The following is a 72,089-nucleotide window of genomic DNA, read 5'->3' on the forward strand; positions in this document are numbered from 1 at the left end:
ATAACCAGAAAGATCATTTATACTATAAAATCAATATTGTAAAATTGAACATTTTGGTGGACTTTTATTAACTTATAAAGAAGGAAATCAGCAGAACCATTTATAGAATGACAGCACTAAAAACAAACAACTTTGAAAACAGCAAGCCCTATGATCAATAACCAACTCTTTCTTTGACTTCTCTTGGGAATGGACCAAGCAGTGGCATAGCTGGATTAAAGAGTATGCATTGTTTAATAACTATTTTGTGTGTAAATCCAATTCGATTTCCAGAATGGTTGTACCCATTCATAGTTCCACCAGTGGTACATCCATCATTATTGAGATCATTTAGCATACAGAATGGTACATATACTAATAAAGATTGAACCTGAAGTTTTATTGGTATAGGCAACTCTCCAATGAGAAATTTCCCTCTATTGATGCAGGATTGATACTTTTATGTTATTTATAGTTTTAGGGAGTTGCCTTGGACACTGAGAGATTAAGGATCATGCAACTCTTTTGTATGAGAGGAAAGATATGAACCCAGATTTTACTGACTCCAAAGCCAGATCTTTATAATGCCAAAGTTGTCTCATCATAAGAAGGGGTATTTTTTATAATAATTAAAACTTAGCATTAGGAACAAATGAGTTAGTTCAAACGTAATCAATGACTTTGACAGATTCATCAAATACTGGTTTGATATACTCAGTGTCTCTTGAAGATGTCAGGTGTCAATTAAATAAGCTGAATAGGATGTCAACCAGAGCCATAACTAGGGCTTTAGAGGGAGCTTATAATATTTACAATTCTTTATCAGGTGTATACTTAATTAGCAAGGGCAATTAGTTAAAGTAGCTGCCAGATTTTAGCATTCTTCCTCAGGCAGTTCCATTCCATGTAAGTTTTTGCCTAACCCAGTCCTGCCCTCTGTTCTATTCCCAACAGTGGTTTTATAGAAGTATATGATGGCTTTTGTTCTTGGTCTCTGTTACCATCCTCCCAAGAGATACTGAGGTCTGTCTTTTCCCCTGAGTGCCTGTTGCTATCTGAGACTCTTTCGCACATCCTAAATGAATTTCTTAAAACACCTGATTTGAGGTCCTTAGACTGACTACCTCTGGCTTAGGGAGCATTCTGTGCTACTTGTACTAGATTCCCAAATTTTTCTGAAGCCAATGGTGAACACAAATCCAGTCTAATAATTTCTGATTAAGAGAAAAATACATGGACCAATGCAAACCATTCTATGAGTATACACACATAACTGGAGGACATCATATCCAAGGGAAAAATCCAGCTCAGAGGTACATGCATGCCTATATGCATATGTGTACATAAATGAAAACATACATACATGTTGTTAATTCTGTGTTCATGCTACGATGTATGTTTATAATCAGCTATCTTTATGGGTATTCCTATTCTGAATAATTAAACTCATGATGGAACATTTATATATATGTGTGTGTGTGTGCATGCATTATATACACACATATACATGCATATGCATATATGTGTACATACATGTATACATATATACACACATACACAGACATATATATATATATAGAGAGAGAGAGAGAGAGATAGATATACATAGAGATATATTCCCTTGCATCATCCCAAAGAAACAAGCAAATATAGGGCCTGAGGTTGGAAAAAATAATGATAACAAATGGATCCCCTGACTATGATTAATGGCCCAACCACACTTTGGGATTAGGCAGTTGTATTATAGGGAAAAGTCAATGCAGACAAAGGAAAAGAATTAGAGGACATAAGGACTGACCTGAGGCCTTTTCCAGGGTAGTGTGTACCCATAGAAACATGGACCTTCTTCATAGATAAATGCAATTCAAATAGCTGACAGAATTTAAATCCATTGAATCAAGGTCAACAGGCATTTATTAAGCAGAGGATAAGGACCTGGCATTATCTTTGGTCCTATGCATTAAAAGACAGATACTGTACAGACCTTACTCTCAAAGTTCTTAGAATTTATTAAGGGTAAAACACATACAAAAAAATAACTGGCACATAAACAAGGAGTGATGTGTATAAAAGAGAAGTCCAGGAAAAATTCTATGAGAAATTCAAGGAAGGAGAGACCATTTTCTTCTGTAAGGGAAGAGGTATCATGGAAGGAATGTGAAACCTATGTTGGATTTTGAAAGAGCTTTATGACCAAACTTTCCATGGTGAAAGCCTCTGTATTTAATTTCATTCATCTTAACAATTCTTTGGCAACCAATATGAAGTGATAGATAGAAAATCACTCATGGTCAAAAGACTTGAGTTCAAGTCTTGATGTTTCAATATATTGTTTTAATGACCTGGAAGAAATTATTAAACTTCCCCATGTCTCAGGTAACTCTTGAAGACTGTAAGTTGCATAGTTATGTATTATCAAAAGATCAAAGATTTAGAGCTAATCATGGAGTTGAACCCCAACGATGAGCAAACTGAGACTGAGAAAAGTTAAGTGACTAAGTCCCTAATCGGGTTTTTCATACACCAAAGAAATCCCAGGGCTAGACCAAATAAACACATTCTCTCTGTCTCTGTCTGTCTGTCCATATGTCCATATGTGTGTGTGTGTGTGTGTGTGTGTGTGTACAGAGAAATATATATTTCTGTGCTACTTGTGTTTGGATGTTTTTTCCTGAATATCTCGGCCTCAGTGAATTTACCACCTCCCTTAACACTATGTCTTGAAAGTAAACAAATGGAAAGACCATTTTGTTTTTCTAAAGAAAGGTTGCTTTGTGTATGTCATGGTGTCAACTTTGGTTAAATCTGGAGGTGAACTAGGCATCTTCTAATCAAAGAATCTACTTCCTGGAGCTGTGGCTTTTGTGACCCAGCTTGAGACACAGTACAAAGGAGAACCATTGGCAAGTTTAAACCAATTTTTTTCTTAATTATTTTGTAACCCATGGCAGATTCCAGCTGTACCCACTGCTTTATAAGGGAGGGGAGTGTGAGACCCTTGGGTTTCACAGGGGAAAAGTTTTGGGCAGGTGGGAACTTTAGATTTTAAGTCTAATCAAACCACCTATCGGTGTAAGGTGTAGATAGTTCTAGCCTTTGCTGATGTGGGAATATGGTATAGGTTTGCGCAGGCTTTTCTAGCAAGATTTTGGGATATCATGTTTTCTATGAATTTTAAAAATGGGCGTCTCAGCTTCTAGTAAAGAATCACAGCTTTTTTTTTTGTCAGTCAGTGAAGCCATAAACTCACTGTAGAAGTTACTTTTTCTCCTATCTGAGCAAGTACTTGAGCCAGGATATGAAATGCTGTCCCTGAACTACCCAAGTATGGATTTATTAACTGTAGGAATTTCTTTACATTTAACTGAGGTTTGGAAAAGTTCTCTCCAGTAAGCAATATAGCTTCCTCCAGCCTTTTATGGGCCTCAAGCAGGTCTGATGGGATCTTGCTTCTTGTACTGGTTGGTGGAACATTAAAATATTCTTGCGAGTAAAGTGTTGGAGTAGGAGGACAGTGATCGTGTTTCTTTACATAGGCATCATAAGCAGCTACCCTCAAAGTTGTCTGGCCTGTGGACACCACTAGATGGTCATATTTTACAACCATTTCCACATGCTTTTTTTAGATGGATTCAATAGATCTTGCTAATCTCAAAATTGAGATGATGTTGGGCTATCTTGTTTATTAATCCCTGTTGTGTGAAAATCTTTTGACTTATTTCAAGATTTGCATGAATTAATTTTTCTAGATTAAGTAGTTGATTGTGTTCCTCTGGATTAAAGTCTTTTGATGCTTTGGTTTGATCCTGAGGAATGGTAGTGGACTTTTCCATGGGTGAGGAGGTATCTGATATGTGGAATGAGCCACTAAGAATCCAGTCTATATCTAAGATCCCATTAGTAGGGCTTCAGAGTATGTACCAGAAAAGTTGGGCCCACTTTGCTTTCCTTGACTCATTGTTAATGAAGAACTGTATCTTTAATTTTTATCAGTTATTGGTTTTACTTAATTAAACAATTTGAGGACTTTCTACAAGGGCTCTGTAGGGAGAATCGTTTGAGAATTCCTTCCATGGTGTTGGTCCCTTAGCTACGGGTATGTATCCAGCTGGAGAGCCATGCCTAGAAGGATATGTTTCATTCCAGAGTTCTTCAGAAGTCATCATATCTGGAAAGACAAAGGACTTACCTGTATAAGCAGTTAAATTAAATGCCTTGCAAGTTTTATTGAAATAATTTTTTAAAATTTTTAGACGGGGGAAGGCAGGACAATTGAGGTTAAGTGACTTGCTCAAGGTCACACAGCTAGTAAGTGTGTCAAGTGTCTGGGGCAGGATTTGAATTAAGGTCCTCTTGATTCCAGGGCCCATGCTCCACTCAGTGTACCACCTAACTGCCCCTTACTGAAATAATTTAAAGCATCTATAAAACTAGGGAATTTTATTGCTGGCTTTAATTCAGGGAGGTCTTGACTTTTTTGCCCAGAGGGAGAAGAAGGTCTTTGAAGGCACTGTTGCAGAGGAGGTTGTGAGCCTTTGAGTTCCAGTGGAACTATAAGTATCTTAGCACTACTATGCAATCAACATCCTCCTCATGCTCAGAATCAGATGACTCTTTTTGTTCTTCCAATATTGCTGTTAACTGAGAAGGTTTCTTCTTAAAGAACACATCTAAATCTGTAGAGCTGTGAGGTGTTCCTTCTTTTTCACTTTCGCTTGGCTGGAGAGTTAGAAGACCTCCTCCAAAGAGAGGTGGCATGGATGGAAGACCAATGGCGGGTAGTCTGAGAGAAGGGATTAAAGGAGTTGATTGCTTAAAACCCACAGGCCTAAGCAGTTGTAATTCTGTTTTGGGGTGGACTACAATCTCTCCTGGTGCCTCTACTCTTAGTTGACCCAAAATTGGGCTCTTATCTTGATCATTGATAGGTTTTGGTGCCAATTGTACCCTTAATTTTTCAAGAAGGTCTTGTTTGGCCTTAACTACTTACTTTAGCTGATTTGTATTGATTTCCTTTTTCTGCAGATGAAACTCAGAGATCATTTCTTCATCCTCTTTTGCTAGTTTAGGACCTCTAGAAGTTTATGGCACTTCCTGAGTTTACTTTCAGCTTCATGTGCTGCTTCCCTAAGAGCCTGGTATCTTTTGTCCAAATTTACGCCAACCAGTGTACCACTTTGGGTAGAAGATACTCCTAATGTAATAGCTGACAGCTGTGGATACAGCCCATGGTCCAGTTGATTTACTCCCGATAGATTTAAAAGCCTGGAATATGGTGAATAAATCCCGTGTTCGGTGACTTCCTCAGTGGCTCGTCAGAAACCATCCAGTTCATTCTGTAAACTGCTTCCACTTGCCAAAGGATATAATTCAATCCCATTCTTAGTTCAAAGCAAGATGAGGTCTAGGAAAGTTTCCACAATTAGTAAGCCTGAGAACCAGGCTTGGGCCACTGAATTAGCTATGATGGAGCTGGTGGCATCATGGCCTGCTTGCTGATGAAGCCTGTGATGAATGATTATGAATATCAATAGGAAGCTTTGTCTCATTACAGTGAATATGATTTTCATACTTCATGCGGTTGTCCAAGTCTCTGGAAATTCAGTAAGGCCTTGCTCCAAATCCACACAAATCTGACACAAAAGCTTTTCTATATGTGCTTGTTCACCTAAGACAAATTTTGGTAGGAAAAGGCTACAAAAGGCAATAAACACACTTATTCTTCCTGTTGTGAGTTCTCCTTGGAGTACTGCTTGGATAGCATGCTGCAGCAGAAGATTACAGTTGTTTATGTCTAAGAATTGACGAAGCTCCAGTGCATCAACCGGGCTATATGGATGTACTGAGTAACCATGTTCCAAGAGGTATTCAGCTACCTGACTTGCACTACATTTTTTGTCACCTTCAATAATGTGAGTAAATAATTATCACGATAAGCCCCCAGATTCATGCCCAATGTCAATGAGCTAACAACAAAGGTAGTCTAGGTCTTTGAATGCCTAGAAGACATATTTTTGTATTCTGGCATATTTAGTCTATATGTTAATTCCCCTTTCAATATGTTGTGTAATGAATCCATGATCTTGGATGGGATATGAACATCCACCTCGATTTTGATTTTGATTTAGAATCTAGTGCCTAGATTCACTTTAAGGATGTTTTCCTTGAAGGACTTAGTTGCTGATAACTTTTATTAAATGTACCTGTCTCTGTTCAAAACTTGGAAGAACCCAAATTGGATATTACTCTTGCTCCCGATTTTTTTTCCTGTCTCAGGCCTGTAATTTCATTCATGTGGAGAGCTCCCTGGTGTTAGAATTCCCTCCGCTGATGCTGCTGGTCAACAACTCATCTATAACATCATTTTAGCAAGTTGCCTGTGGGCACTGATACTCACTGTGCAAGACAAAGTCTGATGTGAGCCCAGTGGGTCCTTGATCATGAGTTGTAGAATGAAGTTAGAAATTATCCTTAATGGCACAAATTATAATTAGTTGATTATTAAGAAAAATAAGAATAGTTTACTTTTAAAGAACACTTTACTAGGTGCTATCCTCACAACAAATAGCTGTGGGAGGCTGGCCACTTAAGTTGTTTATACACATTAGAGGGACCTATTGTGCAGTCTATGAAGCACCTGGCCTGGAGTCAGGAAGACCTAAGTTCAAATCCAGTCTCAGACTCTTCTTAGCTGTGTGACTCTGGGTAAGTCACTAAACCTCTGCCTGCCTCATATTCCCCTGCCATACATTGGGAACAATAACGGCACCTGCCGCCTAGGGGTGTTGTCAAGCTCAGATGAGATAATACTTGTAACGTGCTTTGCAAACTTTGAAACATTATAGAAATATTAACAATTATTCTCATCATTACTGTCTCCCTTTTATAGATGAGAAAAATAAATATTAGAGAAATAAAATGTTTGTAATCATGTTACCTAACAAACATTTTTCTGCATTGTTGATACGCATGCTTTTTCATTCCATGGGAACAAAAATTTACTATTATAGTAAAACTTTGCATATGGCTGAAAAAGTAAGGGAGCCTGAACATCCATAAATAAGGAACAACTTTAAAAAAATGTCACTTATTACTGTCCTATCTATGGTTCAACCATGAATGATGGTCACTTGTTAACTTTAGTCAGGCCCTGTGGCTTGAAAGTATTATAATTTAATGGAAATATTAACTGAAATTGTTCCTTTATTAGGAAATGTCTAAGTGTGACATTTTCTTTTAATGGACTAAATCAAGGCTGACTGAAGGAGTCTTTGATTCAAACAAATATAATTGACAAGAGAAGCATAAATGACCTTTATTAATGTATTAATTTATGTAACTAAGTGTTTGCAGTTCTCAATAGGTCAAATTCAATTTTTACCTGGGCTGTATGATGTGACAAATCCACTGAAGCTAGAATGATGCTATTTTATATTTAATGTCATTTGCAAAAATAAATAAGTAAAAGGACCCATCTTGGATACTGTCCAAGGGATTTAATTATTGAAGTTGCCAAGGGCATCATTAAAAGGTAGCTTTGGCTGTAGAGTATCCCACAACATGGAATCCCAGACTATAATCGAGCTCCAGGTTTACAGGTAGAATGAACACTTATTTACCTTTAAAAAATACCAAACAAATAAGACAAAACAAACAAAAAACAAAACCCAAACTTCACAAGCCTGAGCAAATCATGTATCCTCCCTAAGCATCAATTTCCTCATCTGAAAAGTGAGGAGATGCCATTAAAAAGTCTCTGAGTTCCTTTCAAGGTCTAAATTTGTGATCATATGAAAACCTCATAATATTGACAAAGACCTTTTGTAGAAATTTGCCGCTAGCACCACAGCCATTATTACATAAGAACAGAAATATTTAAATACCAAAAGAAGAGAACATGTTCTTAATCCTGAAATTACCTGATTGTTAATATTATTTTACCATCAGGACTAATCTTTATGTTGACATTTGCCCAGTAGACTCCCTTCAAAAGCTGCTAATTTTTCTAATGAGCATAATATCTTGACTAGATAGTCATTGAAGAGGACAGTGAATGAAGCTCAGACTAAGCCAGCCATTGACTGATGGCTGTCACAGCTGGCTTTTCCTGGTTTTGAAGTACTGCATTCCTGAAGGCAAAGACCTGGACCAGATGATCCTGTACAGTTCTTTTGTAATATAATTATATAGCTCTAAAGATTATTGGTTTATGGAAATACCTCCATCAGCCAGGTCACCATTAGAGAGATCACACTGTCTATGTGATCTTGGTAGGAAGCTTCATAATGATACTGTTTTCTACAGTAAAGTTACATGTAGATATTTTTCAAAGGATCATGAATACAAAAAAAAAAAGAAAAAGAACTTGAAGAGAAAGTCTCATAATGAGTGTACAATATCAGATATTAAACTCAATAAATAATCTGATAATTTATATAGACATATAATTCAGGCATATTATAGAAGATATAATACTATATATTTATATATTATGTATTATATAACTTATTTATTATGCATATTAGCTAGATTTGCATATAGGAATAAATATATGGACAAATATATAAAAATAATGAATATATATGGATAAATAAATATATGGATAAAAATAAATATATATATGGATAAATATATGTATACATACATTTATAGGTATATATATCCCCCCTCCAGGTCTCCTTCTGAACATTCTCTTGCAAGTTTTTTATAATTAGTAACTCTAATAAAAAACTCTAGATTTACTAAGTTAAGCCAATGATCTTCTGTCCTTTGGAACCCGTGATTTCATGGCCATGAGTAGTCCCTCTTCTGGGGCAAATTTGTTGCCTATCCTGTTCTTTTATACTATACGAATCTTGTCCATCCTTCCCCATAATTCCTATTAAAGGTTTTTTTTTTTTGTTTTTTTTTTTTTTTTACAAACAGAGCCTTCATAGAGGATTAACCCAATTCATTGGATGACATTTTTTACACTAGAGTTCTTTAATATTTTTTTGTGTTATGGACACTTTCATCAGTCTATGGAAACATATCAACCATGTCTCAGAATAGAGTTTTTAATTGTGTAAAATAAAATATGTAAGATTATGAACAAAAACAATTATATCAAAATAGTGATATTAAAATATTTTTAAAAAGCATGTGTCACAGAACCCAGGTTAAATTTCTCTGCTCTCAGTCTTTCTATGGGCCCTAATATGGCAATGGGATTACACATTTGTAATCCCTCATTGTTAATATATCACCAGTCTACCTCCTTTTCGAAACATACACCACCAGTCATTATAGCTAATATACCACAGCATATTTATATCTACCATGCTTCTCTCTATTGCTTTTGGGTAATTTACAGTTTTGATCCTTTGGAGATTATGGGGTTCCAAAATCCAAAGCCATGTAGCTTCAGTGGGAAAATAGTAGTAATGAAAAGTTTTGTTTTATTTTGTACCAGGAAGTAGTTTGGGATTATTGAAATTGTCACAGAATTTCCCAAATGCAGCTTGATATGCTTCCTTTCTCTAATTTGGTTTGAGATCCAGTTCATTTTTCACTTTCAGTGACTATTCAAGATAAAAGTGCCAATGGACTTGCTCAATGAGTTCCCTATTCAACTACACCTCATAATATGGATCAGAAGCATTGCTAATTCATTTTCTTTTTTCTGTTTGGTTGCTCTCTTTTGAACAGTCATGGATCTCATTGAGGAAGCCCTAGAGTACTATGGGGCTTGATGCAATTAGCACAATGTCATCAACAAGGAGGAACATCTGGCAATGTATGGAGACTCCCTCCTCCAATAGTATTTTGCACAGGATTTTCTCCTCCTTTGTGGGAAAACTTGACACCTTGATGTTGGTAATCGGAGGTTAATTGGTGAAAACTTTGTGATTGCCCGTACCAAAGCATCTTATATCAACCCCTTGTGAATGGAGAGTGATAAAGACCATGTATTAATCTACTGTGCTTTTCTTTGGAATAAACAAACACCAAACACATTGGAATTTTGTATTCTCTTTTATTTCTTCTGCATCCCCTAGTAAAAATCAAAACTATTGAATGAAAAGCTTCTCTAATCCCAGGAGGAACTGGGAAACACCAGATGATCATCCAGATTGTCTGTTTGTGTTTCTGCCTAGTCCAGCAACTAATATTGTGGAGAACCAGAAGGGAGAAAAAATCTTTCATGGAACAGCAGGAGAAAGGACAAAAGACAAATTCTCAGAATCCCCTACTTAGCCATTCAGGCAAGTCTATTCTTATGATGATATGCTTCAAAAAATGTCTTCCTGATAGATTCAGGCTCTCAATTCAATAATTCATTTTAACACACATTCATTATCTAAGTATGTATGTATCATGTACGCTATGCTATCTGAGGTACTGGGGATGCAAAATAAACACAGAAACCAAACACCTGAAAAGATATTATTCAGCAACTACTACAGGCAAAACCTCCATTAAAGTTGCTTTTGGTAACAGAAAACAAATACAAAAGAAGATCCTGGAATGAAAGACCATTAGACTGAGGAATAACACCACTGCCAATGATTGCTAGGATTTGCGTAGCAATTTAAGGATGGCAAAACGTTTAACATGTAATCTCATTTGATCTTCCCAGCAATCTTGGGAGGCAGGTAATATTATAGCCATTTTTAAGAGGTGAGACTGAGGTCAGAGAAGTTAATTGACTAGCCCAGTGTCACAACTAGTTAGAGTCAGTGGCTGGATTCAAGCACGGGTCTTCCTGACCCCCACTCTAGTGCTCTAGATACTACACTATGTAGCTAAACTTTAGAGTTGATCCAGTCCCCTGGTTCCCAACTGGTGGATCACAAAAACCTGGCGAGACAGAAAATTATTGCACGAGGTCTTTGAAAATGCTATGTGCACCAAGTATTGTCATTTTGATGATTATTTAGCCCTGACAAAATATGTGGCAGCATTGGATAATGAACATATTCTTCCAGTGAAAAGAGAAACTGTTTTGATGAGCAACAGGATTTATTTAAAACCATTATCGATTAATGGTTTGGTAACGCATTTTCTCAATCAGTGCATACTAATGCAAATGTACTATTAGTTGGTAGTAGTGCTATTTGCTATTAAAAAGGGCTCTCCTATCAAAAAGATTGTGAACTGTGGATATAGACCAATCCACTCATTTCCTAAATTTGAAAACAAACAATTGGAGCCCATGGAGACTAACTGACTTGCCTTAGGTTACACTAGTAAGGATCTAGACTGGTTTTAGAAACTAGTTTTCTTAGTCTCCATTCCAATGGTTTTTCCATTCTCTGAACCATGCTTCTGAATCCTTTTTGAAGCTCTGTTTCCTTAATAGACAGGGCTGGAGATATTTGAGAGTTATTTGCATAAATAAATGAATTAACAATTGACATCCTAATAGCTCTTTAAAGTTTGCAAAACACTTTATATATGGAAGGCCTGGAATGTGAAATGCTACATGTATTATTGTTGTCCCCATTTGGAGATGAAGAAATAGATTAAAAGAGGCTCAGTATTCTAACCCACAGTCATATGGTTAGCCTCTGAGTTGAGATTTGATTCCAAATCCAACACTCTCTACTATGCCAAGCTGCCTCTCAAGATAGCTGAATTTAGAAAGAAAATAGACCAGGTATCTAAGGAAGAGAGCTTGGAAGGCAAACTAAAGAAAGCTAATGATTTAACTTTGGGGAACTCAGGGGGAAGATGGAGAAAGCAGAAGAAATAAACTACATAGTAGATTTTACTTTAAAGTGTTGATTTAAAACCTGAAAGGGTAATAGAATAATTGATATTGTATCCATGGGTTACTACCTTTTCCAATCTGTATATATAGATACATAATGTGTTTATATAACTGTTATGTCATATAAGTATTATATAGTATATATTTTATTTTATAGATTCAATATATTTTAGTATATATGTATGTATATATTTTCTTGCTAGTTATGATTTTTATATAGAAAAATTGAAATATTAGTCAAGAAGCAAGATGCTAAACTATATTTTTAATTACCCAGAATTAGTGACTACATACTGCCAAAGATAATTAGGCAAGAGAGAAAATCTCTTCAATATTCAATCTTGACTTGGCATTTTTCTCGCAACTTTCCACCAGACCTTGCAACTGCTAACCAAAACCTGGTCCCCAGATGGCCTTTTTGGCTATTTTTCACCCCTCCAAATATCTTACATCATTCATTTATTGACCAAGGAATGCTTGCATCCCAAATTAGAAATAGAGATTTTATGCCTTTCTAAAGTGAATGTTTTCTGGCAAAATTTTTAATTAGAAAGCTTTTAGGCTTTATTGATAATGTATATATATATATATTTCTGTGTTCTACTGCTACTTTGGATATTAGAAACATTGAACTCTAGCAGCATCTTAAACATTTAACTCTTTCAAGGCTATTATGCTGCTTTTACACCTTTCATATGAGAGTTACAGTCAATTTTTTATTTAACCAAATTAAAATGTACTCAAGTCCCTTGCTCATATACCTTCTGATTCTATTGATTTGAAAGTGATATAGAAGGATATAAGTATAGAGACCTCAACAATATCAAAGTCCCATAGCCCTACCTATGTACACAGCCAATTTCTTTTCCCCTCATCATCAGAGGATAGGTGAACATAAAGGGCTGATTTAGGGATTGTCATTACCACTCATAACAAAATTATGAAGGTATGTAGTCTAGGGCAGGGCTGTTCAAAGCACGGGCTGTGCACCCTGGTGTGGCCCACCTTTGTCCACCACAGGCACAGCTTTAGTTTTAGCTTTAGTTAAAACATTTATGTCAGTCTCCACGTCCATAGTAAACACAGGCAGATTGCATAAAATTACACTGTGGGCCGCGTGTGGCCCGTGGGCTGCACTTTGGACAGCCCTGGTCTAGGGCTTTGTTCAGAAAAGCCATAGGTAGGGCAGCTATTTCTTGAACTTTCAGTTGTGATTGGTCTATTAGGAAGTAGCTTTTTATTCTACTACCCTATCTACTTCCTTGATGTCATCCTGTGACCTTAAACTACTGCCACTAATAACCCCCTCAACCACAGAAATTTCAGTGTTCAAATTCATGACCCTTTTAAAAGGCTCTATTAACCATTTCTTTATCTTCTCAACATCATTACCTCATATATTCATCCATACTTCACTCAGCCTCATATGGTGACTCCTTGGACAACATCCTACCATGAAAATATTTGTTGTTGTTGTTCAGTCATGTTCAACTCTTCATGACCCCATGGGCCATAACATGTCAGTACTGTCCATGGGGTTTTCTTGTCAAGGATAGTAAAGTGGTTTACCATTTCCTTCTCCAGTGGCTTAAGATAAACTGAGGTTAAGTGACTTGGCCCCAGTCACACGGCTTAGTAAGTGTCTGAGGCCAGATTTGAGCTTAGGTCTTCCTGATTCCAGGCCCAGTGCTCTAACCACTGAGCCTCCCTAGTTGCCTCTCCTGGTAGATAGTAGGTGCTATATAAATGCTCAGTATTGTTGTCATCATTTATTACACATTTGCCAGAGCGCCACTGATTATAACCCTCTATCTCTCCGACTCTCTGTTTCTTGAAGGATAAAATGCAAACTCCTCAACTTTGCATGAAAATCCCTTCCAATTTTACTCAATCCTATTTTTGCAGATTTATTTCACATTAGTCTATTTACATTCTCTATATTCTATCCAATTTAGACTAATTGCCACTCCCTAGCATTTCATCTTCCAACTCCATTCCCTTTCCATGCTATTTCATTTACTTTCACTTGTTAGAATATCTAACTTCTGGGGGCAAAGCCAAGATAGTGTAGTAGAGAAAGCATTTAGCTGAGCCCTCTCAACATTCCCCTCCAAGCAACATTAAAATAACACCTCAAATAGAACTCTGGAGTGGCAGAGCCAAAACCAAAATAAAGGTCAGGGTAAGACAGTCTTCTAGCTCAAGACAACTTAGGAGTTCAGAAAGAGAGATCTATGACACAGGGGTGAAGGCTGTCCTGAAGCCCAAGTGGATGAAATACCAGTGGTGGGACTCAGTGGTAGTGATAAAAGCAGCAGGAATTTTGGGAGCTCTCAAGACAAAGACAGTAAGGGCAATTGGTTAGAAAGAAAACACAGTGGTCCCTTGTGCTAGCACTGGACACAGGACCAGATGCTACTTGGAAACTCCATTGCTTAGCTCTATCCTCACTTCTGGGTTATAGTTTAAGGGTAGATAGGAGCATTTCAATCTCAAAGAAGCAGGAGACCTGTGGAGCAATATAGGTCTTAATCACAAGAGATTACGGGCTCTTCCTGTGTAAGGATCAGAGGGCATAAGGAGAAAACAGTGACAAAGCCTCTCCCCAGATCATTCCACTTTGGAAGAATGCCCAAACCCCTAGAACTAGCTCTGAAAACAGCAGTGCAAAAAAGCCTAAAGTTTGAGACAGTGCTTCTTTCCCCCACCCCCTCATGTTAGGAACAGATCCCACTTCAACATAATGTTCAAAATCAAGAAATAGGGTGGAACAATGAGAAAACAACAAAACAACCTGACTATAAAAATCTACTATGGTGACAGGGAAGAGTATGACAAAAACTCAAAAGAAGAAAATCAAGTCAAAACAGCTACTAACAAAGTCTCAAAGGAATATGTGCATTGGACACAAGGCCAACAAGAATTCATGGAAGAGCTAAAAATAGATTTTTAAAATCAAATAAGAGTGTTAGAAGAAAAAAAATGAAAGCAATGGAAGAAAATTGTAAAAGACAACAGCATGGTAAAAGAGACACAAAAATACTGAAGAAAATATCTTAAAAACCAGGATTAGCAAAATGGAAAGAAGAGGTACAAATATTCATTGATTAAAAAAACTGCTTAAAAGGCAGAGTTGGCCAATTTTAATAAAGGCACAAAAGCTCATTGAAGAAAATAATTTTTTAAACTTTAGAATTGGACAAGTGGAAGCTAATGACTCCATAAGACATTAAGAAAGAATGAAAAATAGAAGAAAATGTGAAATATCTTATCAGAAAAACAACTGACCTTGAAAATAGATCAAGGAGAGTTAATTTAAGGATCATTTGACTACTTGAAAGCCATGATTAAAGAAAGAGCCTAGACACTGATTCCCTTGATATTCTTGACCTTTTCTTCTTCCAGATGAATTTGGTTACTGGTTTTTCTAGCTCTATAAAGTAACCTTTGCTAGTTTAATTGGTATGGCACTGAATAAGTAGATTAACATATGTAGAATGGTAATAGAACAGCAACTTTTAATTATGTTAGCTCAGTCTATGCATGAGTAATTAATATTTCTCTAATTGCTTAGATCTGTCTTTTTTGTGTGAAAAGTGTTTTGTATTTGTGTTCATTGAGTCCCTGGGTTTGTCATGGAAGGTAGATTTCAAAGTATTTTAGGTTGCCTGCAGTTATTTCAAATGGAATTTCTTTTTCTATCTCTTGCTGCTGATTTTTTTTGGAATATATAGACATGCTGATTATGTGGGTTTATTTTATTTCCTACAACTTTGCTGAAGTTGTTAATTGTTTTGAGTAGTCTTTTAGTGGATTCTCTAGGATTCTGTAAGTATGCCATCATATCATCTGTAAAGAATGATCATTTTATTTCCTTGGTTCCTATTATTATTCCTTCAACTTATTTTTCTAGTCTTATTGCTAGCATTTGTAGTACAATATTGAATAATCAAGATGATAATGGACATCCTTGCTTCTACTTGATCTTATTGAAAAAACAATTCTAGTTTATTTCTGTTATAGATAATTATTACTCTTGGTTTTAGATAGATTTTGTCATTTTAAGAAAGACTCCATTTTCTGTGTCTTTTAATGTTTTTAATAGAAATGCTTGTGATATTTTGCTCTGTCCAAAGAAATATGACTTTTGAATGTTCATATTTTTTAAGATATCTTGGGGTTTGGGTGTTAGCTTTTAATTTTTTTTCCTATTGATGATGATGATTCTTTCCCCCAAAGCTGGGGCAATTTGCTCTGTTTCACATATTTTCTCTTTCATGATTTCTTGAAATATAGCACTTAGTGATTGAATCAGGGCATTGTCGCAGACAAACAAAGACTTGGGAAAGACCTTAATTTAAAAAGGCCAACATGACCCACTGCATCTTGGGCCATTGAGTGTTGTCATAACTCATATTGCTATAGGACCCTAACGATTCTGGATGTGAGAATGAGACTGATGACTTTATGCAGTTCTGCCTCACTTAAATCCAATTCACTCCCAAGTCAAGACCCTTGGGAGAATCCTCTTCAAGAACAAAGGACAAACAACAACAATAACATATCACATCATAACTAATTTTGCAAAAGAATCCTTTCCAGATCCCTCTAGCTTATTTGTTTGTGCTCTTTCTTTCAAGTAATTGCATGCATATATGTTTGTTTAAATATCATGTTCCACCCCATTAAGATGGAAGCTCCTTGGGGGCAGAGCCAAGATGGTGGCTGGAAAGCAGGGACTTGCCTAGGGCTCTCCCCCAGGACCCTCTAGAAACTGATAAAAAAAAAGGCTCTGAACAAATTCTAGAACTGCAGAACCCACGGAATAGCAGAGGAGAGCAGGGTTCCAGTGCAGGGCGGCCTAGATGGTTGCTGGGTAAGGTCTAGCACACAGAGCTGGGAGCAGAGCACAGGCCAGTGTGGGCTGTGTCTGGACCAACCAGATCAGGAGCCAGGTAGAACAGGCCCTAGCACCCTGAATCAGTGAGCTGTGGCAGTTACCAGACTTCTCAACCCACAAACATCAAAGACAACAGAGAAGGTTAGTAGGAAAAGCTGAGGGGACAGAGTGAAAGGAGTTTGCGGTTTGGCCACTGCACCAGAGGCAGCAGGGGTGGTATAGCTACAGAACTACAGCTGCAGTTGCTTCTGGCTCCAGGCCCACCTGGTGGGAGGAATTAAGTGGCAAATCAGAGCAGGAGTGCAGAGCCTGCTTAAGATCTGAGTCAGGTCCGGGTTGGCGGTTCTTGGGGGAGGACGATCACTGCTGTGGCAGAGCTTGCTGTGCAGAAATAGCTCTGAAAACAACAGCGCATCCCCTCAAGCTTGGAACAAAGTACTCCCTACTCTACAAACAGTCATACCCTGACAAAAAAATCAAGGGTCAACTAGTTGGCTGGGAACATGGCCAGGCAGCGAAAATGGACTCAGATTCAGACTCAGACTTGGGAATCTTTCTTTGGTGACAAAGAAGACCAAAACATACAGCCAGAAGAAGTCAACAAAGTCAAAGAGCCTACATCAAATGCCTCCAAGAAAAACATGAACTGTTTTCAGGCCATGGAAGAGCTCGAAAAGGATTTGGAAAAGCAAGTTAGAGAAGTAGAGGAAAAATAAGGAAGAGAAATGAGAAGGATGCGAGAAAACCATGAAAAACAAGTCAATGACTGGCTAAAGGAGACCCAAGAAAATACTGAAGAAAATAACACTTTAAAAAATAGACTAACTCAAATGGCAAAAGAGCTCCAAAAAGCCAATGAGGAGAAGAATGCCTTGAAAGGCAGAATTAGCCAAATGGAAAAGGAGGTCCAAAAGACCACTGAAGAAAATACTACCTTAAAAATTAGATTGGAGCAAGTGGGAGCTAGTGACTTGATGAGAAATCAAGATATTATAAAACAGAACCAAAGGAATGAAAAAGTGGAAGACAATGTGAAATATCTCATTGGAAAAACCACTGACCTGGAAAATAGATCCAGGAGAGATAGTTTAAAAATTATTGGACTACCTGAAAGCCATGATCAAAAAAAGAGCCTAGATATCATCTTTCAAGAAATTATCAAGGAGAACTGCCCTGATATTCTAGAACCAGAGGGTAAAATAGAAATTGAAAGAATCCACCAATCACCTCCTGGAAAAGATCCCAAAAAGAAAACTCCTAGGAATATTGTCGCCAAATTCCAGAGCTCCCAGATCAAGGAGAAAACACTGCAAGCAGCCAGAAAGAAACAATTTGAATATTGGGAGGACTTAGTGGATGGAAAGCAGCTCTTGCTGGGGGAGAAGGAGGAAAAGAGGGAGGAAGAAGGAAGCAAAGAGAGAAAGAAAGAAATGGAGGAGAGAGGAAGGGGATTGAGAGAGAGGGGGAGATGAAGAGAGGAAGGGAAAGAAATAGGGAAAAAGAGGAAGGGAAGAAGAGGAATAGAAGGGGAAAAGAGAGAACAGGAGAGAAAAGGAGAATAAAGTCTCCTCAGTTAAAAATCAGAAAAGGATCTATAAGGGTCTTAATCATATTGCACAGTAAAATCATAAACTTAATGGCTAGGATCAGGCAGTCATTAGGGAAATAAAGGATAAATAAATTGTAAATAGAGGAAAGAAAAACTGGGGAGTGGGGAGGACAAGAAAAAGGAGAGAAAAGGGCCATGATATTCTTCTCTATTTACTCACAACATAAAAGGAGAACAGTCTAAAGCCTGAGACTTTTAGAGGTAGAAGTGAAGCAGAATCTTATTAAATTTGGATAACAGAATCAGGGCTATGCTTATGTAGGAAGATTAGCTCACATAAGGCCCTGTTTCTGTCTGCACTAAGAATAGTCAACACCAGCTGAATAGTAGTGCCTGTTTAGGCATCTGCCTTCTTAAAGAGCAGCTACCTGAATGGGGACCCAATTGGCCTGTTCCAGTTGGGCGAATCAGCTCCTCCTCTCATCTCCTCCCCTCCCCTCCCTTCTCTTAGCCTTTCCTTCCCTTCTCTACAATCCTTTCCTCTCCCCTGAGGGTGTTGTACCCAAAGGAAGGTAAATTTTGATAGCCAAAAGCTGCCTAGTTAACTTAGAGTTTACTGGCTAGATTTCTTTCTCAAAAAACAAGCCTTAAACCCAATTCACTCTGGATCCCTTGGATTGGATAACAGTAGGTCCCTGCCTAAGCACTCCTTAATGGTTAATTTTTGGGCCTTCCTGGCTCAGAGTGAATGTAAAAGTAACTATTTCTCTTTTTGGCCAGCAACCCTGAGGGTCTTCACCTCCCAGTTCTTTTTTTTTTATTATTGTTGTTAGTATTGTTATTTTGATTAAAGGGGCCATCCCTGGACTCACTTCTTAAAGAGGCTGATTCACTGAATGGGCATTGCCTCACTCAAAGTGAGAACCTGAAAAGACCTTAGCTTAAAAGGGCCAAGGTCTCCTACTACATTCTGGGCCATTTCCAGTTGTCCTCATCAATATCAGGCCACTGGACCCAGATGGCTCTGGAGGAGAAAGTGAGGCTGGTAACTTTATACAGCTCTCCCTCCCTCAAATCAAAGTCAATTGTAAATCATGTCATCTCCCTGATGTCATGGCCTTCTTCAAGAATGAAGGACCAACAACCATTGGTCTACTGACCTACTGATTTGGCCGTGAAAAGCTTTCTAACAAAATGATGCCCATAACTCTAAGCTCTGCTTTATCAAATGATAAAATAATAAGCCTGAGACAGCAAAGACTAAGACAAAAGAAGGAATAATAATTGCTTATTGGCCTCTGAATCTGCTGTCTTTAAAGTACTTGTCAGCAAAAAGTGTTTGAATAATCCTTTTTGTCAATTTGGCTGGTCCTTAGCAGGGTCTATGCCCAGCTCCAGCCCATGCACAACTGTGTCTCTAGAAAGCAAGTGTTATTTACTTTGTTGGTTATTCCCTGTCAGCCTCAGGGCCTCTTAACAGCCATTAGGGATGATCTTAGCTCCTTTTCCTAGAACTCTCAGCTGCGATTCCATCTTCTCAGGGCTGTTGGCACCACTGTCTGTCCCTTTTCCCAGTAGTGCCATATCTTCTTTCTTCTTTCCTGGTACATTCTGCTAACTACCTTAGTTAGCATCCCTTCTCACTAAGGAGTGGTTCAGACATCTGTTTGTTAGTTTGGCCTTCCCATTCATTTAAAAGGATAGAACCTTCTGCTTTCTAAACCTTTTATTTTTAATCCTCTCAATGAACACATTTTTGTACAAACTTATAAACAAGATTCAACATGACCTAAGAAAGGATTCATCATCAATGCCATGGCTCTTAGGAACTGGAATGGGTTCCATAGGGAGACTGTGGAATCCTTCTTGTTTCTAGTGATGTCTTTTTTAAAAAAAATTATTTATTTTATTTTTAATTTATGGCATAAAACAAACATTTCCAGAACATAGTGTAATAAAAAGATGATTACACATGAAACCACGAATCTATGTACGACTTGTTATTCATCTAAATATACAGTAGTTATCATGTAGATTTCTTTTATTTTCCTTCCCCCACTCCTCCATGTCTTAATTTCTAGACAGGGTAGATTTTTTCAATTTTTGTCCCCCATGACTTTTCACATTCCTCCCCACCCCCCACTGGAAACTTCCACCTCTTTTTCAATGCTCTTCTATTGTTTCTAAGACATTGCTCTCTCCCGATTCTCCTCCCATTTGGTTCTACCTCCTGTTCCACCTCATTTTCTGGATCATCATTAATTTTCATTATTTATTCTATCTGCTAAACATGAACATCCCTCAAGATTGTGTTCTGGGCCCACTTTTCTTCGATTGTTATACTTTTTGCTTTTGGTATTTTCTTGGCTCTAGTAGATAAAATTAACTCTCTATTCAAATGATTCTCCAAACTCTATATCCAGCTGAAATTGTTTGCCTCAGCTAATATATTATACTTCAACCTCCCTTTGATCCAGTTGGCTGTGTCTATCACCTAAAACTCTGCCTTCCCAAACTGAATGAATTATCTTCCTCTTTAAACCCATCTTTCTCCCAGTTTGAAAAAAAAAAAAAGACAACTTTAAGTCATGCAGGTTTGGAAACTTGGAATCATGGCTGACTCTTTCTTCACCCTCTAACCCCATGTGCAATTAGTTCATAAATCCAGTCCATTTTACTTTCATAATATCTCACAAATCCTTTTCCCTACTCACAAGAGTATCACCATAGTTCATATCTTGCATCACTTGGCCTTCAGTAATGGACTCTTACTTTGTCTCCCTATTTCCATTCCCTTCTTTGTCTAATTTGTCAATCTGCCAAAATGATCTTTTTTTTTTTTCTGCAGGGGGGAAGGCAGGGCAATTGAGGTTAAGTGACTTGCCCAAGGTCACACAGCTAGTAAATGTGTCAAGTGTCTGAGGCCGGATTTGAACTCAGGTACTCCTGACTCCAGGGCCGGTGTTCTACTCACTGTGCTACCTAGCTGCCCCCCAAATGATCTTAATATACAAATATGACCATGCCACTCCCTTGCACAAATATCTTTAGTGGTTCCCTATTATTTTTGAGATAAAATGAAATGCAAAAATTTTAGTATTTAAGACTCTCTATAAACTGGCTCTTACATATAAATATATTCTTATTTTTTAAACATTTGCTGTCTACATTAGGATTTTTTTCTTTTGTTTTTGTCCATATCCACAATCCTGGAGGTACCAGGGAAGCTCATCATTGTCCTTTTCACATGCCTAGTGTTTAAGAGTCTTAGAACAGCTCATGAAGCGATATTATATAGTCCTAAGCTTACAGACAGGTAGCACGGCTTCCCCAAAACAAAGGTAGACAAGTTCAATTTAACAAATGGTATTTTATACAGGCTATAGAAAGTTACTACATCCTTAGAACTTAATGAAGGTCAGTTGCAATAAAATTAAATGAATAAAAAGGAGTGGGGAATGGGGGAAAAAAGAAACTAACAAAAGTAAGAGGAATTGATTTTTTTAAAAAGTGCTTCTTATCTCAGAGAAATTCTAATTTCAGTATACCGCTCCAAACATGTTGTCTTCACAGGAATGAATAATCTAGAGTCAACTGAAATTCATTCCCTCTCAAGCTCAGATACAAATCTCTGATACAAAAACTGTTTGGGAAGAAAATTCTGACTGGAGTTCTGGACAAATCTCTTTTTTATTTTTTGTTTTTGATTTTGTCTCCTTTGTCACACAATGTATCTCTCACACTGCAAAGACAATCCTGATTTCCCAAATCCCTCAGCAACAGGACCAGTAGGCTCAGTTGAAAAAAGAAAGGAAGAAAAAGAAACAGAGGGAGAGGAAAGGAGGAAGGAGAGAAGGAAGGAAGGAAAAAAGAAAAGAATCAAGTAAGTAATTCAAAACCACATGAGGTGCTCCCAAAAGGGATAGTGCCTTTGATGTTGACTGGAATTAGCTCCATAAAAACAGAACATGGTTTCCTATGTCTAGCACTCTGGTAACCAATTCAAATAGAAAGAGGGCCAGTAAACCATACATAAGGATCCCTGTAATATGCATATTAACTTAGAAAACCACAAATTAATATTACTTGTGTTTTGTTGTTCTTGTTAAATATTTCCCAATTATAATTTAATCTGGTTCAGCCTCTACTTCAAATACTGCAATGAGTACCATGGCTCTGATCATCTATATAGGTGTCACTTGGCTGAGGTCACATGGGCTGTCTCCATCCTTGTCCTTTACTTGCCCACATGGTTTTCCCAGGTTCAGGTTTGATATTTCCCATTTCCTTCCCATTTTGACAGTTATTGGCTCATATTCCCACCTGGCTACTCTGAAGAAACTTGGTACTTAGACAGTTTATAATTATAGATATATTTATGGGTCTGAAAACTAAGGGCCCCTCCTAAAAAAGAAAAGCAAGGTAGCATTTAATATACAATATAAATTAAGTATGCCAGGAAAAGCCCCATACAAAAAAGGGAATGCAAAAGCAATATAAACTATCATGGAATAAGTAAAATAGGATCCAGGAACTTATCACTATAAGTACAGTCAGTTGAAAGGCTAATATTGAAGACTCATTGAGATATTTGCAAAGAGATCCCTCTGCCCCTCTCTCACTGAGCTGCTAATTAGCCATTTTGCATGGCTAATGCATGAGGTTTGTTTCCCCTAAGTGATCTCTCACCACATAACTTCCTTTTTTGTGTATTCTTCTGTTGCTATTGCTGCTTCCACTCTTGGTAGCTGCTGTCCTGCTTAGGTGCCTGTAAGGTTAATGAGGAATAACATCTTCCCTGCCCATCAATAGTCTTCATGTGGAGCCCATTAAGGGAAACTTGCTTGCTTGTAGGAAGGCTTACACATCTTTTGTTAATTTCTAATTAGGCTCTGAGACTATTAGCTGAAAGAGTATATATTCTCAGAGGTCAGAGGTGAGCTTTTTGCCCTGGGGGCTCGCTTATGAGAAAGATTCCCTGGTTGAGACTCTGGTTGTATGCTCAGAACTCCCCGACTCCTCAGAGGTAAAGACTCTCTCGATTCAGTGGTGGATGTAAGGCTTTGATTCAGGCAGTAGAGTCCTATCTGTTGGTCTTTATTTCTCTTCTCTGTGTTTCCTGTGTTTGTATTTTATGTGGTTAAAAAAGAAAGATCATTAACCCCTGAAACAGCTATTTTTCCTTAGTAAAGCAGATAAAAGACCTGTACTAGCAGCCAACCTGGATATGCCAGTGTGGTTGCCATTACAGTCCCCAGGAAGGGAAAATGTCAGCTGTGTTTTGAGAACTCCTAAGGCTTTTTAGCAATGGGAAGAAGACGCAGGAGCAGGATAGACAAGAAGACAGGAGGCAACACATCTCAGACCCAGGCTTGCTTAAGAGTTTATGAGCTTATGGCTTTCAACCAGATTAGAAGAATTGTTTCTACCCCAAATCTGGATCATCTTTGTACAGTAAAGCTGGGAGGAGGACAAAGCCAGAGGAGTTGAGATGGAATATCCATGGAGTTCCATCTTAATAGATAATCAAAGGACTTTTCCTGACTATAGAGTAAAAAACCTTCTAGTCATCATGGCTGACTGTAAGCAGTCAGAGGATTTTTGAACATCTTCTGAATTTGAAAAATAGGAGAATGATCCCTTCAATATGCATGCCAGGAAGCTTGCTCACCTCAAGCTTCCTTGTTTTTGAATGGCATGGTGAATGAGCATGCTTCAAGAGGGTGATATACTCTCTATCAAGTTATATTTTTTCTACCATGCCAACTCATGATATGGAAGCAATGCAATCTGCATCATAGTATCATAACTGAAGTAGCAAATAGAATTTGGAAGGGACCCCAGAAGCCATAGAATCAAATTGTCTTATTTAATAAAAGAGAAAACTGAGAAAGAAGAGTTAAGTAGTTTGCCTAGGGTCACATAGCTTCAAAGTATCTAAGCCAGGATTTGAACCCAACTTTTCCTAACATTATGATTAATGCCCCATAGGTCTATCAGATCTGTAAGGGTAGGATACCTTACCTACTAAATGAAGTTTCTTCTCCTAACCCAGTCTAAAAGACTTGATCATTTGGCTCCTTTCTTATATCTTAGTTTGACTGGCCAGAGGCAGGATGGAATGCTAGGATTCAAAAGGTATGTGTCAAAGACTACCCTTGTATTTGAAATTTTACTTGAATCAGGTATGGAAGGAAGCAAAAAGGACCAATTTATTGAATTTTAAAGCTGGAAGAGACTTTAAATGCTGTCTAGTTCAACTCCTCATTTTCCAAATGAGTAAAATTGAGGCTTTAAGAATTTAAGTGATGTCCTCCAAATTCCCCTGCTTGTTCCTGGCAGAACCAAGAATGTCTTCCTGGTTACCCTTACTTCTAATGCCTTCCCTTCATGGTTATTTTTAATTTATTCTGCATATGTCTTGTTTATTCATAGTTATTTCACATATTGTCTTCCCCAAGTCTTCCTTGAAAACAAGTATTGTTTTTGCCCTTCTTTATATCCCCAGCACTTAGCACATTGCCTGCACATAGTAAGAGCTTTAATCAATGACTGTCAACTAACAATTTATTGACTGGCACATAGTAGGTACTTAATAAATGCTTATTTACTTGATGCTTGTTGAATAGGGGACAGATTGGACCAATATCCAATGTTCTTTACATGATTAGACACCACATTTGAGGAAGAATGTGGAGGAGCTAGAAGGTATGGAAAAGAGTGCAGACAGCTTGATGACTATTAAACTATTAAATAATACCATATAAGGGTCAGGTACAGAAGTAGGTGTTGCTTAGTCAGGAGCAGAGAAGCTTTGTGGAGCCCTATATAGGTGGCATGTTGGATAGAGCACTGGGCTTGGTATCAAGAAGATTCATCTTAATGAGTTCAAAGCTAGCATCATTTACCAGCTGTGTAATTCTGGGCACGTCACTTAACTCTGTTTGCCTCAGTTCCTCATCTGTAAAATGGTCTGTAGAAGGAAATGGCAAACCACTCCAGTATCTTTGCCAAGAAAACCCCAAATGGAGTGACAAAGAATTGGGCATGACTGAAAATGACTCAACAACAAATCCATAGAATCACAAAATCTCAGAACTTCGGAGGATGGAGGGGTTCTGAGGAGATTGTCTTTCCTAAGTCACATTTGATTGTAAGCTATCTCTAATAGATGTCATTAAAAGCCGTCAGTCTAATTGCAGGCAGCACTTGTAACACCTGTCTTCAGAGGGCTGCTTTGGGCCTGCGATATAATCTCCCAGCAGGAAGGTCAGAATGAAGAGGATGGTAAATAAAAAGGCAGGGTCACATCTGAAACACAGAGCCAATGTGCTAATATATCAAGCCTTTGGCTCCATGATAAATGGCAAAACAGTGGCCATGCCACTAATTTCCTGGCATGAATCTATGCCTTTTCAGATTCCATATTTACTTAGGTGGGGAAGATTGGGGCCAAGTCAGATATATTAAATTTATTGCTTAGAGACTGGAATGTAAGACTAGGGGCCACTCAAGGATAGCACCTGCTCTGATATTTCTAATAAGAACTGACATATTTCAGGTCTCAATTTCTCTGCAAGGTTCTCTTTAAAAAAAAATAAATAAAAACCTCAACCTGAAAATAAAAAGTGTATCTAGCTAGAGTTGAATTTCAGATCAAACAGAAATTATTCCAAAAATTAAACTTATAATAAGTATCTAGACTATATTGAATACTAATCAGATTGTGACACTCGATGGTATGTTATGGAATATATAGATGATATGGACTTCGAATTCTTTGTTGCTTATTCTTTTTTAATACCAACTAAGTACAAACCCAAGTTAGCCATCTTGTAAGCACCATCACTGTCACTGTTTTCTGCTGCATGAAATAGAAGGCAGTAAGTAAAAGGGTCACACTTGATTCTTTGCAATTTTAAATTGAGGAATAAGAGTAAAAGGAAACAGTTGAAAAGTAAACTCACTTTAGAATGAAGTGAGAGGTAATCATTCTAAATGATGGATAAAAGGGGATAATAGAAGTTCCCTACAAAGGTACTCAGACACCATGTGCCATTTTGAACTCAACTGTTAAGTCATCTCACTTAAACAGAGGAAAATAATAAAAGCTATATACAAAGAAAGCAAAATTGAATATTTGGAATGTGTAACCATGGTGGGGACAGGGTAGGGTTACTCTGTGAAGACTTTTTTGAGAATATCATTGTTAAAGAAAGAAATGGAAAGAGGAATAGTCATTAGATGTGAAAAGGAAAGAATCATTGCAACATAATGACAGAGAACTGGTGGCCCAGTGGATAGAGTGCTGGGACTAGAGTCAGGAAGACTGAGTTCAGACCTGGCCTTAGACACTTAGATATATGACCCTGTCTAAGTCATTTAACTTTATTTACACTGGTTTCCTCAACTATAAAATAGACTAAAAAATTATAGCAAAAGTATTCACTCCCCCCAAGAAGCTTATATTCTAGTGGGGGTGAAAACTTTGTGTGTATATGAATACATACATACATACATACATACATATCTTAAACACATGCATATATACATGTACATATACAGACATATGTAGATATGCACATATATACATTATATATTACATATATTCATGCATGTATGTATATGTATATATGTATACACACACATATATATTACAGAGTGAAAGATGACCTTAGAAGAGAAGGCACTGGACACAATAGGTACTAGAAAAGGCCTTATGAAAAAGGTAGCATTTTAACAGTCTTTAAAGAAAACCTGGAAATCTTAAGGGTAGAGGTGAGGGGAATTGCAAGCATGGGAGCTGGTCAGTACACAGTCAAAGAGATGAGAGTGAAGATGTCCTGGGTAAGGAAGAACAAGACGACTAGTATTTGGACCATAGATTTTAAGTAATATTTAAGAAGATTCGTCAGGTAAGAAGGGGCCAGATTGTTTCCTAGTATTCCATAAGTTAGGATGTAAGAAGCTTTTTCTAATAACGTGGAAGATGACAGATTGCTTCATATAAAGAAGACGGGCCTTCTCAATCTCAGCCTTTGTTATAACACAATTTTTGCAGACTCTGAGGATTTTGTCGAGACATATAATAAAAGTGTGCAAACTCAGTGAACAAAACTGTTTTGTTTTGTTTTTAACAGAATTAGGTCTATGTTGACTGAATTAATCAACCATTATTTATTGGACACCAAATATATGCACAAGGAATCATTTTGTAGTTGTTGACGCTAAACCCAGAGTTATTTGGGCCCCAGGTGTAATGCCACAGGACCATATTAGATCAGTTTTATAACTGGAAGATAACATAGAGGGTATCTATTTCAGTCTCCTCACTTTTGCAGATGAGAATACTGAAGCCCAGAGAAGTTAAGTGACTTGTCCAAAATCAGCAGAAGCAATTAGCCGAGATGGAATTTGAGCATAAGCAAGTGACTTCACTTATTTCCCATCAGTGAGAGAAGCATTAGGATATAGCGATAGAATGCTTGGCTTGGAGTTGGGAAGATCTGGACACAAATCCTGCCTTTAACACCTAGTAGCTGTGTGACCTCGATGTGCTGATACCCACTCTTAATCTCTTATGATCCCCACTTTGCTTCTGTGTAGAATACAGAGGATGACAATGCCTGTGGTATCTACTTTATGGGATTGCTGTGAAGTGCAAATGAGATGATGCGTGGAAAGGACTTTGCAAACTTTAAGGAGCTATAGAAATGTCAGTTATTATTACTATTGCCTATTAAATATTGGGATTGTGCTAGATAATTTCAGAGGTTCCTCCCAGCTTTATGGAAATCCTGAACACTGGTAAGGTTTATTCAAAATTCTAATGCTACCCCACCTGACTTATCATCCTAATTTTCCCTTTAATTCCAAAATGCTGTGAGTTTGTAGGCAAGTGAGGAATAGAGAGATGAAGAAACCTCTCAGTGTCTTAAGGGCAGTGCATAGTGGTTTTTGAATAAAGAAAGAGAAAGTATTTTGAAGTTCTTTGACCTTCAAAGGATTTGTGCATTCATGTGAATATGCCCTCTACTGTGAAGACCACAACCCATTCATGCCTGGTCCTTCTGTACAACTTGTGTCTGTATTCTCCTTTAAATTCTCCCCAGCGTAACAACCCCACATTCTGGAAGCCTTCTACATCTCTTGACATTGCATTTGCAAGGCCTCTATTCTCCTTCTTCCTCTTCAGAACAGTTTAGGAGCTTAGACCCTGAAAAGAGAACACCCTTAATTGAGGGATATTTGCAGCAATTTCCTCTCTCTATTTTTAAATTTGTAGACATTTGTCTCAGTTTTTCCCTTTTGATTTCCGTCTCTCTTTCCCTTTACATTTTTTCCTCTTTTCAACAGTTTTCTTCTTCCTTAGTTCACCTTAACTTTTGATTTTCTGGGTTTTTTTGGTGGTTTGGAAGCATGGCTTTTATAGCCACAAGATTAGCTCACTGATCATTTATAGGACTTTTTTGACCTTCAGCTCCTCCTTCCCTCCTTTTTTTGGACAGTGTGAATAATTGTTATATTTTCCCCCTTTGAAATTATAAGCAGCTGCTTGAAAAGCCCTGAACCAATGGGAAATCCCAAAGACCTTTTTTCCTTCTTCTGCCACAGTTCTGTAATTATGGCTCTTTTATGTAAATAATTAAAACAAAGAGAGATACCAAAATACGTAGTTTCCTTTGGAAGGAAGAATCTACTTTGCTCTGCATTGGCTCACATTGGGATCATCTCTACAGTTATTTATGCTAAAACTAGCATTTTGAAGCTTTAAAAGTTAGAAAAGAACACTTCTAGTGTATTTGTGAGATGCTGAGGTTGTATATTTGAGCCTGGTCTGGAGCACTGTCTTTCTTGTTTCTAGTGGTCAGTTAAAATCACCAAAGACACTCACAAAAGTGATGGAGGAAATAGTTTGGAAAAGTATGGGAAAGCAGAAAGGGCTTAGAGACCTAAATTCAAATCCTGGGCTCTGACACTTGCTCTGGGACCAAAAGTAATTAATATAACCCTCCCCTTTAAACTTAATATGATAATACGTCTACAACCTACCACAGTTAGTTGTTCAGAAGAAATCCTTTTGTGAAATTTAATGCACTTTTAAAGTATGAGTTATTGTTATTACACAGGTGATTTGGGACCTAGATCCATAAAGATTTCCACATTAGTGTAAATCAATTAGAGCATCTATGTGTGTGTGTGTGTGTGTGTGTGTGTGTGAGAGAGAGAGAGAGAGAGAGAAAGAGAGAGAGAGAGAATATGAGAATGTGTGCGTATTTTAATGTTGATGCTCATCTACTTGAGACATTTGGATAGATTTTAATTCGATGTAATAATTTAATGTTGATTAAGCTAGCTGCAACTACAGTATTTTTGGCATACCAATTTTCCTCCAAAATATTCTTTTCAATAGAGATTTAAAATGTTAAATTATAGCATTTTTGCTTTCATAATTGAAAGGAACAGACCCTTCTAATACCAAAAAGCATTGGAATGGATTTTTCCCAATGTCCTTAGAGTCTTAGGACACCTTTAGTTGCATTTATATATAGCTCAAAATCTAGTGTAAAAGTACACCATATATATCTTTTGACTATCTAGCGCCAAGTACCCATATGTTTCCAAATGGACACATACTCAATCCGGAAACTGAATTGAATTTTACACGTGAAAAACATATATTAAATGTTTATTAAGGTGTCTTTATGCTTTCTGATTAGCCGTTATAGTAATGTCCATGCTTTGAAATGCCTAATTAGTAATTTTATAGAAAATTCTATTAATCATAAGTACATGTTGTAGCTGAGTAATTTTATACAATTAAGTTTCTGCCTTAATTTTTTTCACTAGACTAACTTCTCATTTTTTCCATAGTACTTTTAAACTATTTCATCTTTTTTTAGTTATTAAAGTGGCTTCAAAAGAGTATGCTGTCATTAAACTGGCATCCCCTTCCCCCTTTCCCATGTTGCCATATATAAATCATGAATCACTTCAGAGGCTTAAGGAGCAAATAAAATGTGACTAGTCTCAAGTTAAATGAACTTGAACCCTTAACCCCAAAATGTTAAATGGGTAAGTATGTAACATGAATCCTTCTAATCTTGGTTTGCCATACTTAGAAGTGAAAAGTTTACTATTGGCTCCTTTATCTGAAGTTGTTATATTTAAATTAACACAGAATTAGAATTTGTAAACACATAATATTATACAATAATAGAGTTGCGAGGGGAACAAAATATCAACAAAAGCTCATCAGTTGGAATACAAAAATATTCTGCCCCCATAAACATTAAGCAGGACTGAAAAGTATCAGGTCTGAGAATATGAAGAGGAAGAACAGGGTAGGAATGCTATGTGGGAATAGACTGGAGCAGGCACAAGCCAGAGCCTACAGAAGAAGCAACATAACATAAAAGCAGGGTTTTGATTGGCTTTGTTGGGCACCGATCTTAAGTTTTGGTCTGAAATAACATTCTTAGATTGTGACCTGGTCCAAGTCAGTGGTGTGCTTTTTGTCTTGACCTTTTAAGAACCTCGATTCTGGTGGATTGTTCCTTGATCAGAGAATCATAGCGATCCAGGGAATCTCAAGACATGTCCTTTCCTTGCCTCTGGGTAGAATTTTCCCTGAGCTAGTCCAAGCAGATGGGCATCTATCCTACCACTAAAAGTCTTTGGGGAAAGAGATTCCAGCATATTAGTGCTCTCACAGCCATGAAATATTTTCATTTTGAAAACAAACAAAAATATCTTTGCCTTCAATTTAAGTCCATTGATATTTAGATGAGTTAAAACACAGAACATTTGATTGCCATATTGTATAATTTCTTTTCAAAAGCTCAAAAAACCCCAGTAGTTTACAAATCTTTTCATTCTAGCACCCCTTTAGATTCCTCAAAAATTGTACATATACATACCTAATGGAAAGAGACAGATGGAGAGATAGAGACAGGCACAGAGAGAGACAGAGACAGAGAAAAAGAGACAGAGATATAGAGAGGTAGAAAGACAGGAGAGAGACGGAGACAGAAAAATAGAGAAAAAGAGAGAGAGAGCAGAGAGATGAAGTGGAGAAATGGGAAGAAAGAGGGGGAAAAGAAAGGGAAGAAAGAATATTGGGAAGTTCTATTCCAACTTGGAATTCACAGACCTTAACAAGTAGAAGAGTTGTAGGTGATCATTTAATTCAACCTTCTGATTATGTCAATGAGATCATTGAGGCTGAGAGTTTAAGCTATGAGCTCCCGACTATAATTCAAGTCTCCTCATTTTCAGTCATCATACTTCTCGTTGGTATCCCCTGCTTTCTTCTGTGGCATTGCTAAATTCACTACATCTCTTCCAAGTATAAGGCTCAAAAACAGACTCTTCAAAATCCCTGCTTTCCAGTGAAATTTTCCTTTTCTGAAAAGGAAAAATCCATAGCTTTTCACAAAGTTTCCCATTTTAAAAATAAGTAATAATAGTGTTAATATAAAAACCTAAAATTATATTCAGATCCCTAAGTTGGGCTGCTGGCAGGGGCAGAGTTTCCCTTGGCTGTATCTGTGTCACTTCTTGCCTTCCAGAAATAAGAAACCCCAAATGCTCACCTCAGACTCCCTCAGGTCCCTCTGCCAACCACAATACCTTGTAAATCAATGATGCTGGCTGCTATAGGATATTGACATTACAACGAGTACTTCTCAAAAAGATCCATTTATTTGTACCACATGATTCTTTTCTAGGAGATTTCTGTTTGCCCATGCAATATTTGATTTCCAGAATCTCTGGCATCATCTGCTAGTGCTCTAAGATATTAGTCCTTTTCCTTAGGGCACATTGTATGGTACACTTCTTCTGAGGTTCGTCTTGCCTCTCTCATTTCAGGACATATATCAAAAAAGGATGTTCTGATTTCCTTGTTACTACTTATGTGAGAAAAGTCATCATGGGCTGCTAATACAATATAGTTAATAACATGATATGATATAGTACGATATAATATTTATGATATATGTTATATATTATATGTATATAATATATTAGCATCACTGAATGCTAATATAAGAGTGAAGAACATCAGAATGCATGTGTATAACTTTCAGAAACTATAACCTTCCTTTTCTTATGATGGAAGCCAAAAGCCAATGATCAGCTTTGGCAAAAAAACATTCAAGACCTTCCCAAAATCAAAGGAATTTCACAATAAGTGGGACATGGAAAGTTTCTAGCATAGAAAGTATCATGCTGACATTCTTTAGCATTGCTTCAGTTAGCTAATATCTAAGAGTTTTCCTTACTGGTTCAAGGATTTAGGTATATATGTTGTTGTTTGCTGTTGTTGTTGTGAATGAGCATGTGTATTTTGTTTTCTTTCAGCTTTTGGTTCCCCTTTTATGGAAAAAATGGTTTCGTTAGAGGAAAATCATTACGGCTTATGTTTGAATTTCATCTCAGGTCTCAATTAGGAAGTTATATCATTTGCCTGATACATTATTCTATTGTAAGAGCAATCACAGTATCATGAGATGATAGATTTAGAACCGGAAGGGTTCTTATAAATCTAGATTTGCCCCCTCATTTTACAGATTAAGTAACTGAGGCTCACAGAGGTAAAGTGACTTAATTAAGGTCAAGAAGGTAGTTACTGAAATAATTGGGATTGAATTCAGGACCAGGGACTCCAAGATCAACACTTTCACCTGCCTCATAACTGATCAGTCCTTCCCCCACATTCTGTTTAGCAAATTCAATGAACACTATCTGTTTGTATGCCCTGGTCAATCCCGTAAAAGGGTACATGGCAGATGGCCAAACAATGTTAAAATAATTGTTTTCAATAAACTTTCATTACATGACAAAGAAAATAAAAGAATTAATATGTTCTATTCCTCCACATAGCTGACAGAAATCACTATCAAAGGGAAATAATTTCCCATTTTTGAGATTAACTTCATTGCAAAATGCTCAAAAATCTGCTTATATCTCATGGAACCAATATAAATCCCTGATGATTAAGATTGTAAGCTAAATTGGCCAATGGAAATATAAATCTAAGCCTTACATTCTATGAAGAAGTAAATAGGAAGCCCCAAAAAGTATACAGCTAGAAAACAGTGTATTTCCCTGCTTCCAAAATCCCCCAAAATTATGTTTTCTGGAAAAAAAGTGCAAGATATGTCTTGAGGGAAGCCTCAAGGGGACCTTCAGCCTTGATAAGCCCAAGAACAGAACAGCAGGAGCCTGTGCTGTAATAGAAAATTATAGCTTGCAGTGACCTAGCAACTAGATCTCTCCAATCTCTTGGACAACCGTTTAGCAAATGGCTGCTTCTGTGTGGTCTACTACTAGGTACTGATCTGTCCTTGATTCCACTGGTCTGAGGATGAAAATGGGCCAACCATGTGATCATTTCTTTCTTACCCTATCTAAATGGGGATTTATTTGTTCCCACAGAGATGATAATAGGATCTTCTATGCCATTGCCTCTTCCCTAAGAGATTTCTATGTCAGAGGGCTGGGTCCTTTAAACCACTTGTATAATACCCATTATATATCACTCATTCTTTTTAATGGAAAAGTAACATGATGTTGTAGGAAGAAACCTGGTCTTGGAGTCAGAAAATTATTAGCACAGCAGGGAAGGCAGGACAAGTGATCTATCAAGATAGGAAAGAAGCAGCTGTGTTATCTATGCAAAAAGGCTGCTTTGCAGCCCACACAAAAGCATTTAGAAGCAAGGCTACCTCAGCTGAGAGTTTCAAGAGTGGCCCTTAACATGCTGCCTTTGTAGAAGAGGCGGTGCTGTGTAGTGGAAAGAATGATGGGGGCAGGGCGGGGGGAAGCATTTTAGAGTAAGATAATACTTGTCTTCAGTGTGATCATAGTCATGTCCCTTAACATCCTTATCCCTCAGTTTCTTCATTTATAAAGTAAGAATAATGGTACTTTTCTTGAAAGGAACTTAAAGGCTTTCAGGTTCAACCCTCTCATTTTGCAGGTGATGAAACTGAGATCAAGAGAGGTGGCAAAGCTTTTAGAAAGTATCTGGGAGAAGTCTTCCTGTTGTAGTTTATAATTGTCATTATAAAACCCTATAGTTTTGGAGGCAAGAAAGAGGAGACAGGTAGGATATTGTCACAGCAGAAGATTGTAACCACAAGGGTCAGGTATTGCTAATGTCCTTTTTTTGTGCCTATGAATATTTTCCCCATGTTATATATGTGTTCTCCAAAGAGTTTCGTGTGCCATACTGTGCTGTGGAATGGCCTGAGATCTAAGAAAGGACTTTGATTGTGGTAATCACAAGTCATAAGATCAGAAAACCTGCAGTCTTTAGATATCTTCAAATACCATTTTCTCTTGCTTAAAGTGTGTCTGTCAGAGGTCAGGGCCATCTTATAGTTTCTTTTGCAGATATTACATCATTGTGGCAAGAATATGTGACGCAGGAGAGAACTGGGTTTGAATACCAGTGATGATACCTTGCTACCTGTGTGGTCCTTGGCCAGTCTGTCTGAGCCTCATTTTCCATGTTTGTACAACAAGGATAAGAGTGTTTGTACATTTATTTTAGAAGGCTGTTAGAAGGAAGTGGCTTGTGCCGTAAAGCCCAAAGCACTGCAGAAATGTAATTGATTTTAGTCAAATTTATAGAACCATCACAAAGACCTGGGTTCAAGTGTTAGCTTCATCACTTGATGTCTTCTACTTCAGGGAAATTTTTTAGTTTCTCAGCTTCAATTTCCTAGTCTATAAAATGAGAATAACAATCCTTTGACTGTTTACCTCATAAAACTGTTGAGGCATATACGTGAGATCAAAATCAAGATGATATGAGAGCTCTTCATATCCAAATGTCCACTATCATTCAATGGGCAGTTATTGAGGTCACACTATGTGCTCAGAGCTATAAAGTATCATTATTCAGTTGTCCCTTGGCTTCTTCTCTAGTTTAAATAATTCTACTTTGTTTAAATCTTTCCGCTTGGGCCTTATTTTCAACCCTTTAATTATCATTGCGGCTCTGCTCTGAACACTCTCCAAATTGTCCATGTCCTTCCTTTGTTTTAGTGCCCAGAACTAGACACTGCCTTTCAATAGCCTGGGCCTGGCCAGCTTGTTATCCCTTCATCAGCAACTGGTCAGTTGGTGAAAGCTCTAGGTCTGGGAGGATTGGACTGAGCAGAGCTGGGAGGGAATCCCTCACTAGAATTGCAAACATTCTCTCCACTGAGCAGTCACGTTTATCTCACATCAGTTCCTTCCATTCTTTCCTTCCCCTAGTCAGTCGTAGTACCCTTACATTGGCCAGGAAACAGCCTCAATCCCAGCCAAATGCCTTTACTTTTTATCCCTCCTCTCAGCCCTCTTTTTCCTTCATTCCACTATTTATTGCCTCCTTCAAAGGTGCATATAACTATATTGCTACAACTGGCCTGCCAGTCTTTGAAGAAATTCTCTAAGATAGCCTTAATGTATTCCACAAATGTGAGCTGGTATTAACATCAGCATTATGAAACAGGATTTTGAATTTTAATGGATCCTCTAATATGACCCCTTCCTTTTACAGATAAGGAAACTGAGCCCCAAAGATGTTAAAAGACTTACCTAAGGCAAAATAGGCAGGCAGTTTGAACTAAATAGCCTTCCTTCCAGATTGAAACCTGTGATTCTAAGTAGCAGAAAACAGCTTCTCTGGCTCCAAATTTAGTGCTTTTTCCACTTCACCAAAGAAATAGGGGTAATTACTTTTACCACATCTTATTTCATTTCACTGAATGTGTATGAAACACAATTCCAGACACAGGTGATGACTTGGAGAGATGTTGTTCTGACTTTGCTTCTGTGTGATAATGGGGACTCCCAGAAAACTAGTTAGCAGTACCTCAATACTCCAGCACTTATTCCCCCCTCCACTCTAGAACCTTTGTAAACATTTTCACTCATCTAAGCTATAAAAAATGAAGCTTTATAGTAACAAAATACTTATTTGTCTCCTTAAATGCTTGTCCATAATTCAGTTTAATGATGCCACACTTTCTTTCAGTCCCTCTCTGCCTGGAGTGCAGTCTGTATTGATTTAGTCATTCTGTTAGTCTCCCTAACAAACAACCACATAAAACACAGACTGGGAAAGGGGAAACTTTCCTCAAGTGGAAAAACACATTTATCAGTGTAATGAAACTTTTGATTCTAAGTAGTGTTTAGGAAGATGTGCTAACACTTGAACAGAAATTTTTATGAAGATCCAGAAGCAATGTAAATTTTACTTTTTATGTTTTTTTTTTCTTTCTTAGCTCTCTATGGCAAATATGATACAGAGGACAGAATGGTAGGGGTGGAGCCAGGAATACCTGGGTTTCAAATCCTGCCTCTGAAAGTACTGGCTATTTGACAGAATGCTGTCACCAAACTCTAATGACCCATAAGAGTATGAAGAATCTGCCTTAGTGAAGGGAACTTGCACACTAGAAATTTCCTAAACTAGCAAAATCTCAGAGATACGTGTTGATTAACTGATTGACATGGTCACTTTAGAACAATGATGACCTGATAAATGCTTCCACTTGGGAACCAAATTTATCCAAAGTGTTGAGAGCATAGTATGGCACACCAGAGAGGAAAGCCTATAAGTAGAAAAGGCCGGTAATATTAGACCAGTGACCAGAAAGTGAGCAAAGAAGTGTCATGATTGCAACCCATGGTTTCTAGTGATGCTAGTCTTCCTGTAGTAAGCATTCAGTTTTCTATCACATCACTGTACACATGCTGAGTGCCAAACAAAATTTGTTATAGATGGTGGTGGTGGTCATCCCACTAACCCATCAACAACACAAATAAAAAAATCCAATCCAACAAGCTTTTATTACTAATTGTCTATGTTCAAAACACTGTATTAGTCTCTAGGAATAAAAAGATCCTGCCTTCCCCAAACTATCCCATTGCAACTAATTACTGGGTGATACAAATGTCAAAGGATAAATATATCCTTAATTATTTGAGAAGAAAGAGAACCCTAATAACTAGAGAGCTCAGGAAAGTCTTCCAGGTAGAGATACTATATTAGGTAAGCCTTTGTGCAAGAGAAGGATTCTAAAAGATGGAAATGAGGAAAAAGTGCATTTCAGGCATGAGGGAAAGCCTTGCGAAGGAATGGAAGCTAGAGATGGGGTACTGAATTTGGGGGGAATGTTTAACCAAAAGGAGCATTACCTCATCTTTGTCAGTCAAAGCCAGAAGACCTGAGCTGAACTTTGAAATCACAGAGTGCTTATCGTTAAAGGAGCTCAAGCCTTCCATTGCAAGTGATTACCCATGACAGGTTTCTCATTAATTTTTTTAATGGATTGAAATATTAAAGCACCCATTTGGATCTGGTGTGAAATGGATCCAAGCTTTAGTCATGAATAATCTCCATAAGACTTTTGCATTTAAAATATAGGATGAGGTCAGAGAATTTTATTCTATATAATTTTATAATATATTATCCAAATTTTTAAAAAAGAGAAAGCAAATCACATACAAAAACAAATAGATATATACATGGGAAAAAAAAGAAAAAGAAAAAAAACAGACTGACTAGCCTTTCACCTTTCTACAAATGACCATCTGGGCCCTGCTCAAGTTCCAGAGAGTCACTCAAGCTAATTCTAAGTAATTTAGATTTAAATTAATTTAAATTTAATTTAAATTAAATCTGAGCTAAGAAAAGCAAATCCTGAAAAGTGAAAGCCTTCGGCCAATTTTGTATTAATTTGACTGTTTTTCTCTAATTTTCAAAAAAATTCAAAATAGAATTCTGAAACTCTTATAAGTACTTTTTAATAAGTTCCCTGTTTTGCTCTCTGTGCTTAGGATGTGTTGTGGATAACTTCTGATGAGCATCATAATAAGTTTCTTTACAAAGTACACAGACATTGTTTCATTTTGCTATTTTCTGTTTTCAAAAATGATTTTCTGAATTTCATTATGATCCTTAGGATTATTGACAGAATCATAGTATCAGTATATTGGAAAAGACATCAGAGACAATCTACTATAATTCATTGATTATAGAAGTTGAGGCTCAGATTTAGCACTCTAAGGGACCTTGTGGACAATCTTGTCCAACCTCTGATTTTAGAGATGAGAAACTGAGGCCAAGAGATATTAAATGAATTGTTGAAGTAGAAGTAAAGGTGGGATTAGAGCCCAGGGCCTCTAACTTCAATATAGCAAACTTCCTCTTCTATCAATAAGTCAACTATGTGTTATTAAGCACTTTCTATGTGCCAGGCACTCTATTAAGCACTGGGAACACAAAGAAAGGCAAAACCATAGCAAAACAGAAAAAAATAGCTATTCCTCTCAAAATTGTTACTTTCATTTGATGGTTGAGGAAAATGAGACTGAAAGAGTTTGCATGACTTGTCCAGGGTCACACAACTAGTAAATGTCTGAGACAGGATCCATACTCAAATGTTTTGTACTCTACTCAGTGCTTCACCCACTGTGCCACCTAGATCTACAATATGGTGCTAGGGCTGTGTTTTAAAAGAAGACAATGTTCCAATGAAGTAGAGATGAGAAAGGGATGCTTTCTAGTGCAAAGTTGTGGAAAGAGGAGATGGAGTATTGTGTATGTGTAGAATAGAAAGAGAGCTAATTTGACTGGAATACATGATACAAGTCAGTGAATAATGTCCAATGAGTTTCAAAAGATAGGCTGGGACCAGGTTATGAAGGATTTTAAAAAGTAAATATAAAGCTTATAATTGATTCTAGAGGCAATAAGAAGCTACTGGCATTTACTGGGGTTAGAGAAGTTACACTTAAGGAAATGTAAGGAATTTAAGGAAAATCGCTGTTGTAAAAAGTGTGGTTTAGATTGCAGTGGGGGCAATTTAGGCGCAGAAAGCAGTTAGGAAGTTGGTGTAATGATCTATGTGAGAGATGATGGAAGCCTGAACTAAAGTAATAGCCAAGTGAGTAGAGAGAAGAAATCAGACTGAGGGAAATAGAAATGGCAAGATTTGGCTACTGGTTGAGTACACGGGGTGAGTGAGGGTAAGAAGTTAAGTAAAATGCTAAAGTGGCAAATCTGTGATACTAAAAGAATCATAGCACCTTTGACAGAAATAGGGGAGTTTGGTGAAGAGACTGATTGGGGGTTGGGGAAGGATGAAAGATAATGGGTTTATTTTTGGACATGTTGAGTTTGAAATGTATCTGCAACATCCAGTTTGAAATGTCTAATAGGCAATTGGTGAAGTATGAAGCATGGGAGAGAGATTGGGGCTGGAGGTCTAGATTTGCAAGATCCTGGCAAAGAGATGATAATTGGAAGCTGATGAAGTTATGGAGAGAGAGAGAGAGATGGTATAGAAAGAGAAGAGTGGGAGGCCTAAGGCAGAGCTTTGAGAAATACCCATGGTTGGGGAGATATGGTTTGTATCCTTTAGCAAGGAAATTAAAAAATGGCTAGGCAGGTAGTAGAAGAAACAGAAAAGAATCACATCATAATATCCTAGAAAAGAGATATTATCCAGGAGCGGAGAGTGGTTAATATAGCAGATGGCCTGAAAAGGGTGAAAACTCAAAAGAATTCACCATATTTAGTATGAAAGATACAGAACTAATAGGGGCATTTTAATATCTAGATGTTTATAGAAAGTTTAATTCTCCCAACAATAGAAAAATCTCATAATTTTTGACTTGTTTCATTGGTAATTTCATTTCCAAGAAGGTAAGTAGAGGAAAAATCAAAAAAACCTGAAAAAATTGAGAGAAAGTAACCATTCTTGAAGTATATAATTCTAAAGGAAGGGAAGTAAGGCATGATATGTATTCATACACAATATACTTATATGTATGCACATATATGTGTATATGTGTATACATACATGCATATACATAAATGTATACATGTATATACTAGACATTAAGAAATTATGCTTCAAAAATAAAGAGAAAATACATATGAAACAGTTTTTTGGGGATAGTAGTCCTAAAGAATAAAATCCTAACTATTCAACTATATACTATAACAATGAAGAAGAAAAGGAAAAAAGCTGTGAATTTAACAAAACCTTTTTAAAAATTTTTTAATGGTTTAGGTTTTTTTTGTAAATTTTTAAAATTTATTTTAAACTTAAGTATAATATGATAAAAGAAAAAAAGCCATGTATACAGCAGAACATAAGAGAGGATTCAATGTAAAACAATACATTTCCATTTTAAGAAAATCTATATAATAAATACTGTAAATTATTTTCCAAGCTATCCATCTTTTCTTTGCTTCTTTGTAGGTTTTCTTTTGTTCTCTGCTGGGCACTTTTTACTTTATTTTTTCCCCTCCCTCCCCTCACCCCAACCTAAAAAGTACTACAATTAAACATGGATACACACATATATATACATACTCAAACACACACATATGTACACATACACTCATACACATATATGTAAGACCATACTATGTCTATTTCCACTTGTCATCTCTTTCTCTGAAGGTGGATAGCTTCCTCCTTCATAATCCCAAGTCTTGATATGTTTTTCTAAACCAACCAACTCATCATTTTGTACACCACAACAATATTCCAACCAAATCACATCCTATCTGAGATATTGTTTATGAAAGTTTTTTCCCAAATTTCTGCATTACTTCTATTTTCGCCTACGTTGGTTTTATTTACACAAGAAAATTTTGATTTAAAATTATCAAAATTATCTATTTTACATTTCAACAATTCTCTCACCTTAAAAGATGTGTAAGGTCTCTGATAGTGCTGAATCTGCATCTTTTAGATCTTTTCCTCCCTGGTTTCTTTGAAATTCCTGACCTTCCATTCTGCCAAATGAAATTTGTTATTATTTTTTTTTCTAGCTTGGTAAGATAATTTTTAAGTTATTAAATTGGGATGGCATTGAATAGATAGATTAGTTAGGTAAAATTATCATTTTTTATTACATTCGGTTTACCTACCAATGAAAAATAAATATTACTTCAGTTATTTGGATCTCTATTTATAGAAAAAGTGTTTTATCTTCATGTTCTTATGATTCCTGTAACTGTTTTGGCAAGTATATGCTCAGATATTTTATACTGTCTATTTATTTTAAATGGTCTAAAAGAATATTGAATGATATTGCTGACATGTAGTGTTGTTTCCCTCTTATGATTGAATTTATTTTAACTTTAACTTTGTTTGAAATCATGATTACTACCCCTGCTTTTTTTATATAATAAATTCTACTCCCACCCTTTATTTTATCTTTATATGCATCTCTCATTTTAATAGTGTTTCCTGAAAACCACATATTGTCATATTCAAATTTTTAATCTGCTATCCATTTCTGTTTTGTGGGTAAATTCATTACATTCACATTCTAAGCTATAATTACTTGTGTATTTTCCTCCTTTGTATTTTTCCCTACTCTCCTTCTCACCCTATTTACTCTATCCCTCGTTACTTCTCTGTTTAACTTCTACCCAGTATCTACCCAGCCCACTAAGAGTTCCTCCCTCCTCCTCTCCCTCCACCCTGTCCCCTTGCCCTTTTGTTTCTTTCTGAATTTAGAAGACTTTTATACCTTCCAAATGTCTGTGTTGGTCTCTCTTTAACCCATTCCTGATGAGAGTAAGGTTCCAGCTCTACCTGCCCCCCACTAGCTACTTCTCTATCAGTTTTTCCTTTTATGACTCATTTGTATGAGATAATTAATCCTTTTTACTCTCCCTATGCAGTTTTATTTATTTTTTTAGAATCACCCCATCATTCTCAGCTCTGCCCAAGCCTTTCTTTCAAACTACCCAAATAATGATGACAGTCATAAGAGTACTAATAATGTTTACACAAATGAGAAATAAACACTTTGACCTTATTGAGTCACCTATAATTGGTCTTAATAATGATGTTTACTTTATATTTCTCCTGGGTATTACATATTGAATTTTCCCTTAGGTTCTGCTGTTTTTGTCACAAATACCTGAAAGTCTTTCAATTCGTTAAATGTCCTTTTTTTCATTCAGGATTATACTTAACTTTGCTAGATAAGTTACTCTTGGTTGTGACCCCCCGCTCTTTTGCTTTACAAAATATGGTATTCTAAGACCTATGGTCCTTCAAGGTAATAGGTACTAGGTCTTACGTAATCCTTACTGCAACTCCATGATATTTAAATTGGTTTTTTTTCTTGTTGCTTCCAATATTTTCTCCTTAATCTGGGAGTTTTGAAACTTGTCAATAATATTCCTTTAAGTTTTCTACCTGGGATATCTTTCAGGTAGTGATCAGTGGATTTTTTCTATTTCTGTTTTGCTTTCTTGTTCTAGAATGTCAAGGCAATTTCCCTTGATAATTTCTTGTAATATTGTCTCAAGATTCTTTTTTCATCATAATGTTCAGGTAGTCAGACCATTCTTATATTACATTTCCTCAATCTGTTCTCAAGATGAGTTCTTTTTCTGATGAAATGTTTCACAGTATATCCTATTTTTTCATTCCTTTGATTTTATTACATGCTAATGTTATTTGCTTCCCCTTTCCTAATTCTAGTTTTCAATGAATTATTTTTCTTCCTTAAGTTTTTGATTTTCTATTTCAAGTTGGTTTATTTTCTTTTCATAATTTTGTTAGATTGCTCTTTTTTTCTAATTTTTCCTCAATCTCTCTTAGTTGATTTTAAAAGTCCTTTTCAAATTCTTCCAAGAACTCTTTTTGTGCTTGGGGCCATTTGACATTTCTCATTGAAAAAAGAGTGGCTTTTTTTAAAGCTCCATTATCTACTTCTGAATATGAACTCAGATCTTATTTGTCCCTGTAGTAGCTGCCTATGGTTGGATTCTTTCTTCTTTGTTTACTAATTTTTATTTTTATTTTTGTTTTAGCAGCTATTAATATAATCAGATTCTAGTCCCAAGTTGTGAGAAATGATGCTGGAAGCCTCAGGTCTTTATTACTGTTATTTTCTGAGCTCTTCCCTGGGGTCCAACCTTGGACTTTCTTCTCTACTCCTAAGCCACCACTATAGCCCACAACCATGCTGTCTTGCAAATGGTTTTGCTCCCTGTGGTCCCTCTGGTAGCTGCAAACTGCAGCTGTCCTCTTTGCCCTAGAACTGAAACCAGGGACTCTTGCAAGTGCTCCCAGCCAAAAGGATCCCCACCCCTCTGCTACTACACACACCAGGGGTATCCTATGTCCTTCTCCCTGCAGCCACAGCCTTGGACACCATCTGACTGTGCTTGGTGTTTCTCAACAGTGGAAGGGCCTTCAGTCTTCTCCTACTCAGCCTCACACTGTCCATGAGATGAAAGTTTCTAAGGCTGAGGCTGCCTCCAGCTGCCCCCAGGACTTGTCTGTAGATTCTACAGAGTGGGTCTGGAGAGGTTCGTACTTCACTCCTTTTTGTTTCCTTTTTTTTTTAGGGGAGAAGGCGGGGCAATTGGGGTTAAGTGACTTGCCCAAGGTCACCCAGCTAGTAAGTATGTCAAGTGTCTGAGGCTGGATTTGAACTCAGTTCCTCCTGACTCCAGGCCCCTGCTCTATTCACTGTGCCACCTAGCTGCCCCTACTTCACTCCTTTTAAAAAACTTTTAAGGACATCTATTGTGATCAAGGAACTCTGCTAGGTTCTGAAGGAGATACAATGATAAATGATAAACAATGATAAATAACACCGGTGCCTGGACACACACACACACACACACACACATGCATACACAACGTAGAATGTATACATCCACTTTGTTTCAAGTGTTAGCTCTTCTCATTTAAAATCCTTAGCTCAGAAAAATAAAGTCTGTATTCCAAGTTTTCCAAGGCCTTTTAAAAATGGAGTTTGGAATTTATTTTTTTGAGGACTAAAAAAATATGGATCAGCATTTCATGCACCTTGGGCTTACAGTGCTCTATAGATAGTCTGTTTCCACTAAACACAATTCAGGTTAAAATTGGCTAACTGAATCAAAGGCAGTAACTCTGCTCTGAAGACTCTGAACTTCAACTCCAGTGCCAAGTTTACAAAAGCAAATTATAAGATGCACAAACACCTGGAAAGAGGCCAGTCCTTCAACTGGAATTATAGGGTTGGACGAAACGCTAGAGACCAATTCCCTCCTTTGTGAGAGAAGAAAAGTGAGACCCAGAAAATTTAAGTAATTTACTCAATCAAGATCATATAGCAAATTCTTGATAGAATCAGAATGATAATGTAATCTTTCTGATCCCCAATACAGTGAATGCTCTTTCCACTAAAACAAGATGTCTATTCAAGCCAGTATGGTACAATGTTTAGTGACCTGGCCTTGGATCTCCATTCAAGTCTTGCCTCTGACAGCTACTGGCTGTGTGAGCCAAGTATTTAAACCTTTAATGTGCCTCGTAAGTCTCCAAGAGTGTAGGTTTTCTATAAAGAGCTGACTTGCATTGGTAGCAAGACTTTTTCTTCCTAAGAGCTCAACTATGCTAACAAAATCACAGATGCAATTCCATTTCCATTGGCTGACTAGACTTCCCTTGTTCTTGTTCTAAACATTTGAATTAACCAACGCCTCTGTCTTGTAGGGATCTTTGAACACATATACAAAACACACATGTAAATGCACATATATATCTATGTATATACATGCATGCATAAAAACACAGTACGTGTGTGCATGTATATTACATGTGTATATGATGTGTGCGCATGTATATGTGTATGTGTACATGTGTACATATACACGCATGCATGCATATACGCACATGCACACTTATGTGGTATGTGTGTATATTGTGTTTGTGTATGTGTATGTGGAGTTATCAGTCATGACAGGAACATAGTTTGGGGTTTTTAAGCACAGTTGCAGGTAAGTATCCCTTTATCCACATATATCTCATTTTTATTCACAATTTAAATTCAATTTTCTACCATTATAGTTCAGGAGTTTCATCCATCCTGTTTTTAATAACCTCTCCATTTCTTGGCAGTAGCTGATTCAATTAAGATTCTGGTCCTCAACATTTCCATTTACTTCTACTAATTTGAACATACATTTGTACCCACTAATTCTTTATTAGGGACTTTTCAAACACAGGAGATAGATATTGTAGTCTCTCTTTCTTGGGAACAAAAGGTACAAAAATTGATAAATTTACATAATAATTGTCTAGCTTAGAAGGTAATGTTAAACCCTTCTGTGGAAAGGAATTATTTGGCTTGGGAAAGCATACTGGATTTCTTCCCCTTCCCCACCTGCTGCAGCAACAGGTAACATTCTAGAGGAAGATTTTCTATAAAAAAAAATAGTATATCTCAATATTGAATTATGTATCTACATACATCACATATTTTAAACTTTATATGTATCAGATTTATCTAGTAGCATATTGCCAAGGAGAGGCATTTTTAAAAGACTGAGAAAAGAACTCACCATAAAAATGAATAATAAAAGTAGGTTTCTTTGTACATGTAGAACAGCCCATAGCATATTAATACTACAAACAGTCAGGAATTCATAGACAAGCATTTTACTCTTCTTTTTCACAACTGAAACATCCAAGGAGAGTTCATATTAGTGAAAGAAATTGATGTCAAATAAAAAAATATACACATTCCATTATAAAAAAGACTCAAACCTGATGAGAATTGTTTGTATTTCACACTTCTCCCTTTCACATACTCTACTTTCAAGCCAAATTTTTCTGTTTCCTATTCTTCCATTCCATTTCTCATTCTGACATTCCAATCCCCACTTTAATCTTTCCTTCTCATGGTCACCCCACCATGTCTACAGTGTCCTTCCATAGGTCTCCATTTCTTAGAACTGTTTGAGTTCTTTGAATGTCACTTTATGTGATAGATGAAGCCTTTCTTGGTCTCCATAGCTTTGAATATTCTCTCTTTTCTCAAATTAATATTTATACTTTAGTATTTGCACATAGCATATCCCTCCAGGAAATTTGTCAGCAACTTAGGTAGGGTCTGTTTGGTTTTGTCCTTTGTATCAACAGAAGCAGGTATAGTGCCTTGCATAGAGTAGTTACTTAATAAATGCTTATTATATTGAATTTGATTTCTGTACTTAGTCTTTTCTTATATAAAGAACACTTGTGCTTCCATTATAATGAATATAGCTTTTAAGAAATTTAATTCCAAGACCAAAACTGCTATGTATCATAGAAGGTTAAGATGGTCCTTTAAAACCACAAGAAGGTGTAACCCATCTAAGCTATGAGAATCCTTCTCCTGAATTCCACTCATAGTCTTGGATTCTGAAGCAAGGCTACATCTCCCCCTCAGAGTTCTGCGTGTACTCTTGAAAGGTTACAGCTAAATCTTTAATGTTATCAGCTTGAGCCCCTAGTGATGTACTTCCTCCAAGACTATTAAGATAATGAATTTAGTCACCAGCCTTAAGTAGTTTTTAGAGTCATTGCTAAGGTGGTACAGAAACAATAATTGGTATAAAGAATACCCATCCTCAAAAAAAAAACTCTACCTACCTATTAATGTATGTATGTATGTATCTATCTATCTGTCTGATACATCTGAAAGTGGGCTCAAGCCTACAGAGCACATGTGACAAAAGCAAATTCATAGCTTCTGGTTGCAAGAAGTCTTTGTCTCACAGTCATGGAAAGATTTCTCTTAATCACGGTTCATCTGTATCTATCAATCCTTGGCACTCAGTGCATACACTTCTATCGGCTGATCTAGGTATGCCACTGCCACTAAGACAGCCATGGGAAGATGGGAAGTTCAACATTCTCTGGACCCTTTGAGGCTCATGAGGCTCCCTTCTTGCCAGAGGCATGGGGAGGAAGGAGATGTGTCAGAGTCCAAAGCTGGAGCCTCTCTTTCCTCCCCTTCCTGACATGGCTCCTTCTCAGGGGTTTCAGCTTGAACAACAACTTTTTTTGGAATGAAGCCCTTTCCAACTCTTTTTGACAATTTATAGATGATCCCTGGGGCATGGGCAGATTTCCTTGGTTAATCAGAATTTCATACTCATGCAATGCTATTCCATTACTAAGGAATTTTCACACTTAATCCAAAGGCTAAAATTGAATAAATTAACTTCTCATCTGTAAGTTGATACAGGTAGGGTGGAGTAGAATAAATCAATGAATCCCACCCTTCCAAAGGTATTTGATTTTTACATGTTTTGAAATTTTAGGAAAAAAATAAACAAAAAGGGCATATCGAAAACAGCTATAAATATATGCCTGCCCCATGAACTGATCATACACGGAGTCCTGGAATGTGGTAGCATCTTCAATAATTTAGTTAGGAATCTGGAACTCAACTTCCAAAAGCAGATGAAAGAAGGAATGAGCCATAGTGTAAAGAGCACAGTCCTTAGAATATGTAATTTCTCTCTCTGGACAAATTTTAATTGATTCACAATAAAACTCCTATTTCTGGGAAATGCCATTTTAGCAGACTATACATTTGGCCATATGAATGCCATAGTAGTAATCTGCAGTTTCTAATGTGCCTGATGTACAGATAATGGTGGGCATTCTCATTGTCTTCACAATGTTCTCTTGATTTCAATGTTCTGTAAACATGTCAGCTTTCATTGTACACTCATTAAGTCTCCAGCTTAGCAGTCTCAGCCATTTCATACTGCCTTTCTGCTTTGCCCCTATGTCATAGGCAGCTGAGAAAACAGCTTGAGATTGCCATCTCTGGGTGTGTCTTTCTTCCAACTTCCCTGGGCTCACTTATCTCATAGAGGGTACTAACTTGTATTCTCTGAACCCCAGTGAGAGGTAGTCTAGGGAGGAATAAATGTATTTGTTATATAACTTATATTCCAAAAGTTATTAAGTTTGTGGTTTGGAGTCAAATGAGTTGGGTTCAAATTCTGGTTTTGTCATATACTAGTTATGTGACTATAGGCAAGACCCTTAACCTTTCTGGGTCTTAATTTCCTACTTGACAAAAATGATTGGAGTTGAATTCAGTGACCCCAGGACCCCTTTGATTTCTTATCCTATGATTCTGTGTTCCTTATAAGTCAATCAACAGCATTTTTTAAGCTTTTCTAGGGCCTGGGCACTGGATTTTCACCCACTACTCAAGATGTGGAGATGGAGGGTGGGATATGGTAATGAAGGAGGTGAGTAGGGAGAAGGCACTAACATGGCTTCTATTCTCACAAAACTTAAAATCTGGATTGCTGATAATACAGGGAGGCCAGCTAGGGATTGTTGGAAAATCTATCATTTCTCTCTCTGGACTGACTCTAATTGGCTTATAATAAAACTCCTGCTTCTAGGAAATGCCATTTTAATAGGCTACAAGTTTCCAGGAATGAATGCCATAGAGGTGACCTGCAGTTTCTAATGAGCAGGATGAATAGATAATGGCAGGCTTTCTCATTGTCTTCACAATGTTCTCTTGACTTAAATTTACATAAACATATATTCATATGTTTCAAAGAAAAGATATGCAGTATCACTAAAGTTTATATATATGTATATATAAAATGTGTTTTATATATGTATATATATGTACACACATATGTGTATAAGTGTGTGTGTGCATATCTGCCAATACTTTAAAATATCCATGATTTCATCAATGTAGTTGTTCCCTCCACGGACATTTCTTGCCCCCTTAATCATTTTCTTCATGACTTGCAATAGCTAAAAAAAAAAAAATAGTAATTTTGGCAAGAGAGAAAGTTATGCATCATGGCATAGTTGGTAGAAAAAAATTTTTAGCGTCAGAATAAGACAGGACCAAGTCTCCACTCTGATACACACCAGCTATGTTTCTCTAGGCAAATCACTTCATATTTCAGTGCACTCTGGCAACTTACTAATACTATAAGTGAATGGAGAGTTTTAAAATTGACTTTTCTTCTTCTACTTATCATTATTATTATCATTTACCTTATGTGCTGACTTTAAAACCTAACTCCTACATAAGATGAAATTTTGTCCTATGTATCTGATGTACTATGCTGATATGTGTGGGGGGAAAATCAGTAATTCTTAGAAGTACTATCCTGATGTGACTGGTGATCATTGTTATCATAATGCAGTGAATGAAGTAGAACAAAAACATTAAACTATTAATGCAATTTATCATAAAAAAATAGCTAAAAAATTCTGTCACCCGATATCCAGTCACCTAGGCAAAAGAGGCTCAGAACTTACCTTCACTGCTGCTTTGAACAATAGGAAGGTGAAGGCATACTTGAAGCTGGCTTAGTAAGGACTTGTACTTTACTGGCCTACCCTTTAAGAACTGAGGGCTACCTCCACACCATGAGCTGGCATCAGAGGAGGAACTAGCAGAAAAAAACACAGAAGAAAGTCTTTGCTAAGCTAGAGCAGAGCACTATAAGTGCTGAGAAGTTCAGTGAATATCAAGACTGAAGTGGCATGGAGCACTGGGCCTGGAGCCCAGAAGACTCATCTTCCTGAGTTCAACTCTGGCCTCAGACATTTACTAACTGCATGATCCTGGGAAAGTGACTTAATGCTCTTTGTGCCAGTTTCCTCATGTATAAAATGAACTGGAGAAGGAAATGGCCAATTACTCTAGTGTTTTTGCCAAGAAAACCTAAAATCAGGGTCACAAAGAGTCAGACACCACTAAAAACTACTGAACAACACAAGGGCACTTTCTTATGTTCCTACAACTCTTGAGTGCCTTGCATGACTATGGTGGGTGTTCAATAAATATTTTTGAAGCATATGAATGCTCAGGATGTGAAGGTGTGAGAGTGAAGGATTTTCACTCTCTAGTAGTTATTTGTAAGAGGTCCTGAACTAATCATAAAAAGTACTGTTTGAAAAGTATCTGATTTCCCTGGAAATCTGAATAAAGAGATCAGCTACTTGGGAAGTGAAAACAATTTAAGCTTCCTAGGGTCCAGAGACAGGATTCATTATGTTCATAATATGGCCATCTATGATGTATTCCCTTTCATGGACTAAGGAAGAGGAAAGAGGATGAGTAGTTCTCGGCTTGTCTGAGGCAAAACCCTACCTATGTTCAGAGACAAGGATGGAGATGATGTTCCTTTTGGAGCATGTGGTATGGTAGGGAACATACTGGAAAAAAAAAAAACCTGGATTCAAATCCTGCCTTAGACCTATTTTGGCTGAATGATGGTAGGCACATCACTTAACTTCTCTGTAACTCAATGTTCTCTATGAGACCCTATATCTTGGAAACCTATGATTCTTTGAATTACATAGCTAAATTGTGCCTGAAGGTGTAACAACAATGTGGCGAGCAGCTGTTGTAGGTGTGTAAGACCCAACAATCAGCAACAAGAGCTGCCAGCACAGGTTCTTTGATCTGCTTTTCTAAGGAAAGCAACTTTAAGGAGTTTATAATCTCACTTTAATCAAATATACATATATCATTCACTTAGTTCAGGGAGAAAAGCCAGCAACCTGAACTTCAGAGCAAATACAAACAAATTACTAACAGAGACAATATAAACAGGTCATATCACAATTCATAGTCACCAGAGAAGAACCAATGGGTCTGGGTTAGCAAAGTGGGGGGGGGGGGGCAGTTACAACGGCTTGCCCAGAGTCTCAACACTCCTTCTATGAGTGAGCCCCAAAAGTCAAACACCAATCTCAGATCTTATACACCAGTCTCAGAGCCCTGGGGCACTTGATTATCTCAGTGCTAAGAAACACTCAAACAAAGAACAGTGAAAAGTCCTATTTAGGGTGTGGGAAAGTTAGTTAATCCCTAGTACCACCACATGCAGGGTTTCCAATCAATGACTCCCAATTGTCTTAATGCTGAGAAACATTCCAAGACAACCACTTTACCAGCCCCATTCACACACAGGTCAGAATCATTAAAGGCACTTAAGAGAAGAACAGCAAAAAGCCCCACCCTGATTACCACTACAAAAGGCTTTGGAGGTCTGAGGGGTATTTGTGAGTGTGGTGGGGGGGGGGGAGGGTTGTGCGGAGGGTGTTTCTGTGTATGTATGTCTTTGTGTGTGTGTGTGTGTGTGTGTGTGTGTGTGTCTTTGTGGAGCAGGCTGAGGGAGAGGCCATGCTTTTGAAATTCCAAAACAGGCTAGGGGAAGAAACAGACAGGCAACTCTTTTCACAAAACTTTCCTGTCCTCTGGAAGTTTGCATCTATTACATAGTGTAAATTTAGGTGTCCTCAGGTGTCTTCCTGGATTTTTAAGCCTCTTCCTGGAAAAGCTATCCAATTTTTAATTTTTAAAAGAAAATCTCCTTTGTATCCATTTTTCCGATTTTCACCAATTCTACTAAAACCACATTTTGGTATGTTAAGTGGTGCCAGATAGTCATTTCTACCCACTCCCAATGTGACCTTTTATACTACATTGAGAAATGAAAGAGGGTATAAACTGTCCCACTCGGTAACATCTATCAATCAAAATCTATTGAGTGAAGATGTGCCAGACGCTCTTCAGTTACTGGGGGATACAAAGTCAAAAATAACATAGGATCTACATTCTGGGAGCTATACCACCAAATAAACTATCTTTTACAGGTATATGCAGATACAATGTATGTATGAAGAAAAGATAAGTTAATTTGAATCAGAACATTCTAGAACTACATAAAAATAATAGATGATGATATGTACCAGTGGTGGTCCTCTACATCCTCAAGTGTGGCCCTAGGGCCTAGAGGACCACGTGAGGCCTGGAGGCTACAGGTTCCCCACCACAGATTACCTACCTAGTTCTTTCAGTTTGCAATGCATTTTAGACACATTTTAATCTCATTTATCTAGATGCTATTGTTATCAGCATTTTAGGGATGAGAAAATTGAGGCTCAGAGAGTTTAAGTAATTTGCCAAGGTTTACATAGCATCTAGTAAGACTCTTAAGTGGAGTTCAAATCCAGGTCCTCTGACCTCAAGTTCAACATCAAGAGGAGAAGTGTTATAGATCTGCTCTTTTCTTTCACTTCCCAGCTCTCCTCCCAAATGGGCATAGTTTTTTTTTTTTGTTGTTTTTTGTTTTTATAGCAGTAACGTTGGGATGATCAGTCAGTCAACAAGTTTTTATTGTGTTTACAGACCTTAGGTACTATAAAAACAAGTGAAGAAAGCTAGATCTGAATAATTTTCCTCAAGATATTTGACTTCCTACAAATTATGGATCTTCCCCCCCCTCTGAAATTACCTCCTCCCCCCTCCATTTGCTTTGGTGATTTTCTTCTAATCTTGAGGACAGGCTAGACAGGAAAAAGTAGGGGAAATTGGGAGGTGGAAGGGAAAAGAGAGAGTGAAAAAACTAACCCTAGAGGAGGAGGATTTAAGCGATGAGCTCAAATGTCACAGCTCTCTGCTATGGTTGTTTTTGGGTCTGTCAGATTTCTGAACCCAGGCCAAATAACTATCATAGTCTGTGCTTCATAGGTTTGTATTGCCAACAATTTCTGTAACTATGGATTTAATGACCAAGAGCTTGATGAAAACAGTTACAAGAACATGATCCAGAGAGGGGATAAAAAAAAACAAAAAACATCCTTCACCAACGGGGAGATGATATCAAAAGAATGTAACTGCCTCAGGACATGATGATCATTGTCCAAGTGAGTAGCAGTTATACAAGCAGATACATAGAGTAATGAGCTTGGATTTATATCTTAGAATCCTATTTTAGGGCATATTATACATGATATCTTATATCAGAGCATTTATAAATCATTTTCTTTTCCATTTGGAACCAATTTCCTACTTAGTGAAAGCACTTAGTTCATTAAAGTGAATTTTATATCTTCTATGGTCATGCTCTTCATTCCATTTGCTTTTTAGTACTCTCACCCCAAATTCCAAATCAGAGGAAAGCTACTGATTTTTAAAAAGAAATAAATAAGTCAGGAGAATAGTTTGATGGGGACATAATGTACTTTTCAGGTGTATGGTGGCTTGTGGGGAAAATAATGTTTTTTTGTTTTTTTTTAAGAAATGCAACACTGTAATAAGGCATTCCATTGGAAATACAATTCTATAGGCAGTGTAACCATACTTCATTCTAACCTTAATCCACAATATGCTATACCAGCTATGGAAAATACTGTTTTCCAGTGCATTTACCAGGTAAAACCACTTTCCTGCCTTGTAGCTTACCAAAAAGGGGGAGAGGTGCAAACAATTTCCAAGAACCTCAAAATGATAATGAGGCTTGATGTATTGGGAAAGGTGAACTTCTTTCTGGGTCAAAATAAGTAGCCTCTGTCCAATAGATTAAAACAAAATGGGACTAGTGCTTGTCCTCCTAGAAATGGAGAAATTAGCACTTCTTGTTGGTACTCAAGATTGAATGTTATAAAGTACTTAACCTAATAGGGCTTAAAATAGCTGTCATCTGATGAATGTGCAGAAGAAATACCCATTTTCTCTGCTTATGGAGTCACAGAGGCTGACCCTGGACTTAACCTAGAGGGTATGAGTTGGTCATCCTGACTTCACGATGTCCCTTTTTTTAACCCGTCCTTCTGGTCTGGCATTTACCCAACTACCAAGGGACTATTTTTAGTTGATGCTTTGTATGACTTGCAAGAAATTAGCATTGAACATATATATAGTACAGGAGACCCTGCCCATTTGCATGAGGTAGCCTCTAATGATCTCCACAAATAGGAAAATCCCTATTGATTCTGATAGTAAAATTCTTCAAAGGGCTGCTCACATTTCAGTCCAACACTCTCCTCTACTTCAATGTTCTTTCTACCAATACAATTATAAAGTAGGTCTTATTTAGATAGTAATTCCATAACCACTTTGTAGCTTCTTCTTCAAACAAAGAGAAATATCAGTTTCCTTTATAACAAAGATATTAAACCTTAATTAAAAAAATCACTGGCAATTAGAAGCAAAAGCACAGCGGAGAATGGCATAGGATTATGGATCAAAAATAGGAGAAACATCAAAGGCCATCTGGTCTCTCTCAGTATGAGCAAATGGAGGCCTATGGAAGTGAGATGTCTTGCCTTTTCTTAACAGGTAGTTAATGTTAGAAGTAAGATTTGAACCCAGGTCCTCTTTCTCATTATATCATAGATTTAGATCTGGAAGGGACCTATCATTCAGTAATACAGCCATATGCAACTCTTCTTGACCTTGTGAACCATAGTACATCAATAAGCCTATGGGGTTTTCTTGGTAAAGATATTGGAGTGGTTTGCTTTTTCCTTCTCCAGTGGATTCAGGCAAACAGAGGTTAAGTGACTTGTCCAGGGTGAAACATCTAGTAAGTATCTGAGGCTGAATTTGAAGTCAGTTCCTTCTGACTCTAGGCCACCTACCTGTCTTTGTTAAGAAGGGACTTTACACGGACATCTAATCCAACTCTTTCATTTTACAGATGAGGAAACCGTAGCTCAGAATAGCAAATTGATTTTCCCAAGGTCATGCAGGTAGTATATATCAGAGGTGGAATTTGAATTGGAAACACTTTAAAATTTGGCAATAAATCAAACAACGTACAAACAAATAAACCAAAGTGGAGATATCTATCTAATTATGACTTTTCTTTTGTTGCATGGATGCTTTCAGCATTTGTTCCTCTCCTCTCCAAAAAAAAAAGTTTTAAAATATCTTTGTTGGGTCCCTAATTCACAAATTTCAGGGACACGAGGTTCTTCATTGAATAAAAGAACTCATTTCTCTTCATATGATCTTAATAGTTTTAGACTCAAATATCAATCTTACCAAGCTTCCTTTGTTTAGAAATTTTTGCATGATAAAAACACCTGTATATGATTCATATTTACTAAAAATGGTTGCCCCAAAGTAAAGAATACAGGAGTACTAACTTGAATGTGATTTGTACCCTTGGAACAGTTTGTTAGCTTTGTAACATGAAAGGGGCCAATTCCTTAAAAAGAGGGTGATTTCACATACCCTGGTATGAACAATGAGAAGTTAAACCCTTTGATGGGACACCTTCTTCCTTTTCACACTAGAGTTCTAACCCTAGCCAGCCTAGTAAAACTTTTGCATCAGGGACATGGCTTCCCAATTTTAATGATTTCTAGAGAACATAAATATGGATGAGTATAATATGAAAAAAAAAACATCAAAGACTGCAAATACAATTGAGACCAGATGCCCGTATCCCCACAAAACACTGAAATCATGTCCATATAGACAATCAGTTTAACTTTCTTGACTCAACCAATAGTCAGCAATTGGCTTGACCATGTTTAAGTGGAGTAGTCTATTTTTTTGGCTTACCTAAATAGTTAACTCAGTCCAAATGGTTGAACCAGTTGTAAACACAAATTTAACCTCAGTTCTAAATGTTTAGATTTCATGATTGTAATAATGTTAATTTTAAGGGAGTGTGCCTTTAAAATGTCTGATGAATGTCTATGCTATTTGTATTACAGACAATTGGCTAAAACTATCTGTATTTCTAAATAAATGGTTCTATGTTGGATCCATCCCACACCCCCTTTCTCTATACTGTATCACAAATTAAATTCAGTCTTTCAAAATATACTTATCTCTCAGATGGAATCAGGAGGAGTTGTGCAAAAAATTTTGAGAGTAAAATTTGTTCTGAATTATCTCTTCATTCATTATCGTTATGATATATCTAATGCTCCAAATTCTTTCTCTTCTGCTCCATTTTTTACCTGTCAAGGAAGCCTAGAAAAGGTAGGCCATGTGCTGATAATGATAAAGAAAACATATAAATTATTCCATCCCCTGCAGAGCGTAGCACAGTGATGTGTACATACCAGGTACTCAAACATTTTTTAAATGAGTAAATGGAGAAATATTAATTAAATACATACTCTGACAGGATATATACAGTGAATTAAGTACAAACTACCTGATTTTCATAGAATCTCACAATCTCAGAAGCCACCTAGTTGAAAAGGAACTAGAAGAAGAATTCTTTCTTTAGCCATTCTGGCCAGTGGTCATTCAGTCCATTTGAAGCTTTTTTTGTAGTAAGGAGGAGCCTAACATAGAACACTGCTAATCCTTCATCCAGATAGCATTCCTTCATGTGCTTTAAGATTGTTTTTATTTCATTCCTATGTCTTCTCACATCCAAGCATGATTTCAAGGTGTGTAATAACCCTGGCCACTCTCCTCTGAATATTTTCAAACTCGACAAGTCCTTCTAAAAATGTGTTGCTCAGAGTTAAATCCAGTATTCTAAATGTGTTGTGACCAGGGAGAATTTGACAGAGCTAATACCTCTCTGTCTGGTCACTGTACTCTTCTAATATATCCTAAATTCCCATTTACTAATCCAAAAGCAACTTCTTACTATTACTATTATATTGCCATTTATTATGGGCTTGCTATGCATCAAAACCCTCAGATCTTTCCTAGAAGAATATTTTATAGTCCCACATTCCTCCACCTTGGATTTGTAAAGTTAATGTCTTGAGTCCAAGTGCAAAACTTTTCATTTAGTTCTATAAAATTTCTTATTAGAGTCAGACCAATGTTTTAACCTGTGCAGATATTTTTGGATTCTGAATTTGTTAACCATACTTTCAACTCCCTCTCCCAGCTTTAAGCTATCTAAATTTAAGAAGAATATTATGTCTTTAGTCTTTTATTAAAAATATTAAACAGCACAAGGTCAAAGACTCATCCCTGAGTCACATTAAATTACTAAAGATTCCAAAGTACATACCATTTGATTCAATTCAATTAAACAAATTTACTATATTCCTATTGTATACTGAAAGGAAAAACATACAACAAATATCAGCAATAAACTTATGTGCTCCAAATAACTTAGCATCCACATTCATAAAGCAAACCTTAATTGAAGTACAATAAGAGACAGACAGCAACACAATGGTAATAGTAGTCTTCAATATGCCTCTCTCAGTTTTAGAAAGTCTAAGAGAAGGACAACTAAAAGGGACAATAAGGAACTAAACAAATAGCTGGTGATACTAGAGTTAAAAGATTTAATATTCTAGATGAGATAACAAAATAATATACATATTTCAAAGCACTGATAGCAATTTTACCAAAAAATGACTATATTAGGACATAGAGGTACTGCAAACAAATGTTAAAAGGCAGAAATAGTTAATACATCATTTATAGACCATAACGCAATAAAAATATTCATTGAAACAAGGATCACAAACAAACAAAAAACCATGAATCTAAATGGAGAGTGAACAATGAAATCCTAAGTGATGAGTAGACTAAAAAACAAACTATAGAATCAATAAATAATTATGTGAAAGAAAATAATGGTGAAACAACGGGCAAAAATTTCTGATACAACTAAACTAGTCCTCATTGGAAAAACCATATCTCTGCAAACATACATTAACAAAATAGAAAAAGGGGGAGATTAATAAACTGAATATGCATTTTCAAAATTAGAAAACCAACAAATAACCAAATCAAAAGGAGCACAAAGGAGGATAAATTGGAAACAAAAAATAGAAATAAATAAAATCAAAAGTTTGTTCATTGAAATACTAATATAATTAGTAAACCTTTTGGTAATCAGATTAAAATGAAGACATTAGAAAATCAAATCAATAAACTAGCAAATGAAAAAGGTGAAATCACAACAAACCTAAAAGAAATAAAAAGAATTATCAGAGCATATTGTGCACAACTATAGGCTAACAAAATGGAACACAAAAGAAATAGAGGATTACCATCACAAATATAAAATTCCAAATCTATCAGAGGGTAGATTTGGAGGTAGACTTAGAGATATTAAACAACTCATCTCAGAAAAAGAAATAGAACTAGCTATAAAGAAACTACCAAAGAAAAATTCCTGGTCCTGTTGGATTCACAGGATAATTAAAAATATTAGTACTTGTACTTAATAAATTATTCTAAGAAACTGAAAATAAATCACTCTATCAGAATCTTTTAACGAAACAAATATAGTTTTAATACCCAAACCAAGTAAAGATAAAAATCAGAAAAAAATTATAGGCCAATGTCATTAAGGAATATTGACAAACATTTTAAAGAAAATCCTATCAGAGTACAGTAATTTACCCAAGAAATTATTCATTATGTCCAACTGTGATTTATACCATGGATTCAAAAAGATTCCATATTAGGAAAACAATCAACAGTATTAATCATATTAAAACCAAAACATCAAAAACTAAATGATCATCTCAACAGATGCAGAAAATGTCTTTGATAAAGTGCAGCATGCTTTTTTGATAATATTCCTACAAAGCATAACCACAAAGAGACCATTTTATTATCACAAAAAGCATCTGTCTGAAAGCAAAAGGAAACATCATGTGCAATGGGAATACACTACATCCTTACCAAAAATATAGGCATAAATAAAGATACATATTCTTACCACTATTGATAAAACTCTGGAAATGTTAACAACAACAATAAGATAAGAAAAAGAAATAAAAGGCATAAAGATAAGCAAAGAGGAGGAAAAAAAATTATATTTGCTGACAATATCATGTATACTTGAAAAATCATAGAGAATAAACAAAGATACTAATTGAGAAGATTAATAGTTTGAGCAATGTTTCAGGCTGAAATCATCCCTCAAAAATCAATAGCAATTCTATATAATAATAACAAAACCCAAGAAGCAAAAATAGAAAAAGGAATCTCATTCCAAAGAACAAGAAAATTCATAAAATATCTGAGGATTTTCCTAACAAAGTACACACAAGATTTAAAAAGATTCAATTACAAAGTTCCCAATAAAAAATAAAGAACAACTTAAATAGCTGTAAAAATTGATGTATATGAGGAATAGAGAGAAGTATGTGAAGATTTACATGAACTGTTGCAGAGTAGAGTAAGCAAAGTCAATAAAACGATATGCACAATAACTACAATAAAGTAAATGTAAAGGTAAATAATATTGTACCCCACCCAAAAAAGCAAATGTAACAAAATTATAAACATCAAGCATAACTCAAATGAAGAGATATAAGAAGACAGCTCCACTTCACCATTTCATGGAGATGGGAGTCCTAGAAGTGTTCTACATTGCACATATTTTGAGACTTTTTCAATATATCAATCAAACTATGCTTATTATTTTGCCCTTTAGAAATACTTTTTTTTTAAATATGGCATGGCAGTGGAGCCAAGATGGTGGCCAGAAAACAGGGACTTGCACGAGCTCCCCCCAAGGTCCCTCCAAAAACCTATAAAAATGGCTCTGAACAAATTCTAGATCTGCAGAAGCCATGAAATAACAGAGGGAAGCAGGGCTCCAGCCCAAGAAAGCCTGGATGGTCAAGGGGAAAGGTCTATTGCACAGACCTGGGGGCAGAGCAGAGCCCAGCATGGGCTGTGCCAGGACCAACCAGAACATGAACCAGGCAGAACAGGCTCTAGGGCCCTGAATCAGTGAGCTATGGCAGTTGCCAGACTTCTCAACCCACAAACACCAAGGACAATAGAGAAGGTTCATAGGAAAAGCTATGGGGATAGAGTGAAAGGAGTTCTCAGTTCAGTCACCACCCCAGGGTCAGTGAAGATGGTGCAGCTTTGAGGACAGAACTACAGCTGCAGTTGCTTCCAGCCCCAGGCCCACCTGGTGGGAGGAATCAAGTGGCAGATCAGAGCAGGAGTGCAGAGCCTGCTTAAGATCTAAGTCGCAGTCCAGGTTGGTGGTTCATGGGGGAGGAGGAGCACTGGTGTGGCAGAGCTTGCTGTGTAGAAGTAGCTCTGAAAACAACAGTGCAGCCCCTCAAGCTTGGGACAAAGTACTTCATACTCTACAAGCAGTCATATCCCGATGAAAAACTCAAAGGTCAAGTAAAGTGAATGGGAACATGGCCCGGAAGCAAAAATGGACTCAGATTCAGACTCAGACTTTGGAATCTTTCTTTGCTGACAAAGAAGACCAAACCATACAGCCACAAGAAGTCAGCAAAGTCAAAAGGTTCACATCAGAAGCCTCCAAGAAAAACATGAGCGGGTCTCAGGTCATGGAAGATGTCAAAAAGGATTTGGAAAAGCAAGTAAGAGAAGTAAAGGAAAAACTGGGAAGAAAAATGAGAGTGATGCAAGAAAATCATGAAAAACAAGTCAATGACTAGCTAAAGGAGACCCCAAAAAATACTAAAGAAAATAACACCTTAAAAATAGACTAACTCAATGTCAAAAGAGCTCCAAAAAGCCAATGAGGAGAAGAATGCCTTGAAAGGCAGAATTAGGCAAATGGAAAAGGAGGTCCAAAAGACCACTGAAGAAAATGCTAACTTAAAAATTAGATTGGAGCAAAGGAATGAAAAAATGGAAGACAATGTGAAATATCTCATTGGGAAAACCACTGACCTGGAAAATAGATCCGAGAGAGATAATTTAAAAATTATTGTACAACCTGAAAGCCATGATCCAAAAAAAAAGAGCCTAGATATCATTTTTAAAGAAATTATCAAGGAGAACTGCCCTGATATTCTAGAGCCACAGGGCAAAACAGAAATTGAAAGAGTCCACCGATCTCCTCCTGAAAAAGGTCCCAAAAAGAAAACTCCTAGGAATATTGTTGCCAAATTCCAGAGCTCCCAGATCAAGGAGAAAACATTGCAAGCAGCCAGAAAGAAACAATTTGAGTATTGTGGAAACACAATCAGAATAACAAGATCTAGTAGCTTCTACATTGAAGGATTGAAGGGCTTGGAATATGATATTTCAGAGGTCAATGGAGCTAGGATTAAAACCAAGAATCACCTACCCAGCAAAACTGAGTATCATGCTCCAAGGCAAAATATGGATTTTCAATAAAATAGAGGACTTTCAAGCTTTCTCAGTGAAAAGACCAGAGCTGAATAGGAAATTTGACTTTCAAATACCAGAATCAAGAGAAGCATGAAAAAGTAAACAAGAAAGAGAAATCACAAGGGACATACTAAAGTTGAACTGTTTTGTTTACATTCCTACGTGGAAAGATGATGTGTATAATTCATGAGACCTCAGTATTAGGAAAGCTGAAGGATATCTATCTATCTATCTATCTATCTATCTATCTATCTATCTATCTATATATACATATATATATATATGTATATATATATATATATATATAAATATATATGTGTGTATATGTATATATATACACACACACATATACATACATAATATATGATATATATATATATGTATATATATATATACACACACACATATATAGACAGAGGGCACAGGGTGAGTTGAATATGAAGGGATGATATCTAAAAAATAAAATCAAATTACAGGATGAGAGAGGAATATATTGAGAGAGGGAGAAAGGGAGAGATAGAATGGGGTAAATTATCTCACATAAAAGTGGCAAGAAAAATCAGTTCTGTTGGGAGGGAAGAGGGGGCAGGTGAGGGGGAATGAGTGAATCTTGCTCTCATTGGATTTGACCTGAGAAGAGAATACCATACACACTTAATTGGGTATCTTACCCCACAGGAAAGAAGGAGGAAGAAGATAAAAAGGAGGGAAGATAGAAGGAAGGGCAGATATGGGAAGGAAGCAATCAAAAGCAAACACTTTTGAAAAGGGACAGGGTCAAGGGAGAAAATTGTATAAAGGGGGATTGGATAGGAAGGAGCAAAATATAGTTATTCTTTCACAACATGAGTATTGTGAAAGTGTTTTCCGTAATGATACACATGTGGCCTATGTTGAATTGCTTGCCTTCTTAGGGATGGTGGGTGGAGATGGAAGAAGGGAGAGAATTTGGAACTCTAGGTTTTAAAAGCAGATTTAAAAAAAATGTTTTTGCATGCAACTAGGAAATAAGATACACAGGCAATGGGGCATAAAAATCTATCTTGCCCTACAAGGAAGTAAGGGAAAAAGGGATGGGCGGGGGGAGCAGGGTGACAGAAGGGAGGGTTGACTGGGGAATGGGGCAATCAGAATATATGCCATCTTGTAATGGGGGGGCTAGAAATGGGAGAAAATTTGTAATTCAAACTCTTGTGAAAAATGATGCTGAAAACTAACAATATTAAATAAATAATGTGAGTTGAAAAGAAAAGAAAAAAAAAAGTATGGGATGGCTCCCTGAATAGAGGAAAGAGAAGGATACTAGAGATAATTATGATGATGTAAAAAAGAGAATACATCCATAAAAACTTATCTCAAAAAATCCTTACAGTCTGACTATAGTCTACCTTTCTAGTAATACCCAATAATATACCATAAATGTTGTGTGTTACTCCTCTGTACCTATTTTAGGTAAACTGGACTAATTGCAATTTTTAAAAAACTTGGAATAGATTGCTTCCCATGCTTGCCTAATATTGCCTTGTATCTCTTGGGCAGATTTATAAAATGTGGCCTGTATTCATAGTAATGAAGTATCATCATCATCAACAGCAGCAACAGCTTTGAAGTGCAGTTGTGAAATAATTCATGCTTATGCTCAAATTTAGGGAGCCAAATTCTTTAACAATGGGCCAGGGTTTGAATTCCAAGCCATGTTCAAGAAAGATCCCTCTTTCCTATGTGGTTCCCACTGTGCCCCCATGATAGAAATCAAAGAATCAGGCCACATAAGGATAGGTTTGATCACAACTGTTTATGAGAAATAATATCAAATCTGACAAATACTATTCTTTGATATAATTTTGAAAAATCACAACTAAGTGGAAGTAAGGCAAGGGTGGAGTATCACTTCTTCTGAGTGATTTGTTTCAGCACTCCTGCTACTGGGAGTAACAACTGTGACAAAAACACACAATCACATACCTCCAAGGTCATACATTCAGAAGTCATCTCTTATGGTTTTAGAGTGGGAATGAAGAAATCTCAGATCCTAACTATTGCCCTGGTTATGTTGCTGTCGTGGGACAACAGCCAACTCTCTTTTCTCTCCTACCTTTACTTGTGTCCCCAAACTCCCACAACATATTGTATACAAAAACATCAGTCTCCCATTAGAAGGCTTATCTGAGATTCCTTGCTTCCTCAAATAAGAACTATACATCTCTCTATGTCTGTCTGTCTCTTTCTCTCTCTCTTTTTGTCTGTCTGTCTGTCTCTGTCTCTCTCCCTCCTCTCTGTGTCTCTCTGTCTCTGTTTCTGTCTCTCTGTCTCTCTGTCTCTCTCTCTCTCTCTCTCTCTCTCCTGCCCCCCCCCCCGCCTCTGTCTCTCTCTCTCTCTTTGTCTCTCTCTCTTCCTCTGTCTGTCTGTCTGTTTCTCTCTCTGTATATGTATACAGTAAATGCCTATCCGAGGCTGTTAGGATTAGAGTATCACCTTACTTCTTCACCTTCACTTTGGATTCCTAGCTTCCTTTAAGGTTCAGTTCCTGTTGCCATGTTTCTGAGAAGTCTTTCTTTATTCCCTTAGCAGTTGTTGCTTGATCTTTTTTCTCTCAAATTATCACGTGCAATTATTCTATTCATAGATTTATTACTCTATAGAATGTAAGCACCTTGAAGATAGGGCTTTTTTTTCAATTTCTTCTTTGTGCCTCCAGTGTCTTATATGTAATAGGAGCTTAATAAATGCTTACTAGAATGGATTGGACCCTTAGAAAGCTGTAGTGTTACATTTCTCAGAACTATGTGACCAGTGGCTCTACAAAAGATTAGAGTCCATTAAAAATTAGTTGTATTCTAAGGGAGTTTGGGCAGTAGGCAAAGGTCAGTGGAAAGAATGATCACCTCACCTACATCAGTCTAAACTACCTACTTCTACTGCTTCACCACCATCCCCAAGCAAGAGATCAATTCGGACATTGTTTGATTTTGCTAAGCAGAACATATTATAAGACACTTCCTAGAGGAGAGCTATATATTTTCGCCCTGATGCTCATTGCTTAACATATTTTCTAATTTGGTTCAATCACTAATCCATCCAAACATGCCAAATCTCTCTCTCTCTCTCTCTCTCTCTCTCTCTCTCTCTCTCACACACACACACACACACACACAGATATGTATATATATATATATATATACATATATATGTATATATATATATATATATACATATATATATCTCAGAATAAATCCACTGAAATGCATTCTTGAACAAAGAGTTACCTTCATGAGACATCCTAATTTTGTGAACTTATTTGTGTCCATGTGACCAGCATTACCAGCAATAAATACAATTCTTGTTAAAAAAAAAAAAACTACACCAAACATTACAATCTATACTCCTGGTAAAAAGGTTTAAAATAATTTAGTGATGGTAAACAGGATGGCAGAGAACTTTTTGAAACTTTGCAATAAACCACAAACTTTAAAAATGAAATATTCCTTGTAAAATATTATATTTTATGGCTCTTTCAACTAGTTCATAGAATTTCTCTAGGAGGGGTATTTTGCTATGGTTTACAAGGAAATCATTTCATTAAACAGCCCATAGTCTGCACACTTTAGCAGTGTTCCAGTTCTTATTGGTGGGAAACCTTGAAATACAATACTGCAGTTTAGGTAAAATCTAACCTATTTAAAAAAAAAAGAAGAAGTATAATAGAAAATTTATAGTTTTATAGGCACCCCAAGCTTAATAAAATTGGCAAAATGCTCAGCTCAGAGCTATGAGTAGGAATTTTGTCACTGGGGCACAAATTAGTTGACAGAAAGCAAGATACCACAGGGTGTCAGAGAGGGAAATGACAAAGGCCCATTGCAATGTTGCTTCTTGGAGAGGCACTAAGGAGGGAGGACAATGGAACAGCTTCCTATTTTAACTGATTTTTTTTGTTAACTGAGGATTAGTCTTTCCCATCCTCTCTCCCTCCCCAGCCACTGAAAGGCCACAAGTGCTATTTCACTTGAAATATCTAAATATTTCACCCTGAAGCAATACCCCAGTTGCCCTATGCTACTTATGTCTCTAATTCTCCTTAGCATTGATTCTACAGATCTTTTACTACTTTTTCTGGCCAGATGATGAAAATACTGAATTTGCTTGTTTGAAGAACAGGAATAAAAAATGTAAAGAAGGGAATGAGTGTTGGGAAGTCATGATGGGCTGACTATGTGGGAATAGCAAAAGATGACATGTCACAAGCACAGTGGTGGTAGAAGAAAGGTAAGAAGGCTTCCAGCAAGTTGGACGAGTACCTTGTAGTGATATAATGGAAGGTCATGGAGAAAAGTCGCAGAGAATGGGTAAGCAAGAATGGGTTCCCATCTGTACTATTGGAGGGAATGTCCAGATAAGTGAGATCACAGAAGCATTGAGTTGAGTTAATGTGGAATAGAGTTCTTAAGCAAATTCATTTCCCAGAAATCAGATCAGTAGAGTAAAGCAGTATAGTGGGAAAATGACTGGATTTGGGATCAGAGAACCTCAGTTCACATGCCTGCTCTACTATGAACAATGTAAGTGACCTCAGAAAAGCCACTTAATTTCTCTGTTCCTTAGTTTCCTCATATATAAATTGAGGAGGTTGGACAGATGACAGCTAAGCTTCCTTCAAGTTCTAAATGCTACGATCCTATCAAAGCCAAAAAAAAAAAATTCAAGTCAGATTTTCCAAATCACTAAATGTCATACATTTTTACTGGTTAGAGCCACTGAGTTTTCACCCAAAGTAAGCATGGTTCAGGACTGAATAGAATACCCAAGATTATATTAATTAGGAAGGTTGTTGTGTTGTTCAGCCATTTTTCAGTCATGCCTGATTCTTCGTGACCCCATTTGGGGGTTTCTTGGCAAAGACACTGGAGTAGTTTGCCATTTCCTTCTCCTGCTCTCTTTACAGATGAGGAAACTGCTAGGTGGCTAGATGGCACAATGGATAGAGTGCTGGGCATGGAGTCAGGAAAGCTCATCCTCCTGAGTTCAAATCTGGCCTCAGATACTAGTTGAGCAAGTTACTTAACCCTGTTTACCTCAGTGTCCTCATCTGTAAAATGAGCTAGAGAAGGAAATGACTTTGCCAAGAAAATCTCAAATGGGGTCATGGAGAATCAGACAACTGAATAACAACAATTAGGAGGGAAAGTCATTCAATTTTGACTTTTTTTTTTACTTTTTCCAGTGTGCACCTAGCAAAGGCATCAACTATATCTATACCTATATTTACATCTACATCCATATCTATATCTATCTAGCTATCTATCTAGCTAACTAGTTAATTCAAATCCACGGAAGACAAGCAGGAAAAACAACATATAAAATTGAGCTTAACAGTGATAATGGAAGTAAGAATAATTCACATTAATACGGAACTTTGCAATTTTTCTCATATATCATTTGTCATATTCATAAATATACAATGAAACAGGTAATATAAGCTTTGATCTTATCTACCAAATTATTGGTCCTATTTCCAGTGCTCTCCTCATCCACAACCACCTCCCCCAGCCAACTTTGAAGGAAACAACCCTGGCGGAGAAGGGGAGTACCATCTTTATAGTCAGCACAAACCTCCTACCAACTGCTGCAGAGAAGCAGATAATACTAGCCCCTGAAGAATTTGGTTGCTGAAGATCTGTGGAGATGTGATCTAGTGAATGCTTCTGTACTTCCCTCTCAACATCCATAACTACGGGACCTCCAATAAAGAAAGCTCTTCCCATCAAAGTCCTTTACGTTATTGAATTGCTTCACCAACAAAAATGGACATGGTTATATCAAAAGAAATGAAAGTAATGAAGCTTCATTATAATATGTCTTGCCACTTCACCATATGGATTGCTTGGTCTTTCCATGTGATTTGTAGCTAAAAAATCTTAAATGTGTTATCTTCTTCTAGAAAATATGATCTCCTTGAGAGCAGGAACTGTCTTGATTTTCTATTTATATCCCAAGAGGAGACACATTCCATTGCATATAGTAGGCACTTAATAAATATTTTAATTAATTCCAGGCATGAGGAAACTGAGGAAAATTCAATGGCTTATCCAAGATCACTCAGCTAGTATGAACTGGGAGCAGGACTAGAATCCAGACTTCGAGGATTCCCTGTTATGCAAACTTGCTTGTAACAATCCCTGTAAATGTTCTTTTGGGAGCTCTTTCAAGATTCCTAATGTGAAGCATTATTTTTAGAGAAGGGCAGAAGTAGTGAAGTAAGATTTCAGTGGATTTTAGGTTTTTGGGTGGGCCATTGTGAAGTAGCTGCTGAACTAGGGGGTCAGACTGATCTTTTAAAAAAATGAGCAAGATTTCTTTAGAAGCCAGCTGGTTCCTATCACTGTCTTTTAATTTTTACCATCCTAGTGATCTGTTGTGGCTGCTAGCCACCTTTTCATTGCATATAATTCAAATCCTATTAGAACAAATATGTCAGGACAGTAAGACCTTTTGTGGAAATTTATAATGAACATTGACCAAAATAAATGGACTATCACTTAGGCCTAGGAAATCTCTTTGATATATTGAAATTTTCATTGTAATGGGTTTTATTGTCACGGAGCTTATCCTGAATTAAATTTCTTGATCTTCATGGTGATTTATGTTGTAGGGGAAAATAATAATCTGATGTACAAAGCACCAGTGTTTGAGCAACATTTATCAAAGTGATATTTAAATATTCTCGACCACTTATAGTTGTCGATAATGCTAAAGAAAACAAAAGCATTTGGTAAAGAAGTTTCCTTTTCAGAAAAATTATAATTCAAAACTCATTCCTTAGCAATGAAAAATGTGGAGTAGTCAAAGTGAAAGGCTACTTACACTCTGGAATGTGTAAGAGGAAAAAAAGCAATTCCGATGACAAAGTTGCCCACTAAACAAAAGCAAGATTTTGACACATTTCCTTGCTTAATAATTATTGGGTATAGTTTGTGAGTTAGTCAGTATTGAGGACTGTTATTTTGCCCTCAGGACATTCCTGGAGGATTGAAGCTTGCCAGGGAAGCTTACAGTAAGCATCCCCTTTCATGTGGGGCAATGGTTTTGAGAAGTTTTCCAAGCTCTCCTAATGAGTACAAGAATGCAAATTTTAGAATTCAATCAGGATCAGTAACTAGACAGTCTTTTTTGTAAGATTAACAAGGAAACTTTGAGCAGTCTTTTTTTTTTAAGGGGAAGGTAGCCAAAATGCTTAAGGAACCATGGTCAGCCTTTTTGCTTTGGATGATAGTGCCCTAGTCTGCACAATGGGTTTCAGCAGGAAACGAAAGTCTGAGGTGATCTGGTGATAGAATAATGACTGTCTCCAACACAGAGGTTCAAAGAAGATATGGAAAAATATGGAAAGGAAAACAGATCAGGAAACTGAGAAATAGATGGAGATACAACTATATTCACGGGTATTATTTGGAACATGTGGGTAAATTGAGAAAACACAATCATAGGGCTATCTTCAGAGGAATGCTCATTCTAGAAGAACAGAAGACATTTAATTTAACTAACATTTATAAAATGCCTACTATGTGCTAAGTAAGGGATACAAATTAAGAAACGAAATAGTTCATGCCCTCAAGAAACCTATATTTCACTGGAAGGAAACAATGTGGAATGTACTTTTGTCAAGCCCTGTATATTATTCATAATGGCAGATTGGCTGTTTTCCAATAATCCATTAGCTTTACACTTCCATTAGTATTACTTATATAAGAATATGTCTAGACAGTTTGGGCCTTAACAATACCAAATTGTTATGTTAAGCTATACTGACCCACTAATTTAAAAAAAAAATGTTATTTGGGGAATCTTGTGGATGTGACTTAAAACTTTTATGGTGCAATTACAAACAAGAAGAGACTAATTTATTAAGCTAGAAGTTAGCTGTTCCAACAAGATATGCTTAGTCATTCCTTATCTTTGATCCAGTTTATATGAATTAATATTTGTTGGCTTTTTTTTACTTTTAAAATCTAAATTGATTTTTTTAAATTAAGGAAAATCCACTTTTACCCCTCTCTTTCTCCATTCCTTTCCCATTGAAAGTATAGGATGACTTTAAAATATTTAGCCTCACATATACTTGTTTTCAATACATAACAGTAATGGATACAGTTGGGCAAAAGATTTTTTAACCTTTTTGTAGTTGTGTGACCATTCACTTTAAACAAAACTTCAGTGGGATTTAAAATTCCATTGAATTAAATCTCCCATAAAATTTAGTACATTATTTTAAAAAATATGCAAAATGATATCAAACATGACTGATTTTACATTCTTTTTTCCCCAAACGACTCATTCAGAAGCTAATAAAATTACAGAAACAAAATGTGTGAGAAGGATGATATTAATGAATGTTTTCGGTAGAGGCGATAGCATATTCCATAGCTCTTTTTAGACATTTCACAGAAACTTTCTTTTTTTCTCTTCTTTTTGGCAAGACTCTATTGGGAGATCTATGAGTGACAGACATCGTTTCAGTTCATCGTATTTTCATTGTAAAAGTGAAAAAAGTGTAAAAGCTTAAAATTAAGATCTAAAGCTTTTCATATAAAAGTATTGTTTGTCTTTTCCAATTTTTTCAGAACATTAAGATTAAAAAAAATTGGCAGTATGCTATACCAAATCAGAGAAAGCATAAATCTCCTTAATATTGCTTCTGGATATGAGATTTAGTTTTCAAGTTAGGTTCCTGGATATTTGCTTAATCTCAGAGTCAATTTTCTTAACCCTTCTTGTGTTCTACTCTGTTCAGACATGTGATGTCATTGGAAGAGGGAGGAGTAACAACCAAAACAACCAAAACAAAAAACAAAGAATGTAGACGACTACCAACAACCTTCCAGTACTCTGTTAAGACATGTTGTGACCAAACAGCCTTTCAGGAAAGGCAGTAAGCAAACTGATAAAGCAAACTTAATGATTCAGGGAGAGATTAGAAAATGATAAGTGGAAACCAAAGTCCAAAGACAGGATAAATGTAGAGGTGTGTGAGGAATAAGGAGAAGCTGAATCTGGTACATAAAAAGTTTGATCATACAACCACCAATTTAGAGCTCGAATGGATCTTAGAAGTCATCCTGCTTAACTCCATTTTACAGATGAAAAAGAAAAAGTCCAAGGTCTCCCCCTGCATCCTGGGTCATCACCACTCCTCTTGACTTATGTCTTGCCACTGGACTCCAATGACACTGGAAGAGAGAGTGAGACTGATTACTTTTCCCACAGCTCTGCCTCACTTAAATCCAATTCACTTGAAAGTCTAGACATCACCATCCTGATGTCATTGGTCCTCTTTGAGAACAAAGGATAAACAACAACAAAGGAAAAATCATAGTCTACCTGCACCCTCCAAGTCAAATGATTTGCCTGAGGTCTCAGAGCTATTAACTGGCTGAGTTGTCCATTGAATTTTGGTCCTCTGATTCCAAAGCTACTTTCCAAAGCCCACTGAGTCCAAAGCCACTTCCAAAGCAGAAGGTTGCCTCGGCAATTCCTTGGGAATCAGTCCCTCCAAGAATAGCTTCATATTTTCTCCCTCTTCTGTCTTTAGGGATGGGGTATAGAGCTTGCCTTTCCCATCCAAGTGAAGGGCTGAGGTCTGATCCAATATATGGGAATTTAGTAATGATTACCTCCATTCCTTAGCAAGGTCCTCTCCCATACCCACTCAAGAAGTACATCCATATATGCACTCACTCTTGCAGACTGGCCTATAAAGTTGGAACTTAAACTCTGTTGTCCATTCTCCTTTGTCCCTCTATGCTGCCCTCCAGGTTGATCAGGAGCAGAGATGCCCTCATACTTACATTCTTCCTCTGTCCCTTTCACCCTTACTCTGTTGCCCTCACTCATATACACTCACATCAATCAATTAATCAGCAAACACTTATGAGGAGTCTACTATCTGCCAGGGCCTGAAGACACAAAGACAAAAATGAAATGATTCTTGCTTTCAAGGAGCTTATATTCTATCAGGAGAAGCAACATTAAGTATGGAACGTGAATCCTTGATTTCATTGGAAGAGGGAGCTAGCTCCCAGCTGAGGAAACTCCCTACCAGTGCAGGTCAGGGCCTTCTCTGAAGTTTATAGACCTAAAGAACTATCTAGAGCAAAGGCATCAAACCTGCCCCTGATTGCTGCCCACAAAATGCCCCCTCCACCCAAACAGATATAGTTTTTGAGTTTGACACCATTTTTTGTTTGTTTGTTTGTTTAGGGGGAGCACAAAGGGCTGGGAGATTAAAGAAGACTAAAAATACTGGCCAAAGGCCATACAGCCAGTGTTGTTAGAGGTGGTGCATTAACCTGGGTCCTCCTGGCAATATACTCTGCTACATCACCTCTCTATATGAACATATAGAGAATAAATACAAAGTGGATTTTATTTTATCTAGGGGGGGCAAAAACAGTTGGGGGATCAGGAAAGACTCCATGAACAATGAAGCATGAGCTGAATCTTGAAAGAAGTAAAGGATTTTTGTCTTGAAAGTAAAAAAAGGGTACATATCTGTCATGTAGGATTCCAGAACAAGGGTATGGAGGAGGTGTTGGAGCATTGAAGGGGAGGAAAGTAAAGTCAACTAGCCTTTATTGAACACATTATATACTGGTTTGGCTGGACTCCATTATATAGGATGTTGATAATATATAATGTGGCTAGAAAGGTGAAGCGAGGCCAAATTGTGAAGTGGTTTAAAACCACTTAGTTTTAAACAGGGGATGTTTTATGTTATCCTAGAAGCAATGTTATGTTACCCTAGAAGCAAAAGTGTAATCAATAGCATGGGAGTGACATGGTCACACTACACTCAGGTAAAATCACTCCCAGGATATTGTCCACACTCACAAGTCCACATTCAGCAGAGAATCAAGGGTCAGTACAGCTCAGCCCCATAGTAGGCTTGGTTACATTGGATTTATTCCTCTGACAGGAGGAAGTGAGGGTAGTGCCAAGGACCCCTCCCAAAGCTGCCATCTTAAGAGACCTCCCAGGTCAGCGATGTCTTCATTTCCCACCAGCTTGTACTCCTTGGACTGGACTCCACCAAGCTCCTGTGCCAGCTACCTCCACCCCCTTTGTCTTTATACTGACCCTTTCTTTTCATGTTGCTTTTTTGTGTTGTCTGCCCCAATTAGATAATGAGCTCATTGAGGGAGCATGTATCTTTTTTTTTTTCATATTTGTATCCCTAGTGTTTAGCA

This window comes from Trichosurus vulpecula, chromosome 4, assembly GCF_011100635.1.
Source record: "Trichosurus vulpecula isolate mTriVul1 chromosome 4, mTriVul1.pri, whole genome shotgun sequence".
Taxonomy (NCBI): domain Eukaryota; kingdom Metazoa; phylum Chordata; class Mammalia; order Diprotodontia; family Phalangeridae; genus Trichosurus; species Trichosurus vulpecula.